The sequence below is a fragment of the Acipenser ruthenus genome, chromosome 1, assembly GCF_902713425.1.
Source record: "Acipenser ruthenus chromosome 1, fAciRut3.2 maternal haplotype, whole genome shotgun sequence".
Taxonomy (NCBI): domain Eukaryota; kingdom Metazoa; phylum Chordata; class Actinopteri; order Acipenseriformes; family Acipenseridae; genus Acipenser; species Acipenser ruthenus.
Window position 1 is genome coordinate 17,560,659 of NC_081189.1, and position 72,089 is coordinate 17,632,747.

At 38.1% G+C, this 72,089-nt stretch overlaps 3 protein-coding genes across 9 annotated transcripts in view; 1 reads left to right on the top strand and 2 right to left on the bottom strand.

The window, feature by feature from the left end:
* Positions 1-24,889: 24,889 nt before the first annotated feature.
* Positions 24,890-37,765, bottom strand: LOC131713658 (uncharacterized). 3 transcript variants are annotated; one of them, XM_059012730.1, is made up of 6 exons: positions 37,646-37,765; positions 35,860-36,004; positions 34,878-34,990; positions 33,698-33,788; positions 28,058-28,171; positions 24,890-25,046 (listed from the first exon to the last, which is right to left on the bottom strand). In XM_059012730.1, exons 2-6 carry the CDS (start codon positions 35,988-35,990, stop codon positions 24,980-24,982), a joined length of 516 nt encoding a protein of 171 aa, XP_058868713.1. In that variant the 5' UTR covers positions 35,991-36,004; positions 37,646-37,765; the 3' UTR covers positions 24,890-24,979. The 3 variants fall into 3 exon arrangements, with proteins under 3 accessions (XP_058868713.1, XP_058868712.1, XP_058868715.1); XM_059012729.1 differs by lacking the exon at positions 37,646-37,765 and adding an exon at positions 37,466-37,626; XM_059012732.1 differs by lacking the exons at positions 28,058-28,171; positions 37,646-37,765 and adding an exon at positions 37,466-37,628.
* Positions 37,766-38,894: 1,129 nt separating this feature from the next.
* LOC117962900 (vasculin-like) lies at positions 38,895-51,983 on the bottom strand. 2 transcript variants are annotated; one of them, XM_059012724.1, is made up of 12 exons: positions 51,573-51,983; positions 51,027-51,119; positions 50,049-50,239; positions 43,841-43,958; positions 43,483-43,606; positions 42,870-43,087; positions 42,667-42,733; positions 42,191-42,375; positions 41,732-41,890; positions 41,199-41,371; positions 40,825-40,927; positions 38,895-39,379 (listed from the first exon to the last, which is right to left on the bottom strand). In XM_059012724.1, exons 4-12 carry the CDS (start codon positions 43,901-43,903, stop codon positions 39,236-39,238), a joined length of 1,236 nt encoding a protein of 411 aa, XP_058868707.1. In that variant the 5' UTR covers positions 43,904-43,958; positions 50,049-50,239; positions 51,027-51,119; positions 51,573-51,983; the 3' UTR covers positions 38,895-39,235. The 2 variants fall into 2 exon arrangements, with proteins under 2 accessions (XP_058868707.1, XP_034760487.2); XM_034904596.2 differs by having other exon boundaries at positions 50,817-51,119.
* A 10,981-nt stretch (positions 51,984-62,964) lies between these two features.
* Positions 62,965-72,089, top strand: part of LOC117425013 (mesoderm induction early response protein 3-like) — an 11,347-nt gene continuing 2,222 nt past the window's right edge. Inside the window, exons 1-13 of one of the 4 annotated variants that reach the window (XM_034041669.3) lie at positions 62,965-63,058; positions 63,799-63,823; positions 64,225-64,370; positions 65,311-65,445; positions 65,698-65,818; positions 66,681-66,757; positions 67,099-67,171; positions 67,284-67,432; positions 67,671-67,752; positions 68,925-69,019; positions 69,300-69,427; positions 69,962-70,107; positions 70,343-72,089. The exon at positions 70,343-72,089 is cut by the window's right edge and continues 2,222 nt beyond it. In XM_034041669.3, the coding sequence (XP_033897560.1) occupies positions 63,050-63,058; positions 63,799-63,823; positions 64,225-64,370; positions 65,311-65,445; positions 65,698-65,818; positions 66,681-66,757; positions 67,099-67,171; positions 67,284-67,432; positions 67,671-67,752; positions 68,925-69,019; positions 69,300-69,427; positions 69,962-70,107; positions 70,343-70,797 (1,641 nt within the window). In that variant the 5' untranslated portion in view covers positions 62,965-63,049 and the 3' untranslated portion in view covers positions 70,798-72,089. The other 3 variants (XM_059012736.1, XM_059012734.1, XM_059012740.1) reach the window with 3 other exon arrangements.

Sequence of the window (72,089 nt, forward strand, 5' to 3'; positions counted from 1 at the left end):
AATAGACTGTCAACCAACAACATCTTGATAGCATATTGAGGAAGACAGTCCTTACTACAATACCAGGTCCAAACCCGAGTGGCTGAACTGGTTGTAAGGTACTATAGGCGTTTCCAGCATATTGGTGCTGTCATAGTTTCATTAGAATGACTGCATACCCGTGGCAGGGTGCCCGCCCCTTTGTGTATTTATTTGTTTATTATTTGTATTGTTATAATTTCTATATATATATATATTATTGTATGGCAGGTTTTGTGTTTATTTAATTACCTTGTGAGAATGCGTGGCTGATCAGCTACTAAGTATATAATTAGCTGACAGTCACAAATCCTTTTAAACTCGTGCACAATGTGACTGAGGGATGATAAGAACATTGTTAGCTAGTTAATCCCTCGGCCATCACTATGAAGACCTGCAGCTGTGGCTGCAACGGGTTGAGTGTGTTCAAGAGGCGGAACGAGTTGGGTGGTAAAGGGTGGTATGCTAAGCTTGCTGGGTCTACACCAGCACGATACTTGTTTTGTTTGGTTGTTTTGGCTCTCTTGCCTTTTGTTTTTGAAAGTCTGTTGTTTAAATCTTTTATTTGTTTTCTGGAGAATGTCAACTGCCCCTTCCTCCAGGAAGAGGAAGAAAAGGAGCACCAGTTCCCAGCTCAAGAGGCAGAAGCCCCACTGTCTCCAGCGCGAGAGGGAGAGCCGCACCAGCATCCACCAGCAGAGGAAGATTGACTGCTGTTTCCACCTCTACCAGCAGAGGAAGATTGCCTGCAGCTTCCACCGTCACCACAAAAGGAAGGACCAGGACGTGATGCTGGCATTCCTCACAGCCATTACATAGGGTGCTGAGGGGAAAACAGCCTGGCCGCAGCGGCCGCAAAGAGGGCCAACCCTGCCGCCGCCACTGCCAGAGTGGCCAACCCCAGTACCACGACTGGCCCTGACTCTATCACCAGAAGTGGAGCTCCCGCTGCCACCTTATTGGCCAGGTGCTCCCCTCCTGCCGTCACCTCCCGAGGGTCCACACTTACCGTCGCCTTATGAGGGTCTGCTGCTGCCGTTGCCTTCGGCGGAACCGCTCCTGTCCTGTTCCGCACTGCCTGGGGTTGCCTGTCCCGCACCGCCTGCAATGCCTAGGGCTGTCGTGCCTGCAAAGCCTGGGGCTGTCAAGCCTGCATCGCCTGGAGATGCCTGCTCGCCATGCCTGGGGATGCCTGCTCGCCGTCGCCTGGAGATGCCTGCTCGCCGTCTCCTGGAGATGCCTGCTCGCCGCCGCCGCCTGGGGATGCCTGCTCACCGTCGCCTGGAGATGCCTTCTTGCCGATGCCTGGGGTCGCCAGCTCTGCCTTGCCTGGGGTTGCCCATGCACTACTGCCTGGGGATTTTCTTGGGCTGAAGGAGTCAGCCTGGAATCAGCCTTCAAACTTTCTCTTCCTCAGTCCCGGCGGGTTACAGAAATGCTTACTTTCCGAGTTGTTACGACTCCCATAACTTAGCTGCTCGTCTATTTCACATTCAGTTCACTCTCAAATTATACACACTTTGTTTCAATAAATGCTTGCCTGCTCTGTCCAATTGCAAACAAAAGAAATCCTATTGTTTCTAAAAACGTACTTACCGCCCAGGACTGACTCACTAACCCTGTGCCTTGCGTGTGTCTACGTCACCAGGGAACAGGTGCAGAAGGAGCTTCCATTAGCCACACCCGTCTGCAATCAAAACTGCGTCATGGCACAACAGGTCTATTTAAGAAGCAATTACCTTCAGTCGTGTTTTGTTTAAATCCTTTATTTGTTTTTGTTAATTTGAAGCTGATTGCTGTAGCGTGCAGCACAACCCCAGTGCTGCATTGTGCTGCAATTACTTATTGGTCTGACGTTACCACACACGTCATTCTGTTCTCAATACCAAAAGAGATTCAGGAGAAGTAGACACTCACAAGGGTACAACTTAGCAACAAGTTACGATGTAGAAAAAAAGTTTATATATTGTATCTTTCTAGTTAGATCATGTTTTACCAGATACATCTGTAGCTAGTTTTTCTGACGCAGCAACACCCTTGTTTAAACATCCTGTGCTGTACTCTAAAAGCGTGTGTTCTCTGTTTTTAAACATTTATTGTCTTCAGGATCGAAAGGCCTGTTAAAAAACACACTGCAAAAGACACAGTGTAGTATCACAGTTCACAAAAAGTGCAGGCATTTACGTGGAGGTTCTCACAAGAATGGGGCCCATTCAAAAATGGCATGACAATAAATGTAGCTTTCATTATACAGCAAGTGCAGGAGGATACTCCGACTCTGACAGTACGAGTTTGAAATATGGACCGAGAGAATATGCTCCCACCCAGTCCCTCTGATGGAGAAAGTGACATGCCAATCATCTATATTCAAATAAAGAACAGTGACATACAACAAGACTCCCAAGGTGGGATCTAAAACAAACAACAACAAAAAAGACAGAAGTATATTGCATGTGGTTTTATTTTTAACTTAACAACATAAAGTACTACTGTCACAAAGACGGCCGGAGTGGGTGGCGTCAGACCAGAAACAGGAACACAAACGACAGAGAGATGGGGTTTTGGTGAGGCTGAACGCGTGATCGCGTTCAGCATTTAATAAACAGAACAGAAAATAAAAGGTTGGAACAGACAAAAACACTGGACACGGCACTACACGCCAAAATAAAAGGACAAACAAAACGTACTAACACACAAACGGTGGATGCACAGACAAACAAACAAACACGGTGAGTGAAAACACTATTTTTACGTTACGTTCTTTTACTTTATTTCTCCTCTCTCCCGTTCTCCACTCACCGAACACCCACCCTGACTGACTAAAAATGTGCCTATTTATACTGTTGTGCTGGGATTCAATTACTAATTAATTATTCACTTGAATCCCAGCACGTGAATTAATTCTGTGCAACCCCGTGCTCACATATTACATTTTAAATGCACGTGCGTGATGTGCAATCCCGTGCCTAAATACAAATATACAATTTAAACACACGTGAAACACAGACCCGTTTATATCCCGTGTACCAATCTATACACCAACATTAACACACGCACGCAACATACAATACATAAATGCACACAGGGGCGGGGCGCTTTGCCACAACTACACATTAATTTGACATAATGATTGTGTCATTGTATATTACTCTGATTTGGGGTGATTTGAGTTCTTGGCAGAGACAACACTATGTTGATTTAAACAGGACAGATCAATCTCCATTAAATGTATTTTATTAACACAGGAACAGGCCGACGAGTCATAACTAACTCTGAGTACACATAACGTAACTATGCACTCACGCTGTATAGCATATGTCATGCCTTCATATTACATAAGCATATCCTTACATTTGTGACCTTTGCTGAAAACAAGCTGGTTGTATTCTTCCCAGCTGATAGAAATGATAGCCGCAGATCAAGGTCTGAGTTATTCACATGTAAGCAAAGTATACGCAGGGGAAAGCAACTATAGCTTTTTGAGGCATATGATCAAATACAGATACCACGTTTTTAAAATATATGAACAGAATAATGCATTCATTTGTATGAGCAACATATATTATAAATGCTTCTGAAAAAATAAAACAAAATAATTATTGGTTGTATTTTTGCATGAAAAAGTATGAGCTTTCTTTGTCTAATTCAGATCAAGAATAAATTATCTATGTGCATTCTGAATCTAAGAATACATTCTATACGCTAATTGGCATTTTAATATTCAAAATTATTCTTCACAGCTTGATAAAGTAAATATCAAATTAGGTACAAGTTGTTTAACATAAACACTTAGCTAGAGTTTTAGCAGAAAAGTTTAATGGTTGTTTTCAATAAAAGCCAGGGTTGTGCTCTCCACGATGAAAGGTTTTCAACATCAAGCTTTGGCCTTCGCCTCCTGATTTCCTGGCTAAGATTGTGTTTTATTCCTTTTATTCATTTTTCTGTGTGTGCAGGACAGCATCCAGTCCTGTGTCATCTTATTTATATTGCTTCTTTTAAAAGGTTACAACCACTAGTGCTGCTTTATCACTGACAAGAGGCTACATTTTGTATTCTGAAAATCACTACATTTTATAATTACCATTAATAATAATGTCAGGAAAGTAGTTCATGAAAATTCAAGTCATATTTGTTTTTAACACTAGAACTACCAGAGTGGTCATTTTGACCGATTGCTGTTTTTAAGTGCACTGATTTGGCAGCTAGGTGCCTGTGTTTTTTTTTTTTTTTCTTTTCCTAAATATATGTATTAAACATCTCAAACCATCATTAGACCCAGGGGCGTAGAGACTTATGGAGATATAATACGTTATACCTAGAACTACCGGAGCTGTCATTTTGACCGTCATTGTAAAAACAGTGGGTTTGGCTCAGTGCACCTGAGATCGATCACGTGATCGAGCTGCTGAACTTGAAAGCTTTGGGTTTATTTTGAATAGCTGAAATAAATAATTGCAAACATCTCTTTCTTGTAACTTTTTTTCCTCATCCACTAAAGCAAAACTTTTGCTACAAAAGATTTTTCCTAAAAGTCCATTGGGGTATGTAAACTTTTGACTACAACTGTATATATGTATGTCCGGTAGTTCTGAATATCCCCCTTATCAACAAAACTGTATTTCTTGAAATACACATCAAACGTTGACACATTTTACCTGCATTTGTCAACATTTTAAATCTTATCCAGACTGGACAAATCAAAATATTACTAGACAAGTGGCATCCTTCAAACATTTTTTGTATGTTATACATGCTTCACCTCCCAATGACTTGCCTTCGGGACAGTATAAATGAATCATCTCTGCAATAAATCAAACTCCACACAGCACAGTTTCATTATCATTGATTTCTAGCAAACACACAGGAATGAATATAAGATTCTTAGAAAGGGAGCCCTTGTATGACATTTCACAATCTGTTACAGGTGTTAACCAATCTGATTATTATCATCCCAGTGGTATGAGCCAGTAAAGTAGGTGCTTCCTAGCATACTGACAGGTTCAATTCATGATCAATTCACGATTCTCAGGCCAGTCAAATGAAAACTTCATCAAATACACCTTAAATGTGTGCCTTTTTACTGATAAGCTCCACTCAGAATTAAGAATTGTATTATAGTTGTTTTGGGTTTGACAGAACTGGTCAGTAAAATGGACACAAGTTTGGTTCTGTACTGCTTAATGTTACTGAATAGTCAGTTGGCAAGCAAGTTATTTGAATCACTCCCAGTCTGGATTTCACTAGAATGCTGGCATACTAATTTGACCACTGGGGCCTTCTCATGTAATTGTTTCCAAAAAAGCATAACCAAATCCACTTCTACAAAATTCAACATTATCAGTGAGTTGCAGAATGTAATTCATATGCATCTGTGTATGTATCAATAAAGTACCTAATAAAATACTGTGTGTGTTTGCCTGTACTCCTCATCCTGCAGCTATTGACATGTCCTGCCTGCTCGAATGCAGTTTCCAGCATGCTGTGCTCTTAAGATCACATGTTGCACAATAAATTATCTTGTACAGCGTTCAAAACCAAGAAGGCTTCATTGGTCAAAGCCGGTCAGATGCAATTGTTACAGCTCAGAGCTTCAGGGTTGCTGGACTGGAGTACAAACCCTCTGTTGAATTCAGCTGGTGATTGCTCCAAGGTGCAGAAGGATTCTGGGAGACAGGGGGCTCTTAATCACTCCTATCAGCAAGCTAACACTCCAAAGGTTACACCTATTGAAAGTGCAGGGGAGGGGAGGTGGGGGGGTGTAAGACAGTAATAAAGCATACTCAACCAGGGGGCCACATTCAATAAGAGAAATCACATCTGAATGACGCTTTCTCATTGAAGGTCACAATTAATTATGTAATGTATTTGAACAGGTATTTGTAATTAAGAGACTGTATGAGAGAATTGGCCCAGCAGAACGCTGAATAAATCAGTTGCAATCACATAGTGGTGTCCTAGACCTATTTAGCACTCACTGAAAATTAAGAAACTTCTGCCACACATAATTGGGCAGGGAAATGTCTTAAATATTCTGTTTGTTCCCGGTTAACATATTGCATTCTCGGATGAAAATTACACAACAGACACCTGACCAAATATTATTATTGATGTGTTTTTAACTCAGTCATTACAAATTCAGTGAAAACACATTCCATTTTAAATAATGCTGCTCATTGTGGCACATCTTCCAAGTTAACAATCATTTTATATTAGAGAGGGAGAATGTTGTCACATCCATCTTCCAATTATAGCTATGTTATAACAAGTGCTTTGGCCTTTCCTTTATTAAGGTCCTGAAGTTTTATAAAAAAAAAAAAACATGTCAAAGTCAGTTAATGCCGATACAGCTATGAGTTTGAACCAAATCAGTCATGTGACGACAGATTGCTATGGTATGCTGTGCTATCAGTGGAAGCCATTAGGAAATCCCTATATATCAAAGTGGTCTGTGTAAAGTCAATGGCAAAGAGATTCCACTTGGTGATTTATAGTGCAAGCCTCTCAATATCTTACCATTTGTTTTTTTCTGTTTTATTGTGGTACTTCCCCACAGTGCTGTAATATTCAGATTCACCGAGGTGACAGTTTCACCATGCTTGACCTGCTATTTGTTTTTGAATGATTTCAGAACACATTTCTCCTCTCCAGACCACTGAACATGAATTATCTATTTTATAAAATAACTCTGGAGGTTTTGATAAATGAGCTTTTCCAAGGCATTCCTTGTATTAAATTTCAAGCGTCTAACAATGTGGAGTTGCATTAAAGCAAGCATAATATCTGGTTTTGGAGAACCCATTAATGTCTGTTATTATGACTGATTTTTGTAGCCAGGAATGTCCCGAGTTTTCTGCCAACCTTTAGCACCAGGAAAGTATTAAATCTGTGCTGCAAATTGGAGACTTTTCTAAGTTTGTGTGCAACATTGTCATGTTGGAGGTTGATTAACGACTGGAAGGAATACAAGCTATGGACATGCTATGGTTCTAATCCATTTGTTTCCATGATAAATCAATATTTGCATTTTAATGTGTGCATGTTTTGTTTGCATTTTGTTCCACATGAATTATTTTTCTTAACCCACTGCTGTTTGGTTGATCCGTGTACATAGTTAACAATAGACTGCTGCAGTGTGGAGTAGTGGTTAGAGCTCTGGACTCTTGACCGGAGGGTCGTTGGTTCAATCCCAGGTGGGGGACACTGCTGCTGTACCCTTGAGCAAGGTTCTTTACCTAGATTGCTCCACTAAAAACCCAACTGTATAAATGGGTAATTGTATGTAAAAAATAATGTGATATCTTGTAACAATTGTAAGTCGCCCTGGTAAGGGCACCAGCTAAGAAATAAATAATAATATTCAATAAATTCAGGGATTGACGCCTATCATGTCCTAGCGTGCCGGACGGATGCATACTGTACGGCTTATGGGGGGTTTCAAAGCCTGTATGGTGGATTTTATTCATTGATTGGAATTTAGGGGGAAGTGTTGCCATTTTTCTGTTCAACTTAAATGATTGGCAGTAAAAAAGACAAATGCTTAGTCAGGATTGGGCCTTATTGTGAACTTTGTCTTTTGGATGATATTATAGTCAGCTACGAATGTCCAGCTCACTCTTTAGAATATTTTCCATGTCTTCAGTCTGTGCCATAATCTATCTGACATGTTAAATCATGTTAAATGGAGGCTGTTGCGTTAAACAATGGTAGTTGTTAAAAATACGATATTTTTAAGGCTGTGGTTGAATTTATATTATTCTATATGCTCTTGAAACAACAAATGCATATGTAATTATGTTTATGTTGACCACATAGTTAAATTACAGATTTTGTACTACACATTTGCTCACCACACTCACCACACCTTAGGGCCTAAAGTCTAGGCTTTGGTTAGGTTGCTATTGAGACTCTTTTTGTTTGTGATTCAAGACCTCAAAGTTTGTAAGCCCTCAATTTCTACCATAGCAGAATGGAGTTTATCCAGTGAAATCTGCATGGCATAACACACATTTTTAGCTGTTTGAGGTAGCCAGGAATGAAATGAACACACATAAAGTAAGAATAGTTAGCCAGATAAAACTTGGGTAGGATTCCTCTACACATATGAACGCAACAGGGTTGCTATCCATTTGCATTGTACATACAGTTTTATATAAAATGCACAATTAGCTCAACACCTAATCGGGCTTAAGAGCACAACAGTACTTATTGTACATTTCAGTTGCACACCTGTTTCATAGAAACATTTTGTGAATGAAGGGATTATTCTGTTCATACCAGATATGCATTTGATTTCTGTCTATGCAATTATGTTCACATACACACAGTTTAAAGAGTAAGTAGCGGGGTCCCGAAAAATATAGCGATCTACGTCCCCACGTGTTAACATCCTGACAACCTTTTACACTTGTAACTTTAAAGTCTGTTTTTCAAAATGGCTTCTCTAGTGTACTGGGGTTTGAGATCTGTCTTCTAAATCACTGCAGGAAGAGCAAGTAACAAGTGCTCTGGCTTTTCATTTACGTACCACATCATGGATCGTTATTGCTGTGTTACCTGTTTGATAATATGGGCAAGAAAATATTTGTTATATATTTCACTTGGATTTTTGTTGTTGTTTAATAGCTGCGGAGGTGAGACCGAACCATTTGGTCTCCAAGGGTGGGAAGCAATCGATACTTCCCCCAAGGGGGATCTAGAGGAGAGAATGGGAAGATGACAGTGATAGTTAAATCTGGCCGGGGGTCCCCCTTGACCCGAGGAAAACCTTCCTTGCGGAGGACGAATCAAGCGCCAGCTGATCTTCTAATGTTGGGAAGTGAGCTTCACTTACCTCCAAGAGGGAGACGGTTGCTGAGGAGGGCGCAGTTGCAGAGGTGGAGAGCCGAATAGAAGAGGAGTGAGAGTTAAACCCAAGGCTTGGGGTTTAAATAGGGGATTAACAGATGTTATTGGTAGGAGGGAAGTAGGGGGAGGAGCCCTCATTCATGCCCCCCAAATAACAAACAAGTTTACAAAAAAAATGATGTTTCTGTTCAGACAATGTGAGCAACATAGCTTTCTCTTTCATTGCCTGCTTCTCTTAGCTTTGCAGGAGTTATAAAGAAAAAAGGATACTGCTGACAAAAGATCATCACTGTAACCTTTTCATACCAATGATATTCTGCTATAGTGTCTGGTACAGTAAAATAAAAATGAGCTGTCTCACTGTGCTAATGTGTCATACACCTATTAAGAGAGTTGCATCTCTCTTAATAGGTTCATGACAGTTAATTGCATGAGGTGGGTCTTACCAGATGGTAAAGCCCTCTTCCTACAGAAGTATATCTCTACAAAGTATTCATAAATTATAAGGCATTCTTGGACTCTGAAGCAACCCAGAAAGAGACTAGTGATTATTTCTTACAACTTCCTTCCAAATGTCATACAGCTCACACAGAGATACACAACAATTAAAGGGACTGGTAACTGCACGAACAGCGTAATAGAATTAGCATGGATTCATAGATCAAGTATCTGCTTTCTTAAGTACAATTTATCAGAAGGGTTTCAGTTTGCTGCCAATGTTTTTTTTTAAACACCTTAAAATATACAGAAACATGACCCTTGAAAGCAAGCAGACAAATAGCATCTAGCAGGCATACTGTTATTTTGCCCCTGTCATGAGCCTCACTATTAAGATACCAGCGTGATATTCAGAATATATATTCTAATATGTCCTGTACAGTATGTCCAAGAACTTTCATTTTAGGTAACTATAGTTCAGGTTTTACAAAACTGTGGGGCCAGATTCTCAAAAAAAAAAATTGTCCAATTTGTTATCTGCACATTATGTTTCTGAAAAACAAAAAACATGAGTTACAGTTTGAAATAAAATAAGCAAAACATGTACTTACACATCCCTAAATGTACACTATGTGTTAGCTGAATTTTCCTTTCTAAAACCTTAACCCAGCACGGAGTGTAGCTGTAAATAACAATACAGAAAAATAGAAAAATACAACTACAAACATGAGTTTGTTGGTCTAAATGTGATGCTCAACACAAGGCATTTTAATCATAAACACGTGGAAATCAGTATTTACAAGGACTGCATTCAATTCAACGGGGAGGTCCAGATGGTGGAAATAGCTGTTTAAATCCCTGACATTCACTTCTGGAGACTGAGGTTTGAAATGAATCCAAGATCAATGAGTCCTGACAGCTGTCATTCTTTTTTGCTGTAGTTAGGAGAAACAGAGTATTCACCTAAATAAATAATGTAGTGATTTCTCATGGATACTGTTGTACAGCATGTATCATGTGGTGTATGCAAAAAAGTCTACTTGCTATCTAGGTCAGCGTGTAATTTGTTTCCTAACTTACCTGCAAGCATTTAATTGAGAGCTACCGTGGCAGCTGACGGTTTTGAAGGTTGCTGAAGGTTACTCTTGTAGTGGTTAGAAAGCATATTGTGAAAATGGTCTTTGTAGTAGTGAAGTACTGTCATCACACTCCTGGGTGCCAGTAATCATATGCAATCAGCACAAGATGATTGCAATTGCATGCTGATTTCCTAGAGGAATTAACAGGTCAGAGACGGACGAGTGATAAAAACTACCGTGCAGCATGTAAATAAGCAAGGCTAATTGTAAAAAAGATATATTTTAGTTTTAGCGCTTAAGAAGGCAAGTTATCACCATTAAAATAAAATATATTTTGTAGCTTATTTTTTATTCATGAGTCCTTTGTTGAAGCTGATATTAAAGGTTTACTAGATTAATATTAACAGACATTCTGTTGTGTGGGCTCCACTGCCTGTCATATTGCCGTGTGGTGCAAACCGTGTTTCTGTTACATGAAGCTGTTGTCTACATTGAAGTGTTTGTGGTTGTTCCTTTTCATCAGGTTTTCTAATTGTCTTTAGTGCCAGGCAGCTGATATATGTAGTGCTCCTTTTTTTTTTTTTTGTACAAGCCCATGTTTGTTTACATTTTTGCTTTGCTTCCCTGAGATATACGTGAGATTATTATTTTAATTTTTTTTTGTCATGCAGTTTGCAACTCCAGGTAGAAGTCAGAGCACAAATGTCACAAACAAGGCTTCAAGGAGGGAGGAAGCTTATAGTGGTGCAGCTAAAACCTGTAAACTGAAATGTAAACTGCCTGCATCATTCTGAATCTGCATCTCACTGAAACCTGGCTGTCCCCTGATAACACTGTTACTCCTGCTGCCCTGTCCTCTCTCTACGTCCTGTCCCATACCCCGCGTCTCACTGGACGGGGAGGTGGGACGGGTCTTCTCCTCTCTCCCTCCTTACTCTTTTCTGTCCCCTCCGATCTCATCTCACTCTCTGTCAGTACCTTTGAATTTCATGCAGTCCAACTAACCTTTCCCTGTCAACTCCTGCTCATTGTTCTGTACCGCCCCCCTGGGCCTCTCACTCACTTTCTGGATGAACTCGACTATCTACTCTCCTCCCTCCCCTCCCTGTCTACCCCGACTGTCCTGTTGGGTGACTTCAACATCCATCTCTCCAACCCCAGCCACTCTGCTGGATTCCTCCCTCTCCTGCACTCCTTCGACTTCTGTCTCTCTCCGTCCCCTCCTACCCACAAAGCTGGCCGTCAACTGGACCTCACCTTCTCCAGGGCCTGCTGCCCCTCCACCCTCTCTGTCACCCCCCTGGACCTCTCTGATCACTATTTCATCTCTTTTTCTCTGTCTCTCCCCCCTCTCCCTGCTCCTCCTACCCCCACTGTCACCTCTCGCCGTAACCTCCGCTCTCTCTCCCCCTCTGTCCTTGCCTCCACTGCTCTCTCTCACCTCCCTCCTATCGACTCCTTTTCACAACTCTCCGTAGACTCTGCTAACTCCACCCTCTTCTCCTCACTCACCTCCTCCCTCGACTCCCTCTGTCCCCTCACCTCCCGTCCTGCTCGCCCCTCCCCTCCCCATCCCTGGCTCTCCTCTGCGCTCCGCTCGGCAAGAATCACACTGCGATCTGCTGAAAAGAAATGGAAGAGAACCAAACTCCCTGCTGCCCTAGACCTTTACCGCACTCTCCTCTCCTCCTTCTCCTCTACTCTCTCCTCTGCTAAATGTGCTTATTTCCAATCTGTAATCCAAGCCTCCACTAACAACCCACGTAAACTATTCTCTACCTTCTCCTCCCTCCTTAACCCTCCCCCCCTCCTCCTCCCTCCTCTATCTCCCCTGATGACTTTGCCTCCTTCTTCTCTTCTAAAATTTCAGATATCCGCAAACTCTTTAACACCTCTCCCTCCCCCGCACCCCCTCCCGCTCCAACTCCTACACCCACTGCAACCCCTACTAACTCACCCTCCTTCTCCACCTTCTTGCCCCTCTCAGACTCTGACCTCTCCTCCCTGCTCCAGGGTCACAAACCCACCACGTGTGCCTTGGACCCCCTCCCCACTCACCTCTTTCAAGCTGCTGCTCCTGCTCTACTCCCCTTCATCTCCTCCCTCCTCAACACCTCTCTACTTTCTGGTATCTTCCCCTCTGCCTTCAAAAAAGCCTCTATCACTCCCCTCCTCAAAAAACCTACCCTCGACCCCACCTCCCTCCAGAGCTACCGTCCTGTCTCCCTCCTACCCTTCCTCTCCAAAACCCTCGAGCGGACTGTACACCGCCAGCTCTCTGCTTTCCTGTCCAACCACTCTCTGCTTGACCCTCTCCAATCTGGCTTCCGCTCTGCTCACTCTACTGAAACCGCCCTCCTGTCTGTCACCAACTCACTTAAATGTGCCCGAGCTGCCTCTCTCTCCTCTGTCCTAATTCTCCTCGACCTCTCTGCTGCCTTTGACACTGTTGATCACTCTATTCTACTATCATCTCTTGCTGACCTGGGGATCTCTGGCACTGCTCTGGCCTGGTTCTCCTCCTACCTCTCCAACCGCACTTACCAGGTAACCTGGCGTGGAGCAACCTCCACACCTCACCCTCTCTTAACTGGAGTCCCCCAAGGGTCAGTCTTGGGTCCTCTCCTGTTCTCTCTCTACACCCGCTCCCTGGGCCCCCTCATCGCATCCTATGGTTTCTCATACCATTTCTATGCTGATGATGCTCAGATTTTCCTCTCCTTCCCCACCTCTGACTCCACCATCTCCTCCCGTATCTCTACCTGTCTGTCTGCTATTTCCTCCTGGATGCACTCGCATCACCTCAAACTCAACCTCTCTAAATCTGACCTCCTTTTCTTTCCCTCCTCCTCCCCCTCCTCTGATCTCTCCATCTCTGTTCCTCTGGAATCTACCACACTCTCTCCCTCTTCCTCAGCTAAGAACCTTGGAGTCACCCTGGACCCCTGCCTCTCTTATTCCCAGCACATCTCCACTCTGGCACGCACTTGCCGATTCTTCCTGAGCAACATCCGAAGAATCCGACCCTTCCTCACCAACTATGCTACCCAGCTCCTGGTCCAGGCCCTGCTGCCCGCCTAGTGTTCTCTCTGCCTCGCTTCGCCCACGCTACTCCACTACTCCGCTCGCTCCACTGGCTCCCGATCACCGCTCGCATCCAGTTCAAGACTCTTGTACTAGCCTACAGATGCCTTGACCAGTCTGCACCCAGCTACCTCCAGACCCTCATCTCTCCCTACACCCCCACTCGACCTCTCCGCTCCGCCTGCACTAGAAGACTAGCTCTACCACCGCTACGCTCCCCTGCCTCCAAAGCCCGCTCCTTCTCCACCCTTGCTCCGCAGTGGTGGAATGACCTTCCTACAGATGTCAGGACTGCCCAGTCCCTGACCACATTCCGGCGCCTCCTTAAGACTCACCTCTTCAAAGAGCACCTGTAGAACTCCTCTGTTTGTATCCTGGGACACTATCACCCTTCATGTAAATGTGCTTTATTTTGCTCTTATCAGCCCCTATTTTACTGCATTTAATCCTGTACTTCAGAATACTGTAATCTGCCAAGTTTTTAACCTGTAGTACTTTGTATTTAATCACATCCTGATGTAACTATCACTATTTAATCATATCCTGATGTAACTATCACTATTACCTGCTGTATTATTGAATTGTGGTTTGTCAAACTTGTACTTTACTTGAACAAAAGTTATTGTATTTCTTGCTCTTATTGTATTACTTGTATTGTAACGCTTGAAATGTTTTTGCTTACGATTGTAAGTCGCCCTGGATAAGGGCGTCTGCTAAGAAATAAATAATAATAATAATAATAATAATAATCATAATCATTCATGGCAACACTTGCAATTTAATCTCAATGTGATTTCCTAGTAAAATAAAGGTTCAATAATTATACAAGTAAAGTCCAGTATGAGCATGTAGAAAGTACGACGAATGGATGAGAATGATTTCAAATAAGACTGCAATAGGCTGTCATTTAGAAAATCCTAATTGTACATTTGAAAGATTATTACCTCATTGGTCTGTATAAAAAAAAAAAGAATAGTATTTCTGACTTGAACTAAATGGCCTTGTAATGGATGACCATTCAGTATTGGTTCATATCATTTGATAAAGTTCAGCCTGTCTTTGTCTGGACTCATCTGGCACCTGACCACTAGGTTTGTGCTGCTGTAAGGATAACCAACCGAGTGAAGAGCTCCCTGAGGACTCCCAACTCAGCACAACCAGGATTCAAACCAGAAAGCTCATAATCGCATGACTCACCCCCCAAATGACCCTTTTCTGCTAATACCTTTGTAGCTACCCCTAAGCTGCCATTGCACATAAGTACAGAACCATTGCATTGTCACTGCATTTGGAAAGGGTTTGCAATGTTACAAACAGTGTTATATAGTTATAGTAAAGCCTTTAATAGCCTAAGACTATAGCTCTTAATATTTATGTAACAGCTTCTGTCTTATGATGTTATTGATTAGACATTAAAGGTGTTTTCAGCAGAAATAGTTTAATTAAAGATACTATCAGGAAATCTTGGCTATAGCAACTTTCATTTAAGACTAATTCCCCTGCCGCTTCGTTGTTTAGTGCTGGCTTTCTAATTACATTTCTAATTCAGCTACAGCACTACAGAACTAATCTGATGAGACTGCTTTCAGATAAATGTGTTACTGTAAGTGGAGTAAGCTTGAGGGACTGCTACAGGTACGTACCAATATGGAGAAGCTATATTTAAAACTATAGGGACTTCAGTTTTTGGTAAAAGAGCTGGATGAAAAAAGCAGTTACACTTTACAATAATGGAAGCAAATGAGTATGAATTTAAATGTATAAGGTGCTATTCCTGTGGTGAGAGCATACAACTGTAAACTTAATTCCACTTTTTGTATTTAATAAATGTACTAACTCACAATTAAATTTAATTTCTACATTTGTGAAGTTGTAGATAAAATGTAATAATTCAGCCATCTTTATAATTTTAAGAATGAATGCTCACTATCACAATGGAAGAAACATAACTGGGACAGTTTTATTTCAAAAGACTACAGAGCATTAATAATCTCGTTTAAACTTTATTACACAGACCAATGATCTCTGATAGGTGCTTCATTATTACCCTGCAGTATAATTCTGATAAACAGAGGCATCAACACAGGCCTCATCATTGACCATCCAATAGTATGCAAGTTTTTAATGAAACTGAAGCCTGTAAACACAATACATGTAATTGAAATTCTGTAGATCCTAACATGTAATTGACATTCTGCAGAGCATAAAGCCACAATTGCCTGAAATTATTGCATGTTTTTCTTCATTAAAATATTATCCTCCAACTAGAACATTCTGTAAAAGAAAATTGGGAAGACACCACTATACTGGTCGCCTTGGAGTTTTTCTCTAGCAATATTTTATTACAACCCCTGCACCGCACCCAAGTTACAATCTCAGACTCAATATATTTTTGCTTAAAAGCTAGACTGATCCCTCACTGCTGTGTAATAATAACCATCAAGTGTCATTAATTCTATTGATCTGATATGTGCGGAAGGCATGCCAAACTTTGGAGACATCTTAAATAATTTAAATACTGTATCTTACTGACTCCATTTCACTTGTTATTTATTGAAGGTCATGGGTTCGAATCCCAACTCAGACATTGATTAAATGTATGGCCTTGGGCTATTTAATTGTTGTGAGCCTCATTCCCACACAGATTTTGACCTTGGTACATATTAGGCATGCTACATCTCAGCTAAAGCATTTCAAAATACACTGCCCGGCCTCTTTAACAGGTCCAGTCCACTCAATTGGATTTGGCAGTGGCATGCCCTTGATTACCCCGGAGGGTCGTACAAATGCTATAGTTCATGTAAGCATAATTGAAAATCAACAATGCTGCGCTTGGACCCTGATGGCAATGGCTACTTTCAAGACAACAACACACCCATCCACCACGCCAGAACGGTTTGAGGAGAATGACACTTCAGGCATCTTCCAGGACACCACAATGCCAGATCTCAATCCAATTTAGCATGTCTGGGGTGAACTTGAACAACATATTCGCCATCATGATTCTCTGCACCTAAGCATTTCAATGTGCCTTTACTAAATATAGTACGATTTCAATGTTACTTGGAGCAAATTCTCATTGTTGCAGTATGATGTACTTCTGATATCCTTGGGTTTTAAAGAAATATACATCTTTAATGTCTTTATTAACCACAGATTCTTTAAGCAGAAAAAAACACTTGCTTATTTTATTAAACTACAAAGCAATATATTTCAAGGTCTCTTACTTCAAGACTGGACTTAAGAAAAATATGGCCCACTATTTTATCTTCTGTCATGTCAATCATCATGTGACCTCAGATTTCCTGCCCACTTTTCTCCTAACGAATGACATGATTAGAATGCAATCACTAATGCTCTTTGCCTTAATGATAAAATGTGTATTGATTCATTTTTAAATAAAGCCCAAATTACAGAATAGGCAGAAGACCAAGCAAGTCGTCTTGAAAGTCAAATTTCTTTACAAGAAGTGTTGAACGCTATTGATACACTCCCATGGAATATCAGCAGAAATGTATAAACTTGACAAGGAAATATTGGCTCCCTATTTAGTCAGTGTTTTTCCATATGCTTTCGATAACCAACAATTACCAGAGTCTATGAACTTATATTTTCTTGAGACTCCCTTTCACCTTCCCTGCCTCTGTGGAACGTGTTCAGTTTGGTGCAGGATCAACATCAGACAAGCAGAACGTTTTTGAGTCTGTGTTTCTCACAAAAGTCCACCTTTATTGTAGATATTTAAGGCTGAATTTCATGAGAGCACAGACTTGGACACGTAAATAAACAGAAAAATACTTTGCAATTTTTTCCCCCCAGTGTCAGAAAATGACTTTATTTTTTTTTTTTAAATCACAAGGTACAAGGTCACTGCCATTTCTGTTTCTGTGTGAAAAGTTGTGTGCGTGTTACGCTGCAACACAAGATCCATAAATTGGTCTTGGGTGTCAGAGACGTGCTCTTGTCTTGCACCTGTTAACCTGCATGCCTACCATCTGTTTAGTAAATGAAATGTGTTTGTTCTCTGCTGTCAACCAAGCCCTCTACTTTCCTGCTTGTTACTAATGAAGATGAATTTCTTCAGTGTGTTAAGCGTTCCCAAGGGCACACTGATGACATCGAGCTTGCTGCAGTTCTGCATAATCCATTACCCTTCTAGCCTGGATGCCAATTAGACACAATGGACCGGAATGATCAAACAAAATCCCAAAGCAGGTTTATTATTGGCTGGCCCAGCATCTTTATGGCTAGTCCAATCTTACCAGTAAAAGGCTTATTTGGAGCTTTGAATTCTATTGGATATACAATAAGCGAAGGGAGGTTTTACCTCTACTGGACTTAAATTAAGATCTGTCTAAGTTGTGATCTACACATCTGAAGGAAAAAAAAACAACAACATTTGAACCTCTTTAGCGATACTTTGTACTGTGATATTTTGTAACAATTGTAAGATGCCCTGGATAAAGGCATCTGCTAAGAAATAAATAATAATAATAATAATAATAATAATAATAATAATAATAATAATAATAATAATAATAATAATAATACGTTGATGTCAGCACGAGTTTCTCATTACAGTGTACTGGAGTTTTAGTTGTAATGAAAAACTGGTACTGGGGTTATTGGGTTGAAACAAACATACCTTATTCCTTCATGGGAAGGTTCTGTTCTGGCAGCACTGTGGAGATATTATAATTCAACACTAGTTATTACTGGTAAATAATAAAAATCAATACAGCACATATTTTTGGTTATTAAAATGATATAGCACTATGAATATTTAGATATTGTGCTACCTGAAAACAGGCAGGTATCTGCAGCCTTTGAAACAGTATGACTTAAAATATGTCAAGAGCGTAGGAGCATTGCCACTTCATGTTTTATTCATCTATTGTTATAATTACAGTGCTACCCATTTATAACACAACCCATTATAGTGCACAATCGGTTATAACACGGTAAGGTCGTGGCTCCCATTTCCCCCATAATGCAATTTGACTCAAAAAAGTTGTGTCTTGTTGCCTTATTTAAACACATTTACATAAGTACGAAACAATACAAGTGTGTGTAAACCTCCTTGGATGCTGTGTTATTTATTTACAGTTTACAACATTTATTATAAAAAAATATACAATTTAAATAAGAGTGGTGTAAACTTTAAACTGGTGGAATAGCAGTTTCTATTATACTGTATATATTGTAACTACCCAGGATTTATACTGTTACTGTTTATACTGTTACACGACTGGTCTACGGACCCTGTGGTTTATTTGTGTGTGTGTGTGTGTATGTAAGCAGGAAAGGGGTAAGCTTGCCTCAGCTGGGATTGATTGACCTCCGGGTAGGCGAGGACATGAAAGCCCACATCAACACGGACAGAGCTGACAGCTGAGTCAGACAAGCTGCTGTGTGACTGTGCAAGGCTGTTTGTTGTTTCTGGTGTGGCCTAGGCTGACAGGGGCCAGGAATAATCGACCCAATAAACTGTGGATTCGAGTACCTGCAAATTGTGTGTGTCTCCTTCCTTCATTTTTCACAGTACGCCACAATATTAATTTGGCCATTGTAAATCATTTCGGAAACAAAAATGCCAGTATTCATTATATGGCAAAACATAAATAATGCATTCTCCAATTATGGACCCTGATATCCGCGTTAGAATGGGTAGAACTGTAGAATTATTATTAGGAAGATTGTGCAGTTTCCTATTTCACAGTTCATATCTCCAAAAAAAAGGCCAACAAAATGCTTGGATATATAATGAAAAGTGTTGAATTCAAATCAAGGGAAGTAATGTTAAAACTTTACAATGCATTAGTAAGACCTCATCTAGAATACAGTGTTCAGTTCTGGTCACCTCACTACAAAAAGGATATTGCTGCTCTAGAAAAAGTGCAATGAAGAGCGACCAGAATTATTCTGGTTTTAAAAGGCACATAATATGCAGACAGGCTAAAATAATTTAATCTATTCAGTCTTGAACAAAGAAGACTACACGATAATCTGATTCAAGAATTCAAAATTCTAAAAGGTATTCACAATGTCGACCCAAGGGACTTTTTCGACCTGAAAAAAGAAACAAGGACCAGGGGTCACAAATGGAGATTAGATAAAGGGGCATTCAGAACAGAAAATATGAGGCACTTGTTTACACAGAGAATTGTGGGAGTCTGGAACCAACTCCCCAGTAATGTTGTTGAAGCTGACACCCTGGGATCCTTCAAGAAGCTGCTTGATGAGATTCTGGTATCAATAAGCTACTAACAACCAAACGAGCAAGATGGGCCGAATGGTCTACTCTCGTTTGTAAACTTATCTTATGTTCCCCTAAACACTGTGTGCATTGTAATTGAATTTGTAGTGTCAACAATTCAAGTTTGTCCCCTGAATTGCCCCACCTGCAAATGGGTTCAATTCTAATGTTGAGGAGTAGCAGTTACTACTCAAGGATATAACAGATAACAGTATCAAGCTGTTTGGCAGCTAGCAGCTGCTGCAATTGTAGTAAATATGGGATCAGATAATCCCAGTCAACAAACGATTAAATGACCATCAATGACATTTAGAAAAGCTGTCAGGAGGTTTGATCAAAATTTAGGGAACAAATCCAAGGAACAGTGGCTTGCGGACGGCATATTGAAAACTGGGAACAATTCCCTCTACTTGTCAGCATACTGTACAGTACAATGATAAAATGAGAGACAGAGAGAGAGAGAGAGAGGGTCACAAAAATAGAGTAGAAGTATTTAGGCCCCATTTAGCACCTCAATTTTGGTTTTCAGAGAAAATACTGCTAATACAAGAGACATCTGTGTGTAGCCAAAATTCCAGAAGTCTGTGGAAACAAAACCACCAAAAAAACACAAATCCATAAAAATATATTTTGACATTTCAGTTGCAGTTCGTATAATTATTTTCCATGAAAATATTTTCTGCTTGAAATAAGCAGCAGGTTTTGTTGACCATCATAATTTACTATATACTGGTACTTATTAAAAGTCCTGAAGGTGCTTACACTCAGTTGGAACTAGTGTAATAAATCCAAAACACCACATGGAGTACAGCAGAGGAAACATCATATGGAGTACAGCAGAGGAAACACCACATGGAGTACAGCAGAGGAAACATCATATGGAGTACAGCAGAGGAAACATCATATGGAGTACAGCAGAGGAAACACCACATGGAGTACAGCAGAGGAAACACCACATGGAGTACAGCAGAGGAAACATCATATGGAGTACAGCAGAGGAAACATCATATGGAGTACAGCAGAGGAAACACCACATGGAGTACAGCAGAGGAAACACCACATGGAGCACAGCAGAGGAAACATCATATGGAGTACAGCAGAGGAAACACCACATGGAGCACAGCAGAGGAAACATCATATGTAGTATAGTAGTAAAAACTGAAAAGACCTTCTTGTAGATAATGTTTGCTTGTTTATTAAAGCTGTTTTCCCAACATGGGGAAAAAATATTTGTTTATTTTATTTTGCAGGACTTTTTAAAAGGATATACAAAGGAGCAGGTTCCATATATTGACAGATGAAAATGAAAATTTTATATATATATATATATATATATATATATATATATATATATATATATGCGTGTGTGTGTACCTCAATTGAGTGCAGTTTTTAGGGCAGCTGTTGAACCAGTACTTGACGTGTTGTTTCTTATTGCTCCACATGAAGAAGAAAGCCAGGGGGCCAATTAAGTAGCTGACAGCATTCATTTGTATTCTCTACATATCCTTTAGTCACTGAATTCAATCGCCCACAGAGAAATAATACGCTTTCAAGTGAAACAGACTGCAATGCAAATAAATGAAAGAGGAGAGCTGTAGGTTTTTTTTCTGTAACTCCATAAATGTGGTAGAGTGGTAACTGGATTCAAATGCATTCAGTTGGAAATCATTTTCTAACCCAAAATGATTCCCTGTGCATTTGTTCTCTCTGGTCATATTATTTAGGGTTTTGTGTTGGTGCCATCTAGTGGTAATGTAAGTTATTGCCTTTTTAACTGGCTATTTAGAGTCATCCTTATGTTTGGCATTACACTGCATTTGTTTGTGCTGTTATCCAAAACAACATTATCAATAGTTTTATAAATATTGCACTTTGAATATTGCTGATCCCTCAGTCCCTGTTATTTGTGGTCCATATTTAGGCATATCCTTGGAAATAGATAATTCCTTAAATTAAACTTTGGATATTTTTAATTAAAAGAAAATTATAGAGTCAATTAAGTGTACAACAGTCAGGGGTTTTACATTAGGGTGGTAGATGGTTGTCTCCGACACACTTTAGTTGTAGTTATCATGTGACTTTCCTATTTAAGGTTCTGTATTTGATTTAAAAACAAACACACCCAGTAGTTTGCTTCTTGTGCTCTATTTGACTGGAATCAGTATTTAGTGGCAGTCTGTGCTGTGAATATGAGCCTTTGTGGTGGAGGTTTATCAGAACTGTATTGTTTCATATACTAGCTGGATTACTGGAATTCCAATGAAAATGAAATGAATGGCAGAGACTGTTAGAAATAGAAATGGATTGCCAATTAAATATTAGTGGGATTTTCAGTCTGGTCAGTAATAGATGGTTCTCTTTACTGATAGGGAATCCTTACATCAGAAACTATAAGCAAATAGGATAATGTTCCACACACCGCAATACATAAGTAGCTTTGCCAGGTCAACATTATGTTTAACTTTGTGTGAAGCTATTTATTATTTTTCAGCTTTTGCAATGCAAGACAGTAACAAAAAAAAAAAAGGCAGCTTCTGCATTGCCTTAATTGGTAAGTGCTTTTTTTTGTATCACTTCCACATAGTGACTTGAGCATGACTCCACACAAACAACATGCAGATATGCTGAAGACTCTGATTCAGCACCTTCAATGACAGCCAAAGAATGCAGTCTGCCTCCGTGTCAGGTATTTCTTCTTTACTAACTTTAGAAAGTGAGCTGAACTTAATAAAAGCAAAATGCACAGAAGCCTGGCATGCATATAATTAATGACTGTGATTTAACCAGAAAACTTTAATAAGCCTGGCATGCATATACTTAATGACTGTGATTTAACCAGAACACTTGAATAAGCCTGGGTCACTTCAACTCAAGCACTTTCAACCTCTGTAAATTGCCTGCAGTTGCCGCTCACTGGTCAGAATTCCACTTGGGTAATCATATCAGTGCTTTGAAATTACAGGTGTTGACCTTTGGTTTAAACAAGGCAGCATCTCAGTGTACCTGCTCTGGCGCTTTTATGTTTCTACAGTGTTATTTCTAATCACTCAGCAAGGACAGAGAGCCTCCTTGTGTAGGCCCCAGAGTGTGATCAAGTTAGAGGCCCCTTTAAGTAAATAAAGCTCTACAACTAAGAAAATACAGCTGTGCAGCAGTTTAACTTAAGCAGGTTAAGTTTAAGCAGGACTGGCTATTTCTGTGCAAAACAAACATGTCTGGCCATTAGTCCTGTATTTACAAAGCAGTATCAACACTGCCCAGTGTTTATATATACACAATATACCAATGTTTATGGTTTAAACCTTGCTAGTTTTTGCAGTTGAACGAGATGTCTAATGCTAACAACCCCTGCAAAGTCTCTGCCCCTGCAAAGTCAAATGACTATTTATCTAATCAATGATAATTGAGTTGTTTTTTTTATTATTATTCTCCCCTCCGAGTTGCACTCAATACATGTTTTAGGTGTTAGATTGCTAGAACGTTAGAACTTTGTTCTTTATGTTTTTGGTGTCCCTCTGTATGAAAACAATGGCAGACAACATGGGGTTTGTTTATTTTAGCAAAGCTTATGTAAGGCCATGTATTTTTCGACAATAAACGTATGGTGGCACGTGTAGCAGACTGGAGGCCAGGCAGGAAACGACGAACACACACTCCGTAAGGGAGCATCTGTATCACTAAACAAAGGCATCAGGCTCCTATGCAAGAACAGTTCTACAGATCTTAACTCTATCACAACAAAGATTGGAAGCAATAACAGTGGTGCACCACACAACACTTCAGGTAAAACAATGCAAGTCCATGTAAGATTTTTTTATTTTTTTTCGTCTTGAGGGCTTTATATATGACTAGAACTTAAAAATGAAAACTAATTGTTTTTAATGTTTTAATTAAGAAAACAGCAAAAGTTGGCCCAGATATCAAAACCTATGTAATAAATAAAAATGGCCCAGATATCAAAACCTATGTAATAAATAAAAACAGATTTATAAAAAGCTTTATGGATAACTGAATCATCAGCATTTTGAATAAACTGGAATTTTATGGCTGTTAGAACTCATAAAAGTGGAAAAATATGTATCAGCAAAGGCTGCAAATGTTGAAATGTGTGACATTTTCCTGGCATTCTGATATCAATGTTAACTTAAAGCAGCTGGTTAAAGGAAACAAAACACTAATGAAATAGATTGGTCACATATGGTAAGCTGAATGTTGCATCTCAGTGGAAAGTGTTACAGAAGCACATTGCTTTGAAGGTTAAAGATAAATGACTGCCCTCTGCTAATGTATTACACAACATGCATTTTGATCAACTAGCACAACAATTATAGGCCACATAGTCTTGTGTGTTTCTGAGAAAAAGCTCCAGAATTACTCCAGAGGTACTCAAGCTGCCGCCCACACAGAAGAAAGGCATAAACATCTATAGAGCTCGAAGTATACAAGGTAATGTGTCTCTTGTTAAGGAGGGCTGACAAACAGTGTACTTTAGCTATTTCACATCAGATGCCCTTACAGGAGATCTTTAACTATTAATTATTTTACCCCCAATTTTCCTCCCCAATTTAGAATATCCAGTTGTGTTCCCTCAATGCCTCAATTCCCCACAGCTCAGAAGAACTGAAGGTTCAGTGGACATCCTCTGATCCCACGACCAACCCAGTTTCCTCTTTTACACCCAGGAACTCGAGAGTGGATGTCAGCGAGGTACCGGCCTATGGAGGTGTCCATCTGGGCTCACTAGGCGTCTTGCTGATGAGGAGAAATAGTCCCTGCCAGCTTTGTCTTCCTAACTTGCAGGAGTGTCAAGCCAATGCGACATAAGTGTTTTAAACTTGCTGCAAATATTTAAATCAGGCCTATTTTCAATTAGACTTGTGCATGGAAGAAACTAAAGTCTATATTGTTTTATTTTGAGCAGGATTTAAATACCGCCACAAAGTCCTGATAGAGCTGTTATTTACCATTTAGTGTTGGATTTTAATTGTAGGACTTTTGAAACAGTATTATGGTATTACGCAAAGTAAATGCTGCTTTTCCACTTTCTATTGTTCTGATGCAGTCAGCCCAATGCTAACAGTGCACATCCACATTAAACAAATCAAGGTGTCAAAGTCATTGTTAATAATTAGGTTAGCCACAATAAAGTAATTCATATTAGAAAGGGTTGTTATGGACACTTTAATAAAATCAGAACAGTTCAAAAACACCTATACGAATAGAAAATTGCACAAAAAGTGTATGACATCCTTGCTGCTTAGGATGGGTTGGCGCCATTATTACCAAAGATCATGTAGGGAGCCACTCCATTATTACGAGGGAGCCTAAGTGAGGAAACAAACAAACAAAGAAAAACAGTTTAATGGACCTCCCAGAACACACAACATACAGTACATGCTGCGAAGTCATTTTAGACAGTGATTGGTGTAAAACATTAAAGTTCAGTAAACTTGATTTAGCCTCACTCTTTCAACAAAGAAAATCGTGTCAAAGTCAACTTTGCAGTATAGGAAAGATAATTCCACTCAAATCAGCAGACCGCTAATCTCATGTTGTGTAGGTCCCTCTATATTCATGGCCATTCTTATTTATTTTTCAGTAAAAGTCACTTATTAGTTAAGTCCAAGGTTTATCTTCATGTGAAAGAGACTTAGTGCTGAAAGAGTTAAAATATCACCCTATGTGGACATTTACAAATCTCAACTCGGCGATCTTCCCCCCTCATTGAGAAAAATGTAAGTCTCATAATCTAGGAGGCTTTTAAGCACCGCAAAAAAGGCTATAGACAGCTAACTAATTATTATCTTGTGTGAAGGACAGTCAGGTGATCTATTGCAGTCATTATTGGATAGCTTGTCTTTGAAAACACACTTTGTGTCCAAGCTCAAAAAGCAGTTTTTGATTAAATTTAAAATTGACTCACTGTTATTAATTTCTAGAAGTATAAATCTGTTTTTTCTTATGTATGCAAACGTAAACTCTGTCTGTGTTCCTCAGTGACATTATCTTGTCTACGTAAAAGAAATATGCAAAAAATGTAATTAGCTTTTTTAGTTCAATAGATTTATTATCAGTATGCTTTGGTAAATCTGCCCCTTGCGTAATTAATACTTATCACTTCCTCAATACAACAAACATCTCCTCTAGAGAATATGCTATTGTACGTTTCTCTTTAGAAGATATTTCCTGTTCCACAGAACTGGCTGTTCTCTGCACATGCCAGATTAAAGCAGTACCAGCAGGTTATTTCCAAGCCTAGTTAAAGACCTGCCATTCTTCTCGAGGAAATAATAGGTTTAAACACTGCTCACAAAGACACCAGGAGCAGGGGGGCAGGAAATAGCAGCCTGCCATCATTCTAAATTGATTAAAATTACAGCCTTTCTGTGCATTTCAGCAGAGAAACACATACTTTAGGAGGTGCTCACTAACTTCAGAGAACACACACCGTATACATAAAAACCTCACAAACAAAAAATGTTTTGGATGAGAAACTGAATTTTCCCTCCAACAACTATTTTATTTATATATTTGAATTGGATATTAAACACTAAACATTACCTCACATGTACTACATTACTAAGCAATACACAATACAATGTTTGTAAGATAGAAAAAATAGATACATAGGGAATTATACAGGCTTATCTGCTGCTTAAAGTTAGTTTATAGTTTATGGAATTTCTAAATGTTCATTACTAGTAAACTAAACAGAGGCGTTTACATGTTTAAAAGGTGGCCGCCTTACTTATTACATTGCTTGGCCCAGTGTGCCTACCATACAGTACAGTCCCTTTTTTCATATAGGTTTTGGATCTCATATCATTTCATGAAAATGTGATCTTCAACAAACCAATTTCTTTCAATATTGCCACATTTTCTTTGGGAGATTAGTTCAGCCGTTTAGAGACAATATAGTTACTGATTCAAAATCATATAACAAGGCAGAGAACAGTCCCCCCCCCCCCCCAAAAAAAACAAAAACAAAAAACAGTCCCACAAAAGTCTTTAGATTCTAATGACAGTAATTGAAAGGCTTTATATCCCATTGCCATTCCACACAGCCACCATCTCTCTCATCACAGCACTCTATAATGTCAAGGATGACCAGTACTTATACTGCACATTGTGTTTCTTCCCTGTCATTTTCTACAAGCATTTTAAGTCTTTAAATCGTGGCCTAACACAATAAATAAAACAAGCTGGTGTTGAAGTCATCCTATCCGTATATAGCTTACGTTAATTTGTGTAAGAAGCCAATAAGTTTGACAACAGAATTTATGAACACTGGCTGCTTCCTGCCATTAACATTTTATGTATTTATTACCCCTGGTACCAAATACATTTTCAAAACCATGCTTTGTCAAAGGAATTAATCAGTCCGTTTTAAATAAGAATTGAATGTGCCTGATGATTAATCAGGCCATGTTTAATGTTTCTACCGGCTAGTGTAATTTATTCATCAACACTTTGCTGTAACTTTCACCAGCTGTTCCCTGCAATTACTAATTACACAGTCCATACAGTTTACCTACAGAAGCATCCTGGACCAATAGACAACCACACAAGAAAGACAGAGAGAGGCCCCCTCTGGCTTTTCTTGGTCCCCACTGCCACCTGCACTCGTTCTAAATGCTCTCATCCATCAGACAGAGGGCACAAGCATTGCCATTTTCTGTGGAAATAGTTTTTAACAACTTGTTGGAAGAACTGGTGGCAAAATCAGTAGAAATTTGAATGCCTGTTTTTTGTCAGGGATAAAAACTTTTCTGAAGTTTTTTTGGTTTTTTACTTGAATCTGAATCTGAATTCATACATTATAATAGCAATGTAATATAAAATAATATCCAGGCTTACATTTGCCTTTCCATGGTGAATGAGTCAACAGTTTGTTGACTGAAGACAACTTTCTTTGGGCTTGCATACACCATGCTCCATTCATCATGCTTTGACTTAAATGAGAGCTTAGTCTCAGACTGTGTGTGTGCTCTTGCTTGAAGTCTTATTTAAGGCTGTGTACTATGGAATCGGACGGATGGAGTTGGCCCAAAACCAGATCGCCAAATTGGATAATAGTTACGTGGTCTGCAAGTCAAATCAGACCAAAGTCACCTTGACTACACTTTAAAATTGAGCTTATAAGAACACATTTAATAAGAAGTCGTCAGGTGTTCTCTGTGATTACACTGGGGCTGACTACTTTCACCTGGTTAGAATTGTGACCAAAGTGCTTTGTGTTTGACTAAGCCAACAAGACTTTCATCTGATTTAGGTCGATTTGCTGATGAATGGTACAGTAATGGTGTAGAAATCAAACACTTTAGCTTACTTTTACCTTAGAAATGCCCTGAGTCTTTCATCCCTCCTCCACTTGTTATAGAATATATAGCAGAGGAAGATGAGGACCAAAACCCCAAGGCAGCCAAACACAGCTCCAGTAAGCACATCCCTGGAGAAAGCAAGGCAGAGGAAATTAAAAGAACACTAGCTTTAAATACCAGAAGAAAAACTAACAAAAAAAAACAACCTTTGTATTCATCGTCACATACTGATTAGCCCCTAAAGAAAAGGAATAATGTGCTTTTAAAATGTCGATTTATTTGCTGAAAACTGGAAAAATAATTTGTTATTGTATAATGCAGAGGGTTGGCACTTGGAGACTAAACATAAATTGAAGTGATAAGGCATTACTCACAGAGTACTGGTCATTTATTGTGCTTCCACATAATGTGCTTCACATTGTCACAATGTGGCCCACCAGGGGTCCCTAACATACACAATGTTACATTAACCAGCATCTTCATTGTAGTAAGGCAGCTATTGCTGCACTTACCAGGTTAGTTCTGTCCATCACAGACAACATGCTGACCTTGGAACATCTTTAACATGAAACAAGAGCCATGGCGCGGCAGTTCTAAGAACTTTAGATCAGTTAACTGTTTCAGCATTCGGCCAAAAATAGAAGCTGTTGAAGCAAATGGAAATCACAGTGGTATGTCTGGAGATGTCAATAGTAAGCCATCATGTACAACTCCTACCATTTTTTATTATTTTTTTTGGTATGACAAACGTTACCTTTTTGTCTCCAAATAAATGGTTTGAAAAAAATAATAATAATCTTAAGCATCGAGTCGTGTCCAATTACTTCATACCCCTTTAGTGATACTGATGTGCTGTTTCTCAATGAATGTCTCGTGTTCGTATGAAAAAAGAAAATATCTTTTCCAAATTCAATTATATTAAATTTAATTGGATTCCTGTTTACTATGTTATTTCATAGAACTTAGCAGACTGTGCTGCAAGCATCCTTTCTGGTTAACAAAACACAAGCTCCACCACCAGGCTATCTGTGAGCTTCATGGGAAACCTCCTGATATGCAGCAGCACAACACAAGTGGATATGATGTCAGCAAGCAAAACATCATAGAATAGAAATCAAATCCAAAAATTAAAACAGGATTTTATTCTTACTAAATTTCTTTAGCTTCTACAGTAGGCCTAAAGCTAAAAATAAAATGCAAGTAAATAAATACTGGAAACATACATTCTTGAAAAACAAAACATACCGGTCTGTTTAATCTTGCTGTCATAATATAAAAGCAAACTAATTATTTTTATTTTTTTTTGACGGCAAGCCATGTTCTCATAGTATGGCCATTCTAAATCTCGAAAGATGAAGTTGAAAGAAGCGTAATGTGCCTGTCCTGTTGCTAACTGAATGTGGTGTTTATCAGTTTCTATATAAACTACACCTCCACATTCAAGCAAAGGTTAAATTGGAGGATTGGCTTTGGTACAATGGCAAAGAATCCAGAAAGAGGATGACTGTTCGTGACCTCAGCACAGATGTATAATGTAAGCAAAGTATCATTCTCACAAAAGTAGAAAATCCTAGATTGAGACATTTTAATTACTATATTTTTGTAATAGAGTGTAATGACTCATCTTTTCGCTACTGTTACTTGTTCCTATACCTTCTATAATCCCTATTGAAAACACCAATACTGAACAATACTCCATCCACTACTGCTGAAATGTCAGTTCAGCTCCTACCTCACAACAGCAAGACTGGGCTGATTTGGGAAGGTGACCAGACCTTTTATAGAACATCACATATCGAACTACAGCACGCTCAGATAGGTACTCAGCAAGCACCATGTGCCCAATTCACAAAACCTCAGGGAAAGCATTTTTTTTATTATTATTAATTGATCAGGTTTGTGGTTCATGAAATCTTTTCCAACTGCTTTAAAGAGGGTTTATTACTTTATTATCATTTTCCTTGTTATATATTTATTTACGACATATTTATTGTTACACACTATTGGGCTACAGTTCATAAAGTTTGCTATTGTTAAACTGCTAGAAAGACAAATGGAAGAAAATGTATCAATTTTAGATTTCAATTCTGCTACCAAAACCTAAACTCTCCCTGTGCTGTAGAATAGGGTAGAACACAAGGGGGGTTAAACACAGGGCTGTTCCATGAGTAGCATTACATAACCCCTATTCCATGAAGAGCTGAATTGCAAAACTGCTTTCAAACCATGGTTATTACCGGACAGGAAGCACATCGGAATACAATTAGTATTAAGAACATTAAAACAAAATGTAGCATTCCAGCAAATTTCAAGCAATTAAGGAAGGTTCGTTTTCAGAATGCCCATTGGGTACAGGCTGTGCCAGTTGATGTATTCTTACTGCCTACAATTCCAACCTTTGGGATGCAGTTTACTTCGTCAGAATCGTCTGATCTAAAGTTCTGTTGAAATAGAGGTTTCCTGTTGTAGAAAAACATATCTTCACTGAGATATAAACACTTTAAGGAACCTACTCACGCAAATGTATAAAAAAAAAAAAATGTGCCCACTATTGTTTCGTTTCTGGTGCTTAAATCTCTAGAAAGTCTGTTGATGTAATCTATAAACTGAGAAATAAACACTGGTGTTGCTGAAAGCTATGACGCAGATATAGCTCTTGCAGTAAATAAATTGAGTACAAAATAAATAACATCTATGGGGGGGGGGGGGGGGTTACGGAATGGATTAAAGGGATACGAGTCAAATACTGGTTCATCCAAAGGGTTCTTACCTCCATGAAAACGGTTTGTTTATTACACTGATTAGTCACCGATATCGGATTGTGGTAAAGCCAAGATTTTTTTGTGATGATAGGTCAATCCTAATACACGGAAGTGTGATCATCAAAAAAATCTCAGGCTTACCAGTAGTCACATACTGACGTAACAAACATTGTATTTTGGCCCCTGTGATGTGGTTTAAATTGGACTCAAGGAAAAGCCGCTTCTTTAAAACAGGAAAATTACTCACACGCACCTGAGCATTTGCTTACTTAACAATCGAACTACAGTCTTCATATCAGTGAAGTCATTCTTCAAAACAAAGTAAACTAAGATTCTTGAGGAAAACAAAATAATATGAAAGAAACAAATCCTGTACCTGATGTTACAGTAGCAAAACAAATCCGCCATCTACTGTTGAGACACAATGCAGTCTTTACTTTTAGTATGTATGTATATGTATGTATAAGGCGGCCCTTTATCCAGCAGAACAAGTTCTAAGGTGGTACGGTCATGGCTCCCATTTGCCCCATAATGCCATTACACTAACACTAGTAGTCTCGTTATAAGACGGAACACTTACAGCTCAGTCTCTTAACTATGGCTCCCGACTACAGCGTTATAGAGGGGGAGCACTGTAATATGAGCAAGTTAAACAATAGCCATAGTGTGAAGCCATCTTGCTTAAGTGACTCTGCATATAATGCACAGTTCACAGCCTACCCCTGTAAAATGCTTTGTGATGGTGGTCCACTATGAAAGGCTATATAAAAATATATTATTATTCATCATCATCATCATCATCATCATAATAATAATAATAATAATAATAATAATAATAATAATAACAACAATAATAACAGTAATGCTTATGATAAAGCACTATGTAAAAAAAAAAGAAAGCATTTCATAATTTTCAAAAACATTAAATAATTGCATACAGCTATGAAATAAAATATGCTATTACAATAGCAGCACCAGAATTAAAATGTCATCCTATTGTAAGGCCTTTGAGGTCTTGAAAGCTTGTGATTAATTATTATTTAATTAGTCCAATAAAAGGTATCCCATCTCCTTCTCTTTGTCTATCATCTCTGGACTGATCTGGCTACCATTTCATCTATCAACGACATATTTTTAAGAAATTCAAGTACTTGAATGAGAATGCCTGTCACAGACAAACATATTTTTCAGTCATTTGAATTCTCTGCATTATAACAGGTGGTGGTTTACAATATCTGGGACTGCAACTGGGTCATCAAGCAATCCAGTCTTGAACATTACAATATTAAATTCTTAATATTTACACTTTTATACAGTTAAATATATAGCCTAAATTTTGGTGTAAAATTAAGAAAATAAAACCACACGCATGTATAATTCTAATGGTTATAGAAAAACACACAAAATACAAATTTTAAGGAGCTTATGCGTTATTTATATACAATTTACCTTTAAAGTTATACATTAAAAAGCTGATTTTACTTAATAGTTTTCTTAAATGATGAAGACACAAATGTATATGTAGCAAGAGTAAATAAGTAGTCAATGTACTATAGTAATACTTGATATGGAGTCCTTAATCTTAAAGAAAATATATGCTCAGTAAAGTTCTATAGGACAGGCATACAGTAGGTCTATAATCATCAACATTTTAATTCTATCAATCTGCTTGGAAAGGCATGTCAAACCTCTTATATAAACGTACAAAACAGGAACAGCAGTGTTTATCATTTAATATAAACGGTTTAATTGTGTTCTTGATGTGTTAATTGTGTTAACTATGTTACTCATTGCTGCCTCCTAGTGGGGTACACTAGCCTCGTCGACAGATGACTAAATACAGAACTGGAGGTGAAGCATTTCTTCCCCCGTTTAAACCCACTCAGTTACTTAGCAGAGACCACAGAAAAAGACTCTGTGACGAATCTATCAAGGTCATTAGACAATATCGTCACAGTACAGCCTGCATCATCAGGAATTATCTAGGGCTCAAAGCATCTAGCAAACTTACAGTGCTCAAAGTGTATCTTGATTTAAAAAAAAAAAAAAAAAAAAACTCTAAATGGCACCCTGTATACCGCACTAATACAACTGTCACTTTTTTCTTTATTGACAATAATTTTTTTCATTTGTGTCTAATTTTTAGTTTCTTCAAAACTGCTATAAAAAAAGAGGTGCCTGGGGGTTTCTGGTACCATCTTCATTGTCAGCGGCACGTCCCCACAACAGAGGCAGCTGACAGCAATTCACCAACAGATGGCAGCATAAAGCTTGTTTGAAGCTGGAGTTTACATACTGCATGGCAAATAAGCATGTAGTACTGAGAATATTCTTTTTTTGTTTGTTTGTTTGTTTAATGTGTAACAAATATTTTGTTCTTTATTTGTTCAAAATATAAGTGAAATGACAATTGGTCAATAAAGATTCATTACATTTTCATTAAATTTGCATGATTGATACTGGGGTCTATACAATTAATATGAAAAGTGGTGGCTCTCAATACTGGCATCATTAAATGATTAACATAGTTTTACTGCTCTTTATAGACAGAAATACACCAAAGAGATAACCATGCCCTTTTAGAGGTTCGGTTTCCATAACCTTTAGAAACAAAAGGCTCCTGTTTAATGATCTAAACAGTGGCTCTTTCTATGTTCCCCTTGAGTTACATTTCCATTATGCAAACTCTCTCAACACTAGACCTGTATACAGGGCTAGGAAAAAGCGACTCCACTTGAAACACCATATACTAATATGTTTATCGAAGACCATTTTATTTATTTTACAGTATAGCACACTGCAACTGATTAATTCAAATTCATTAATTGAAAAGAAATTGAAAAATGACAGCTAATAGATCTTAACGTGTGTGTAGCAAAGAAGAATACATACGAGCTTATGTTGCTTGCTGGAAGGCTATCACCTGCAGTGTTGAGGCTCTGAGTATAGGTTGCAGTTGTAGAACTTACAGACAGTGGTAACCCTACAAAATAATTGGGGAAACAATCATTATTTTATAATACATGATAAACTGTAATTGTATGATAAACTTTTAAAGTCTTATTATTATTATAACATTGCACATACCCCCTGTAGTTAAAGACTACAAACCTCCAGCTGTCTGACATCAGCTTTTATTTATTTATTTTTTTACTACTAGTACATGTACACAAAAAAAAAATGTTACAAACAAAACGAACAACAATGGCCTGTAGATTTAAAGTTTTATCGGCGTGAAACAGGGAGAAATTAAAAAAACAATACATGACATAAATTTTGAATGAAATGACCTCAGGGAGGTAGCTGAAGTACAAGATATGCATGAAATTCGGTTCACCCACGATACTTTTTAATTACGCGTTATAAGATATAAAATATACTAAAACTGTAGACAGACTGTAGTTACATCTTCTGATCTTGTGGTGTATATGTCACCAGAAGCCCTTCCACTCTTATTGTGTACATTTGGATATTGATCATCATCATCATCATCATCATTATGAGAAACATGAAAGAAACAAAAAGCTGCCAGTGTTTACTGGTCTTATCAATGATTGTTCATGAAAGAATGACATTTGAATCGATTGCTGTGGCACACCCAAATATTATACAGTATGCTGGTGCACCACTTAGTGCATATCCCTCAGGATGCAAATCTCTTAAAGGGGTGCTAATCGATGCTTTTAAATAAATGCTATTTTACTAACATAAAATAACATTATCTTTGTCCCCCATTGTATTGTGATTCAAATCTTTAAATTTAAAAAACAAAGTTGCACATTAAAGGCTGCACCCTGGTTCCTGTGCTGTTGGTCACATGATCTGATTGGAGATTGACCATTGTAGGGTGTTTGAGCTAACATGAAATTGGCAGGAAGTTCACCATAGCATTGTTTTAATGATAATGTTGCTAGTGCTAAGAGGCAAGGACATTTATTTGAAACTTGTATTAGTAAAACTGGTTAAAGTTACCTGAATGAATAGGATGCATTGACTAATTAATAGCAATACTTATTTAAATATTAATTTCCTTTCTGCTGAAAAAAGGCCATCAGCTCAGTTATCAACATACCTGTATCCACGCTGATAGTTGCAGACTTGAGGATTACATCCTGATCAAAGCATGTACAGCTGAACATGTACACAGTGTCTTCTGTCAGATTTCTCATCGGTATGGACCCAGCACTGAAAAAGCAAAACAAACACAAAAAAGAGATTAATAAAGTAATTTACTGTTAAACTTAATCTCATCTGCAAAATTGCTTCTGAAAAGGCTGATTTTTCAAAGTGTCGTGGAGAAGCAGATTAGCGTTGCACTGTGCACTGAAGAATGTGCTTCCACACCTCACTTTAGAAAATCAGCCTTGAGGAGCCTTTTCAAGAGCATTTCTTTTTCTGGAATGGTTAGTAAGCAAAACAAATAATGACCGAAGCTGAAACAGCAATAGAGAAATATACAAAGCACAAATAACAGGCTATTAAACAGGTAAGGGGTTAAATATTACTAACATTTCTATTATATAAATTATCTCTGTAGCATGGCTTCCTAGTTCTGATCTATAGATATTGTTACTTGTGATAAAATAATGCATCGTACCAATAAATCTTCCTAACTAAAAGCTGAACACACAACTATCCATTCAAAGATCAATATAAGAAAACCCTTTCAATACTGCCACCTAGTGGTTATTTTAGGCTAATAATTGTAAAACTTGAAATCAATCAGCAAAGTAAAACGATTAAAGTTATATTAAATAAAATATTGAACCATTCCAACAGTTTTATAGACTTCAAGACTTTACATTTCTATACTTTTATATACAAGTATGTAGTACTGTATGTTGGGGTATGACTCCTCCAATAAAATCTTAATTTTATCGTAATCTTAATAAGAATTACATTTGAAAACATTCACATATGTATTCATTCAAAAGACCAATTTGGCACAAATTCACAAAGCTACACAATAAAAATCTTCAGCTGTATCCAGGATGCAAACAAGAACGAAGCGTTGTGGGTTCGACGTTCCCAAATGAAAACATGCTTTCCGTTACCTGGGTAATAAAAGGATTTCACCTTGTTGTTCACCCTTTGCAAACACAAAGAGAGCACATTCTGTTACAGAGCTGCTAGTTGTACTCCAGTTGATTGTAAGACTTGTGGTGTTTATCTGTTCTACTGACATAAACACTGGAGCCCCTGCAGAACAAATATAAATACAAATCAGAAGATATTTAGAATTATAACCTGTAGGATCAACCTGATTTAGTAGATCAAGGAAATGGGACAGTTAAGTATGGGTTATTCAGTTACAATCTGGGCTATCATTCTTTTGATCTGCTGCTTTGTACTGCACTGCTTGAGAAAGGGCCATCTGTGAAGATCTCAAGCCATACATTAAACATCCTATCTCCATGTAGTGGTGTAATATACGATTGTGTAACAGCAGATGCGTCCAAACAAGGCTAGGGACTCTAAACAAGGTGATGTGCTCTTTTGATGGGTTTCTGCAAAATAATTCAGAATTGGATTTTTGATTGATGATCTCCTGCCTAGGATTGCATTAGACAGTGTCGCGCAAACAAGATAATCAAAAAACTTGTAATGCTGCTGCAGGTGGTTCTTCTAATGTGTGTCCAGGCATGCCATGCTGGAAAGTTCCTCCATCTTGGCCCACAGAATAATTCTACATCAATCAGCTTTAACAAACATACCTGAAGTGTCAACCTTCTTTATTGTTCACTGCACAGTCATGAAGTCACAGTTTCTCTCTCTCTTTAGGAGAAAGCTTCACCATGCAATCCTTTAATTAGCCAATGTTTCATCCTTTTTTGCTTCTCTTTCCACTGCCACATTGCACATGGTTTTTATTTATCCTAGTTTAACAAGTATGTAAGTAAGGAACATACCCCATGGCTGTAGCAGGCTTGTTCTAAGAATGTGTCATCACAATAAGTTGTTTGCCTGAAGTGTTACTTATATATACACATGCACCACACTATATTTCAACTTTTCTACTGGTAGCAATGTTGTTATCCGAATTGGGTTTCTAGCCTGGTTGTTATCACAATGCTATTTACGTTTTTGTGTATCTCTATATATACTACATATCAAGATCAATGTATCTTCATATGGATCTGTGTGGGTTTGGATTGGTTAAAACAACTTTCAAAATGATCATAACCTGAAGAAAAAGAAACAAATAAAACACGATTGAAAACACACATTAAGGTGTGTTATGGCAACTACCAAATGAAGATGAACTTGAAAAACTTGCATGTCTGGATTTAACCCCCTTATCGTGTATAATGAACAAGGTTTTTGTCCCGAAAACACTGTGAGCATATGCACACAAACAAAAAAACAGAAGTTAAAAGCCTTATTTTCTAAGTAGATTGTGTTTGGCTAAAGATTGTAAAAAATGTGAGTCGAGTTACCTTACTTTTATAACATTAACTTATTTAGAAACCATTTATTAAAAACTAAACTCACTTTAGCAACATACTGTATGAAATTAAAAATAAAACAAAACAGTAAAAGCCAATTAATCTGATTCCTTAGTTTAGCAGTTGTAGTTTGAACAAAGAAAAGCTTTAGTTTCTTCTTGAAATCCATACCAAAATGAATTTGAAACGTCATGGCTAGATTGTTGACACTTACCCACACTCTCACTGTTAACATACATTTCATTTCCCCAGGCTATTAAAAGGAAAAGTACAGTTTTTACCATGTCCAACATTTAATACAGAAAGCCAGCCGCCTTCATTCCCTATCAGATGTACATCACAGTCAGAGTGGTTGAAGAAAAAAAAAAAAAGTAGTGAGATTGGATTCGATTACCCTGGATGCATTTCTTCAGTGGGTGTTGTCTGCTTTCTTGATTCGGAGGTTACCGGTGTTACCAGTTTGGAAATAGAAAGCACCTGCTTGAAGTAAGATGTCAGATTTAAAAAAAAATGTAAATAATGTTTTGAACAAAGAGAACAAACTTTGATCCCTCTTGAAAACATAAAACACAAATAGGTTTTAAACAGTTATGTTTTGTGAATAAGGCCCAATATCTTCTGTAACTGAATTGCTTCATTCAAATGCTTGCTTTAACCTTCTTTGCTGCTTGTACGGCACTATCAGTCAAGCTTAAAAGTATTGATACTGTAGTGCAGCTCTAGGTCTTTGTTCTCTCTAAAAAAAGAATACACTTTCTTCACCAAGGTAACAATTTAGATTTCTGCCTGCTGCAGACAATTACTGCCATCTATGCTGGAATCAGGAACATACTATGGTCAGTTCCACTACTGTAGGGCAAAAGTGTATTATCATCCACCTTATCCTAATTCTTAAAATTAAGATCTGTTTAATATCTAATTATTTGATGTGTTTGTGATTTAGATCATTATTTTGTCTTGTTTACTAGATATTCCAGCAAAAACTACCCCTGAAAAAACTTGGGGAAGTATATTAGCATTGTACAGACACAATGGATCACCTATGGGGTTGAGTGAATTGCTTTCATTGTGTTTTTAAATACACCACCACTGTGTACTTTAGTTCTGCCTAGTGGTTTAGAATTAAAGCTAGAGTGAAACAAAAACACACCCCTGTCAATTCACTTTGCCAGTAGCTTCATTCACTGGTACCACATGCTATATTTGTGCACACAGGAGACAAAATACCATTTACTATAAATTCAGTTTTATTGTTCCAGATCCAGAAGTGTGATTATTTTTGCAAAACTTACAGCTAAACCTACTTGATCAATGTGTCTGTCTAGTCCACCCTGAATATCAAGTCAGATAAAGCCCTTGATTTTCTTTTTTTTCTAGGTAAAAGAAAATGTAATGATAAACTAACTGTGGTTTAAATACCTAGTAACTGCTAAAAGAATGATTGTGTTTTAATGCACTGATCATGGTTAAGAAAATGGAAATCTAGGGCACTTGTTCAGTTCACCAGCATGCTACATTGCCCATTCTTACACAAAACACAGTGGCCTTGACGATTCCCAATTGACGAGTATGAAATCAGCAAGCAAAACATTGTGTAAAGTTGCAAGTTTTAACAATTTTAAGCACACAGAATAGTACACAACTTAAATTGCAATCTTTTTTATTGACTCTTTCCATGTTAGATATTCTGTCACATTGCAGCAAACCTCCGATTTGCAGTGAAGAAGTAATTCCAACGAAATTTAAATTTTTTTTTTTTTTTTACTACAAAGGCCATTTACAGAGCAAAAAAAGCAATGTTTAATTCAGGCCAATAGAGAACTCTGTCTTTCTTTCATTACAAAGATGTCCGTCAAATTTCTCAAAGTGGGTTTCTTTCTGAAACCCAGTATTTATTTATTTTTGCAGCTTACTGCACAAGAGATTAGTGGGGAAAAAAAAAAAAATCACCACAATTAGGCAGTCCACAAAATGCCAACATATTTTACATTTCGTCGTCATCTGACGTATCGCTGCTGCTTGTTTCTGCTTCATCATTGTCAACTGTGGGTTTAAAAGTGCTGTTTTTCCAGGTGCCAAATTTAAAGTCACAAGAAAGACCATTTTTTCTAAGGCCATTTTTCTGCAGCTGAAAAACAAACAAGGTTTTAGAGAATAGATTAATATGCTTTTATTGTTTGGAAAGAAAATACATGTAGAAGTCATAGGAAGCCAAAACACAGACATGTTCCACAGATCTGTGATAAAAGACCAATATAATGATGTATTAGTCTACCCCTACTAACTTACCCTGATTAATAGAGGTGGGTTAGCCAGACCTAAGAGAATGGTTCGATTAGTGCCATAGTACTGGGAAGTTTGTGGTACATATGAGATCAGTTTCTCCTAACAAAGGCTAGTGTAATGATTTAAAACTGGTAATTTACTGTAAACTGAATAGCAGAACTACACAAGTCTATTTGATTCTGTTAGTCTAGGCATGTTAGTCTTGTTTTGAAATGGTTGGGTACAATTCAAGTTTGTTTATTTTGTTTGGAAATTATTCAAATGCAAAAATGAAGTAAATCTAAAGTGACTACCAATATTTTCTTTGAGACATACCAATCAGACAAAACACAAACTACTAACATAAAAACAACTGGAATATATTGTTAATGATGTCACCATGGATAACACCGGATTTATTAGAAGTGTACAGAGCCAATGAAACAAAATAATCAAACCAATTATAAAAGCAAAAAAAAAAGAATAAAAAAAAAGCAATTCTTAATCAACACCAAATAGTTTATAACGGGTTCATTGCTTTTCATTATAAAAAGATAGTTAAAATGTTATGCAGCCCGTGGCAGGCGTACAGCCAGTTTGTGCTGCGCATTGCACTGTAACTTATAACGAATGGAATAGACCACAAGGACCACAGGCATTTGAGCTGAGTAAAGCAAACAACCCGTGTAAAAATGATTAAAACTGTCTCATTACAAAAGAAGAGTACCAGGTGATTAACATGTGCTACAGTTATATCAGTGTCCAAAAAGGATACCATAATTGAAACTGAAACCAGACAGATGCAAAATACTTCAAATGTTTCTTCACATCATTCTGCTTTTTGCACATAATCTAACACTAGTACGTGCTGGTGGTGCTGCATTACGCATCATGTTACTCTTCTGACACTGGGGCAGCGAGCGAGAATCATTGAAATTATGAAGAGGTTGATCTGGTATTAATTAACTGTTGCATCCTTATTAAACTGTATTGGGAGTAGATGGCAACCATTCCTGCAATGCCTCCAGGGAATGGTATGGGTTAATTCCGCAGAGAGTTGCATTCTCTAGATTGAGATTGTTCTCGGTGAAACATCAGACACATATTCAGTCTTGAATTTAAAAGCACATGCCAAACAATGTCAGGAGACAAGGTGCAGCTTTTATTTATTATACAATTCATGTCAAGGGAGTGATTTACATAACAAATTAAAGCAGTCATGTGACAGATAGCATGTATACATATCACTAGTGCTTCTAATTTTGGTCCAACCTCAGTACAAGCTTGATATATTAAACAGATACATACCTGTTCACTAATGGCTTGGAATTCCCTCATCTCATCCTCTGTTAAAGGAGCATAAGTCTCATCGTGTTCACTGTCTTCTTGCCACCCCATCTCTTTTAGAAGCCTGCAAAAACAGAAAGAAAAACATATTTACACAATTGTAAGCAACTTGACTTCAAATGTATTTATATATAAGAAATAAATGATCTATTAAAACTACATTTTACTTCCAAACATTTTGTTTCAAGTGGTATTTCTGTACAACCACCCTTTATTATATTGGGCAGTTCTTGCAATAGTATAGCACTACACCAAATAATAATAAATACAGAGAAGTATTGGTCTAAAGGTGAACTGCAGTGGTGATTGAGAGTTAAAGGCAGTGAAATACATACCTGTGCTCTGCCTCGAGAGAGCTTGAGAGAACATCAGCTTGTGGGAAGGTAGAGGAGCGGATCACTAGTGCATTACCATTCACTCGAGGGACCTCGTTTTCATATCTATTCAGATTCTCATCCCTACATCGATGACTATTGTTACTGTTCTGCATGTTAAGTGTTTCGTCATCCTATAATAAAGGAAAACAAACTTTAAAAAAAAAACCACACACATGGCAGACCCACTTAAACAAAGCAGGTAGTACGAGTCTTACTTTTTAAACTGAACATTTGTGACTAAGTGATTTAGAAAACTTTTGTTATAATATTGCACATAATCATCAATATTGCATGTATGCCCCATGTATCAGTTAACTTTTTCTGGTAGAAATGTGATCACCACAATTAATGCCTCAAGGAATGTATAATTCATAATAATGTTAATTGAATACTTGTTTTATTTTATTTTTTAAATCCACAGACGCCAGAGATCTCGGAATGTACATAAACATAAGAATAATAAAAAGGTCTAATGACTTTTCCATCAATACCTTGAATTGATTTCTGTCATCATGATCTTCTTCATCCACCTTGTCCTGTTTTAAAGCCTTCAAAAACTCACTCTTCTTATCTGATCGTACACGTGTCAGTTTCATTAAACGAGGCTGAGTCATCTTGTCTACGGGTGATGAAGAGCTTGACCGGCTGCCCTACAAAAAAAAGTAGATAATGCAAATTGATTAAACTGACAGCCAAAATTACATTCCAACAACCAGTGAGATCTTAAGTGCTTTTTCCTTATACTTACTCTGCACTAAAACCCATAGCAGCCTTCAGATAAAATTAGGTTTATAGGTAGTAAACTTCAAACAGCCTAAGATACTTAATTGCCTTTGAACATGGAAAATATAAATCATGCCTCATACTGATTAGGCTAACCAAACATGGAAAACGCATTTGACATACAGACATTGTTGTTTTAGAAAATAATTCTTAATTTTGAATCGTACCTTTACAGGTGGGGCAGCAGGTTTCGGGACTAACCCTTTAAAGACACTCAGACCCGTTCCGTTCTTGGTTGGTTGCTGATGGGGAGGTCCTGCAGCAGGAAATCCAGAAGATGGATCTTCTTTAGAGACCTTTTTGATAACCATCATTTTGGAAGTTCTTGATTTTGGATTCGGTGGATGTTCTCCTTAAACAGTAGATGTATACAAATAAAAAAATTAAAAAAACGATGAAGGCCAATCTTTGAACAGTTTTATCTCAAAGGTCATACACAGGGTTTCAAATAAGTCATCGAAATCTACATACATATATTTGTAGCATGAAGAAAAAATGGAACTTAATATAAATGGTGTTTACTTCCCAGTGGATGTACAACTATCCCCATTAGCACACATAAAAAAAAGAGTTATAAAAAAAGATCTTGGAAAAGTATTAAGTGTTTTATAGAACATTTAGAAATAATGGAAATAGAACTCACCCCATACACCAGCAGCAACAGATTTGCTCAGGTTTTGCTCTCTTTCAGACTCAGGATTAAGGGATGGCTTGAAAAGAACATGTTTGTAGTTAGTTATTTTAAGGCTTACATAGTACATTTATACAGTAACACTTAAGAACCAAGTGCTTAATGGTAGTGTACATGCAGTTTAACAAACACTTGGAAAAGCACAGTCAACTTACAAAATCCTCAGCCTCAAATTGCTTGCGTGCTTCTCTTTCTTCCCTTTTCCCATTTTCATTCCTAGTTGAGTTACTTTCACGTAGCACCTGGTTCTTTCCACTGTGAAACACACCAGCCCTGGAGCGGGAGTTTACACCATGGTAACCACCACGGGAATTCACACTTTCAGAACCATTTCTTCCTCGCCAACCATTCTTTTCCTTCCTTCCAAAATTTCCTATGAGATACAAAAAAAAGAGTATTTACACAAATGGCTATTTTATCTTTTGGTTGCTAAAAGCAAGCTAACTTAATAGGATCCACACAATTCAGGTCCTCAAATAATTTGCTGAGGACAAAAACATTGAACTACGAAGTCCTAAAACTGAAGAAACATGTTTATTTTCATTTTTTTTACCCTAAAACTTGAATGGCTAGGTTCACATACCCTGATTAGTACTAATCTTGGATTTTTTTTTACTTAAAATAACATTAGTTAGTTCAAGATTAGTGCTAACCTAGGTATGTAAAACCAACCATTAAATGTTCATATTTCAAAACTGTAATTGTTGTTAGTTGCAATGATCTAGACGTCCGCCTGCAAAATACACTGTATTAAGAAAAAGGGCCTACCTCCTCCAGTACAGCCATTAGAAGATTCAAACCCATCAGAAGAATTACGTCGTCTGTGATTTACATCACTGCGGTTGTGCAGGCGCACATTTGGTTCATGTTGTTTTTCACAGTTTAGAGACGGCTACAAATTAAGTTTAGTCTGGTCAGAGGATGTAATTTTACTAAATTAAAGCAAGTCTTCAAATTACACAATAACAACAATAATAATAATAAGAGTATATAACTTTACTGGATACTTTGCCCCTTAAATGGGCACTTTACTCCCAAGATAGCTGGGCAAAAGTCATCAACTTAGCCAATCTTTTGTGTTGATGACTTTACACCAAAATAAATAAACAATGGATTGGAGAAATACCTTTGTTGACGAAGGTGGAGTAGGAAAATTAAGCCAGGCTGGAGCAAAGTCATGCTGCGCCATTTAGGTCTAGGTCTTAAGAATATTGAACAAGGCATTAACACCTCATGGCAGGTCCCTGGTCAAGAAACAGAGAGAGACAAATCATGACAATCATCATAATTAGATCAAACAAAAAACAAAATATATACAATCATATCTGTATACTGGTTACAAAACACCACTTGGGAGTCAAATAAATTAGGTTACCAATCCTTCAGCATCCAGTAGCAGTGTGCTGGTTTCAAAACTGAAAACGCTAGGGTATGTTGGCCAATTGCCTTATTTTGGTCCGATAGGCCTATAATCTTTTTGTTGTTAATTCAAGTTTTAAAAATGTTTCACAAAATAAAATATTCGACTTGCTATAAACTTTGCAACTAATTGTCATGGAGGTAATACAAAAATAAACACGCAAGTAAATTACAAATTAAAAATGCAACAAGGAAACACACTGGGAGCAGAGTTTATCCTGAGATTTTGTGTACAGGGCCACAAGGTATAACTACACTAGATTCCTTTACAGCTTAACTGGAACCCCGTGAAACCAGTTAATTATACAACAGATTTCACCAGGTTCTGTTTATGAGTTGTTTCTAACAAGTTGAGCTGACGACACATTGTGATTTTGTGGGGCAGATACTAGTATCCAAAGTCAAGAACAGGAAAGCATCACGTATAACTGACATCAATTTCATTTTCATTTCCTTAGCTTGAAAATCTCTGCCCTGGACACATGGTCAGCTGCTGGTAAATTGAAAATGAGTGCATTAACTAGCAAAGCCTGAGCAACCCGTTGCACAGTTAACAGGTTTCATGTTTCAATTAAGAACTCAAATTTGCTCAAAAACTTCTCAGATACAGTAAAACCTGTTTTATCTGTAGATATACAGCACTATACCCATGGGACATGTTCATATTTTTGCAACTCAGTGACAGACTGCAGATTCAAGTTCACATTTTATGCAGACAAGACTTACAAATCATGCTGGATTGACTAATAGATAGGTTCCAGTTTGTAGAGAGGATCACACCATTAATTTCAAAAGAGATATGGTTGAGACCCCAAAAATATGCCACATTATACAGCTAGCCAATATGTAGAGGGGCTGGATTAGACAGGTTTTACTGTATTATAAAACAGTATAAAATAATAATAAAAATACCAATATTTGGTCTAGTCATAATAAATGAGTTTTTTTTTTGTTTGTTTGTTTGTTTTTTTTAAGTAAAATACACCATGTATGTTTGTCAAACACAATGTACTGTAGTCTTATTTTAGTGCCGGTTTTAACCCACATAGAAAGTGTCAAGCTTGAGTTTAGTTTTATCCACATTCTTAGAGACATTGCATGTTATGAATAAGCGGTAAAACAAATAGTTTCTATTTTTAAAAGATTTAAAAAATGTATAGTTGTCCTTGGATTACAATAGTAACATCAACTTGGCAATACGGTAAGCTTTTACAGGACATTTTTGCTGATTCAAAATTGAATTTCCTGTTATATATATTGCATTTAATTGCTTTGGGCACTGAAGTTATTAGGCTAAATGTAGGCTATAACAAACAAGTGCTATAAAATTGAATTCCTTAATTTATAACAATTTCTACAGGAATGTTTCCTGTATTTAAGATTAGATTTTTTTTTTTAATTTACCAAGGAAAACAAGATTGTTCCCCACCAATTAAACTCTGAACATGTGAAGAAACAAAAGGTAAATGACATTACAACAAAAGCTGTGCCACTACCTTAGATTCCCAAATGTGGTCCTATACTGTAGTGTATAATCCCAGAAGACAAAACCCTACTACACTGTAGTTTGGAAGAAACATTTCCTAGTGCGATTTTGAAACTGGCTGATGCAATGTAGAGCAATTTGGAAGATTTATAATACAGGCTACTGTGATACTACACTTCATTTTATTTATTTTTAATTGTCAAATAATTTACTTTAAGTCAAAAGGTGTACAATTTTGAAATGTTTGAATGCAGTACTACAGTACATGCACAAGCAACTTTCTAAACTTTTGTTAAGAGAATGTTGCCACAATAGCTTGATTCAATAGTGCTTTGAACAAAGGGGTTATTTTATATTATAGAATTGCATTTTCAAGTGGTTCTATTAGCTCTGTACTGTACTGTATGCAAAAGGTTAAGTAGACAAAGTCCTGCATAAAAGATTAATTCTCAAACTGAACACAGTAGGGATTCAAGGAAATGCATGCACATGGATTAGGGAGTGGTTAACATGTAGAAAACAGAAAGTACTGATTAGAGGAGAAACCTCAAAATGGAGCGAGGTAACCAGTGGTGTACCACAGGGATCAGTATTAGGTCCTCTACTATTCCTAATCTACATTAATGATTTAGATTCTGGTATAGTAAGCAAACTTGTTAAATTTGCAGACAACACAAAAATAGGAGTGGCAGAAAACACTGTTGCAGCAGAAAAGGTCATTCAAAATGATCTAGACAGCATTCAGAACTGGGCAGACACATGGCAAATGAAATTTAATAGAGAAAAGTGTAAAGTATTGCATGCAGGCAATAAAAATGTGCACTATAAATATCATATGGGAGATACTGAACTTGAAGAAGGGAACTATGAAAAAGACCTAGGAGTTTATGTTGACTCAGAAATGTCTTCATCTAGACAATGTGGGTAAGCTACAAAAAAAAAAGCCAACAAGATGCTCGGATATATTGTGAGAAGTGTTGAATTTAAATCAAGGGAAGTAATGTTAAAACTTTACAATGCATTAGTAAGACTTCACCTAGAATACTGTGTTCAGTTCTGGTCACCTCGTTACAAAAAGGATATTGCTGCTCTAGAAAGCGTGCAATAATTAGAATTATCCTGGGTTTAAAAGGCATGTCATATGTAGACAGGCTAAAAGAATTGAATCTATTCAGTCTCGAACAAAGAAGACTACGCGGTGATCTGATTCAAGCATTCCAAATCCTAAAAGGTATAGACAATGTCGACCCAGAAACAAGGACCAGGGGTCACAAATGGAGATTAGATAAAGTGGCATTCAGAACAGAAAATAGGAGGCACTTTTTTACACAGAGAATTGTGAGGGTCTGGAACCAACTCCCCAGTAATGTTGTTGAAGCTGACACCCTGGGATCCTTGAAGCTGCTTGATCAGATTCTGGGATCAATAAGCTACTAACAACCAAATGAGCAAGATGGGCTGAATGGCCTCCTCTCGTTTGTAAACTTTCTTATGTTCTTACTTTCTTAAGTAAAAATGTATTCAAATGCTAGAATTTACTTTTATTTTAGGAACAGGAACATGAACAAAGCAACACTATTGCGGCTGCTGCTGTACAGTACTGCAAAGTCACTCTTGAAAGCAGTGATCTTTTCTGCTTAACGAAAATGTAACTGATGGGGGACTAAAAAAAAAAAAAAAAGGACAGCGCTGTATAAACACAGAACTAACATAATGTGGTTTCACTTAAAACAATCAAAGAATCGTGAAAAAACAGCTGCGTTCTAACTATAAAGAGTTAAGTGTGAGTCTGCATCACTGAAATGGCCAGAGGTTCAAACAAAGTGGCAGTGAAAGGGTTTATTTTTAACTTAACTTAGACAAGAATCACAGAATACAGATGGGTACCAAATATTCGGTCAACGCAAATGATTAGTACCAATCTTGGACCATTTTCTCTGAAGTGCAACAACTGTGATGGGTACTGGTGGATTTTGACCAATGAGTTTCCGTAACACTGAGAATCTAAAGTCGACATCACAAACGGATTTTGAGATATTAGCTGAAATGATGGCAGTTACAGTACAGTAAACTGTTGAAGCACCTTTTCCACTGCTATTTGCCATATGGAATTCACATGTGTCGATGAGCAAGTTATCTCTGTACCAAGGCCAACATTTAGCTTACTATCAAATTCTAGGCATTCAGATCAACGATTTCTCAACCTTTGTTTATTATGGCACTGTAACTCATCAATGTTATGTATCATTTACATCAACAGATGAACTGTCCAACTGATGGAATAATATATATTTTTAAGATTTTAAATTGGGGAAAGTACACCAACGCTCTGAAAACAGTGCACTAACCACCAGTGGTGTAGCCAGGCTTTTTCGGGGGTGGATGGAGATTTTCTGATGATGGTTAACACTGGCGTAGCAAAGATTTCGTCCCGGGGAGGGGGGTGCTGATGAGGTGCTGGCGAATGATCAGCAGGATTTGATTTCGTTTGGTGGGCGACAGCGACGGTGTGCTGGTGATGGATCGAGATTTTTGCACATGGCTGGCATTTTTCTTGTCCTACGTAGATTAATAACTCACCACCCTAGCTACGCCACTGCTAACCACCCAGTAACAAATCAAACACTGAAAAGGTGTTTTTTTCTTTTCTTTTAATTTGACGTACTTCAATAGCACTTTTTTTAAAGTTGTTAATATATATTTGTTTAAATAAAAAAACTGTCAGAACTGAAGTTTTAAAAAAAAATACAATCAGTGGATAGAAACTATAGCCTAAGTCCCAAAGAAAATGATCATTCTGTGACAAATCATGACACCCTGAACACAAGCACCATTTCAGACTGTAATGAAATTTGTACTCCTGCAGCATATTTTTTATTGGGAAAGTCAACTTTTCACCTTCAGAAGTTAAGTAGTCACAGTTTCAGTAAAAGTAGGATGTTCACATACAAACACAGTTTGCAACCAATAAAAAGCTTTTAGATTATGGCACTAACTTTCGAGGACCAGTAACTACATGCCTTATCCAAATTTCACCTTAAACCAGTGATGAGTGAAGTGACCCAGTTTTGTTTTGTGCTGTGAATTGCTGTGAGCTTTCCCTGTGTCTAACATTGGCATATGGACAGTCTACAGAAACCTTACATTAGTTGTCAATGAGAGTTGTTGGGTTATACAGCATATAATGTGGCAACAAAAAAATAAAAAATAAATAAACAGTCCATTCATGTAAAACTGAAATATCATTGAAATACTTCTCAATGTATTCCACTTAAAACATTATGAAATATGTCTTCACAGTTGTATTACTTTAAGTTGTTCAAAAAATGTTTGGGATTTTTGTAAAAAAAAAAAAAAACTATAAACAAGCTGCATTATTGATTGAAAAAATATGTTGCAAATTATCAATGCTAATATAGATTATTCAACTTGACAATCAGTTCATTCAGATTTATTGTGAGAACAGTCAGAATCATTACAATTAACCTGGTGGAAACGTGGGCACTTCTACATAGTCAATTTAGTTAAAGTCATTAATCTCGTTTAAAGTTTTACCATATTCCCCGACTTTCCTGATCCATTAAAACTGCATATATAATAATTACTGGATTTCACATCAATGACAATAATATCATACTGAAAACCTAATTTAACCTAAATAATCTATGTGGAAAGTCAAGTGGAATCTATGTGGAAAGTCAATATTTACTTCTGTTTTTGCTCAGGTGCAAAGGCTACAAATGTTTTAGGTAAAATAAAAAGTTTTTGGTACATTCAAGTTTATTTTCTTACTACTGCGTTAACATTAAATTTTTCCACTTTTACAAAAATTCTATATCTACATTAGTGAAAACAGCTATAAAACCTGGCTAAAATACCTTCATCTTAGCACCTTTAAAAATTGAGGCGCTTATCTACAGTAGGAAGCAGAGGGTTATATCTTTTTGTTTAAAAGATAAAGTGGGAGATACTGTAAGGTCAGGGTAACTGCTAACAAATATATGTCCTCTGTACAAACTGATTATCAAAATCCACCTTCTTATAAATTAGTTGTGGCCCTTAATTTAGGTCAGGTTGCTCACCTCGGCATTTGCATAAATTAATCCTAAGAACATGACTAGTGCAGCACCTTAATTAACTTTAATCTAATGGACTTTATGACATGTGAATCTAGGGTTGCCACCCATTCTGGTTTTGCCTGGATTGTTCTCTTTTTGAGGCAGCTGTCCTGGGAAATATGTAAGACTTCCCAGGACATTAAATGTCAAAGTATATGATTGATTTATGTATTTATTTATTTTTGTACAAAATGACTCTGGTGTCCTAGTTTTTTGTAAGTCAGAGGTGGGCACCCTATGTGAATCTAATGTCTGTAACCATGTGAAAATAACAGTTACAATACATGCAAAGAAATAAATGTGTCACTTACAAACTACTACACAACAAGGCGTTCCCACAGGTGCACTTTCAACCGCTCTGTTCCAGTTTGTTTCTTGTTCTCTTTCTCAAGCAAATATTAAAATTTAAATAAATAAATCCCGAAAGTCTTCTGCCAAGTTGCTCTTGCAGATCGGGTCCTTTTGCAAATGCTGGCCACTTAATCCTCAATCAGCTTGCCATCTTCATTTAAATTATTCCAAGTTTCAGAATTAAAAAATAAATAAATAAATAAATAATAAAAAAAACATGTTTCCCTAAGGACCGTCTCTGTTTTAATCACATATGATCAGGCTTTTACCGTGTCTATGCAGTAGTGAAGCATTGTGTGGGTTCTTCGAAAACTTTTAAACGTCAAAATTTACATCTGAAATGAAATTGGTCTAGGTTTGAAAACAAAAGTTGGTAAAAAAAAAAAAGAAGAAAAAAAAACTTAATAATAATAATAATAATAATAATAATAATAATAATAATAATAATAATAATAATAATAATAAAGAAAAAAAAGAAAACGTGCTACCTATCTGGATATCATCCTCATGCTAGCTATAAAAACATATTTAAAAAATAATGACATAATGAAATGAGAAACCCAGGGAAATTTTCACTAGTCCCTTCATCTATAAATTCCCTGAATGGACACCACACGAGGATGGGAATCCTAAACGTGTTTACTGGTACATACTAATAATTAAGACTATTAAGATCGAAGTAACAACCAAATGAATTTATAAATATATATATTTGAAATATCACCTACGGATTCATGCTTGGTCCATGCCAAACCACCACATTTGTGAACAAGGTTAGCATATACTGTACTGTAGATTATTGTAAATTAATTTCTACATATCCCTGGACTACTTTAAAAATTCATATTTAACGTTTAATGGGGTTCCCTAATCTCTTCTTGCAAAATGTCACTTCCAAAAGGACATCTGTCTTCTTTGTTTCATTGGGAATACATTACAACAATATTTTCCTTTCGCTGCTCCGGAGGTTGATCACATTTGTTTCCATAGGACTTTTCAATGATATTGATTTGCAATCAACAGTTCTTCACCTGTAAGTAAACACCACACAATATGTAAATTTATAGTCAACCCAGGAAGAATAAATACACTGTGTTGCAAACATCTTTTAAAAGCATTACTTTTGACCAGACTGCATTGTATGCACACTAGAATTGCAGAAGCAGCCCATGATTAACAGTGGTCGTCCCATACAGCATATTATTTATTTATTTTTGTATATGAAACATGTTTCAAAGCATTTTAAAGTTAAAGTACAGTAAGCCTTTGTAACATGATTGTCAAAAACACCTACACGAATAAGATACACACTAACAATGGACATCTACAAGTTGTTTCAGTAATCACTTTCGTTTCAGAAACACTACACAGAGTCGGTCGCTATGGACCACGGTATATACACAGGCAGGCAGGGTTTAGCAAGGGTGTACATTAAAAAAAAGGGCATCTTAAAAAAAAAAAAAGATAATTTGCAATTCACTCACCTAGATGAGACTTACTTTCGTATTCACCAGACTAGGTAAATACCGACACTGCCACTTTCTTTACTGACCATACAACAACTGATTAGCTCCTGAGAATTTGGCTCTTCCTTGGCTTCTGCGAAACCCGACACTATTGGCTATTTTTCCCTTTCTCATAGGACGCATACAATCTCTCGTTTAAGCCACGTACTGTTTTTGATATTCCGGTAAAAAATCGTGCTACCTATTCTGTTTAATGTGTTCTTTTTTTTCCTTTTTCTTTTTAATTTTTGCCGCTTTTGCTTGTCTCCTTCCCAAAATGGCGCCTTAGCTATCCGCAATGCTCAGCGAGAATCTCGTGCTGAACGTAAACTGCTCTTCGGCCCACAACACAGGGGAGTCAGGGACACACTTTTTTGTGTATTTTTTAGGTTTATTTTAAGAAAACAATGGTCGCGAACAATATAATTGATTAAACGATTAAACTAAGTTAATTCACTGCCAATAAATTAGCCTATAATAGTACCAAATGTAATTCTATCAGCTATCGTCCTTAAAGAGAATCAGCAAATATACAGAAAAGTAAATAAAGCAATTGGAATTGTTTCAGTTTTTTTTAGTATTATTATTTTTTATTATAACAGTATTTACAGTAATGTTATTTACAGTTTTGTTCATAGCCCTCAGTCTTTTTTTTTTTTATGTTTTATTATCAATGCAAGAAGTGTGTATTTAAACTATATTTCCACGTACACACTTGAAAAGAGGCGAACTAAAAATGATGCCCTTGTATGTTTGTCATTTTTTTCGAAAGCGTTTTTTTGTAAGGGAGGAGAATAGAGTGACGTCACAGTGACAAAATCGATGGAGAAAAATAGAAAAACGCCCACCTCCCATGTGCATGTCGTCAGCAAAGAAGCTTTATACCAAGGAACTGACGACCTTAGAGTTGAGAAACAGTATGATGAATTACAAAAAATAAACATAAAACAAATAGACAAGGCGCAGAGCTGCACAAATAAAGTGCGGCAGTAATAATTATGGCACCGTACGACTTCAGTCGATTACAGGTAAAGCACTGTTTACAAAATACACTCACCGTATTACAATTAGACCTGTTTCTTATGTAAATAAGCAGCCACGTTAGAATAAACTAATCTGCCATATACGGACGTGGAATCAATATATGGGGCCAAGTTATAAAATTATATGGACCTTTATAGCATATATATGGCTGACTATATCATAATGTATCTATAACTATATCATATATCATGTGGTTTGTCACACTTGAGAATTATTGTATTTCTTGTTCTTATTGTATGACTTATATTGTAACACTTGAATGTATTTGTATTTGCTTGCGATTGTAAGTCGCCCTGGATAAGGGCGTCTGCTAAGAAATAAATAATAATAATAATAATAATAATGTAGCATGCACTGAGGTAGGGGTCTCAGGGCTGGTGGTAGGTGACGCAATTTTAACATAAAGACAAGCCCGTTATCTGCTCCTGCAAGGGAGCCCGGCTCTTTTGTACAGCAGTATCACGCTATGCTTCAAAGCGGGAGGTCCTGGGTTTGCGTCCGACTTCCGCCTGTGAGAAATCCGAACCGATGTTCGCCACAATACCTTTGCTGTTTTTTGTACATGTAAAACGTTTTCTTAATAAAATACTAAAATAGACAATGCGTTGTGGAGTGCACAGTGAATTTAACATTTCTAAAGAGCCCCAGAAGACACGCTCTCTAGGGCACACCTTTCCACAGCTATAATAAACCATTAATTATATGGGAAAACCCTGACTTACAAATATAACTACACGTAATAACAAAAATTGGAAGAGTTATGGCAATTGTATAAAAAATATGTGTACTCATCTTGAGGGGGCATACATGTATATAAGAATGGGCGTTATACTCTTGCCAGCTTTGGACGTTCATTTAGAAAGCGCAGATTAGATTAAACATGTTTTGCCTTAGTGTCCTAACAATTTAATGTGATAACTTTCAATATGCGTTCTTTACAACTTAGTCTTCCTGTGTTACATGGTGTATGTTTGATGCACTGTTAAAAACTTTTGGCAGTTCGCTGCACATTCATTTCAGGAGCAGCTGATGTGATCACGGGAAGCCACTGCGTGTTCATCTCAGGAGCTGCTGAGTCGCCGTGAAACCTGCTTTGAGAAAATCAGCCGGGACTGTGTGTAGACTGGAAAAAGATCGCTCTGCACTTGCGCAAAATCAGCAGGGGACACTGATTTCCATGGTAAACCAAATTCGATACTACACTGGCCTACTGACCATTGTGGTTATTAAATATTAAGACAATCTAATTATATTCATTACTTTATTGCAATCCCTACAAGCAGAGATCCATGTTCTTTTACTGTTATTCCTCTTCAACAGGAGGATCAAGAACAGGATAAAGAGTTCCCCACCTGCAGGGGAACAGGTTAGGTAACACTCTGGGCAGTTCCAGCTGAACTTAAAAAGAATGCAGCACTGGATGAAATTGCTGTCAGACAAGGAAGACAGTCTTGATAACAGAGCACGGTTCAATAGACTGCAGGCTCTTTATTTGCAGCAACAGGTTCACAGCAAGTAACACATCTCACAGCACATGATTCTCCACTGTGAATCACAACACACCTCTTTTATCCCCCCTCAGACTCAGAAAACACAGAGTTACAATTATATGAAGCTTGACCAATCAACGCCCACTGACCTTTAACTAACAATCAGAACAGTGACTCCCCTGTAGACTGTCTGATTCAGCGCCAAGTCCCAGCACCCTGCCACATGGTGCAAGCAACCAAGACCCACAAGTTAACAGTTCCGGAATGCAATACAGCCACAGACAAAGCCAGCCCATCATGCACCCGCCACTACAACCCCCCCTCCCCCACCCCCTTAGTTCTCCTCATCCCTGAGGAGACAAACAAAGTCCCGGAGGCGGCGACGTGGACATCTGTGGCATTGTGGCTGACGAGAAATGGACAGCCGCTGGGGTGCTCCCAACCATGGGATGCGGCTGCAGGCTGTCAGCGTGCACCCCCCCCCCCCCCCCCCCCCCTCCCAGTATGGGGCAAGCGGGTCCCGATGGATCACCACCTTCCGATTCCTGGGTGGCAACTGGACCCAATAGGTCACCTCCCCAAGTCATTTCAGGACCGACCTAAGCACTGTCCAGCTTGGGGCAGCATCGCCACTTGCACAAACTCCCTGGCCAACAAGTGCCATCCCCTCACCCGAAGGTCATAGTACTGCTTTTGGTGGACGCCTGTAGCCTGCAACTGGTCGCGGGCAAAGCAATGCACAGTGTCCAGGCAATCTTGAAAGTGCCTTTTGTACTCAGGCCCTGGGGTATCCTCAGCAGTATCCAGTGGTCATCCAAACAGTAACTTAGCCGGGCTTCTGATCTCCCGGCCAAGCATCAACAAAGTAGGTGTGCAGCATATTAAGGTTGGTGCCTTGCAGTTGGAGTTTGGGAACAAGGTGGTATGCTGTCCCCTCCAAGAGGAAGAGGAGGAGCTGCCTGCCTGAAGACTAGAGAAGACAACTGCCTGCCCCAAAACAAAAGAAGGGGAGGGGAGGCCGTTCCTGGAGGCGATGAAAGGAATTGGTGCCATCTCCAGTGACAGAGAGGGAGGTGCTGCCTGTCCAAGTGCCAGAGAGGGAGAAGCCACTACCGTTTCCAGAGCCAAAGGAGGAGGAGCCGTTGCTTACCCACGATATAAAAGGGGAGGGGCCTCTGCCATCTCCAGTGCCAAAGGGGGAGGAGTCTCTCCAGTGCCTTCAGAGCCGGAAGGGGAGGAACTTCCCCCAGCTCTAGAGTCAGCAGGGCAACCGCTGGGCCAACCTCAGCAGCCGCTATACCTGCTGCTGAGGGGAACACGGCGAAAGCCAGCCGCACATCCATGTCCAGAGGGCTCAGCGTCCACGCTGCTGCCGGTGCCACTGCTGGAGTGCCCCGCGCCGCTGACTGGAGGAAAGTGTTTGTGCTGTGAGTTTTGTATAGTTTTGCAACGTGGTAGTGAAGGCTAATGCCCAGCCTACAAGTGTGTTGTTCTTTTGTTTAAACCTTTTATTTTGGCTCTCGTGCCATGTTTTGTTTGTTTTTGTGTTTAATAAACATGTGCATATACACTTAAACTGCAGCTTTCTGTCTCTGGATCTAATTCCTGCCGGTAGTCAGCCTAGGCCGTGACGCTACCATGTCACAATAGGGTTCTAGGATGCTGAACGCCTGTGTATGTGGGTAATATCTGCTCGAGTAGACTCTGCACGAGTATAATTGTTATTTACTGCTTTATTGTTCATATACAAGTCTAAAAAAAACAGCTGTATTTGTTTTCTAATCACTATCAATCTTTATTTAGTCCATTGTCATTTTCACTGAAGAGGGAAAATGCTGGGAGTATAGCACGATGAAAACTCAAAATTGAATGGTTAATGTCATGAATTAGACTTCTCTGTGTTGTGGAATACAACAACTGAAACTCGACAATGAATTCACTTTTGTAGGAGTGAGAGTGTGACATTTTATAAGCTCAAAAACACACGCAAGCACAGGCCTCTTGCTTCACAGATCAATTAGTAAACAATTTCCAGACAGTTAGATTGAACACAGTAGGAGGCGTGGCTTATTGTAGGGGACAGGTGTTGCTTAGTAGTATATTTGAGAGCAATCTTGTTCAGATTCACTTTGTATATCTTTTTCTGTTTCAGTCATCACATCCTGGTGACTTTTTAAAACTCAAGTTTAAACCACTCTGTGGCCTCAAAAACATATTGTAGCGGCGGTGCAGGTGGACCGGCTTTGTCTGTGGCTATATTGCATTCCGGAACTTGTGGAACTTGATTGCTTGCACCATGCGGCAGGGTGCTGGGACTTGATGCTGGATCAGGCAGTCTACACGGGAGTCACCAGCTGCTATTCATGTGAACCCCATGTGGCTGTACAGGACTGATTGGTTGAGGAATGTTATAATCTGTTTCATTGTTGTTAGTTAAAGGTCAGTGGGCACTGATTGGTCGACTCTCACATAATTGTAACTTTGTGTTTTCTGTGCCTGGGTCTGAGTGTGGATAAATGAGGGTCCATCAGATGTGCAAGTATGTGTGGATTCAGAGTGGAGAATCGTGTGCTGTGAGCTGTGTTACTTGCTGTGAACCTGTTGCTGCAAATAAAGAGCCAGACGGCTATTAAAGTGTGCTCTGTATTCAAGACTGCCTTCTTTTTCTGATAGCAATTTCATCCAGTGCTACATTGGTGACCAGAAGTGGGATGGATCAAACACCATGGAAAGTAAAGATGGAGCCGGTGGAAGGTGTGACCGGAGCCAACACGCCGCCACTGTCCCAGCGGAGATTGGCAGCAAGAGAGGGCGTCTCCCAAGACATGCCAAGATTTAGCTGAGCAGGAGACGGGGAGTGGTTAGAGTGGGTGCAGCAGTGGGAGAGACCAGCAGTGAGCAGCAAGACCCAAGCAGTTGGCAGAGAACAAGTGAGAAGTCAGCCAGGTGGAATAAAGATCCCGGGATTCGATGGCACCAGCAACTGGGAAGCCTGGGGACACTGGCCAAACTGCACGGCTGAAGCGAGGCAGAGAAGGCGAGCCAACTGACTGGGGCACTGAGGGAGTTTAACAGCTGGTCCTGTTAAACCTTTCCTCTGACAGCCTGGTCGAATACATAGCTCTGAGCGAGGCTCTCACGCGCCGCTTCAGGAGCCTGATCGATCCAGAGGGGCTCAAGTTGAGGCTGCGACGCTGTCTGCTGTGGCTGAAGGACAGTCTGGCCAGTCTTGCTTCGGAGCTGGAGCGGGAGACCCAGCGGGCATACGAAGTGTTCCCATGCTGAACAAGGAGAACAAGCCAGGTTACAATTCATAGAGGCACTCGGGATAGGAGAGCTGTGCAAACACCTGCGACTGCAATGCACTCCCACCGTGCAGACTGTACTCTGATTGGCACAAGAGTGGGAGGAGGTGACAGCGGAGGAAGTCATCACCCTTATGCAGGCGCTTACTACCAGTGGCCGCCAGCGCTCCAGCTCTTGTGTCAGGCTCTGCTGGAACTGCGGCCAGCCTGGTCACCTGCAGGCACTGGGGTTGGACTTTCTCCTGCAGATTGGCAGCCAGCTGGACCTGTAGAAGGGGGTTCCAGGGAGGCCTGAGCTTTGCGCTGGCTATTGCGGGGTGGTGCAGTCAGGACTGTGAGCCCAGTGCTCAGCATGCTACCACTCGCTACTTACAGAAGGGCCCGGTCCCTGTGGTGGGCAAACCGGGGGGAATCTGCAAGACCCTCAGGGAGACCCCCCAAGGCCGGCGGTACTACATGCTCATCATGGCACTCCGGGTTCAGGACACTTTGGGGGCGCCAAAACTACAGCGGCTCAGACAGGCGTTTTTACTGGGGCCGCTGCCATCGGGACATGGAGGATTTCTGCAGGTGCTGTGATGAGTGTGTTGCAAGGAAGGGACATCCGGGCCGGTCACACTCCCCACTGCAGCAGCTTCCAGTCGGGGAGCCCATAGGACGGATCGGCGTCGATATCCTGGGCCCCTTTCCGCAGCCTAATCGGGGGAACCACTACATTGTGGTAACTATAAACTACTTCACGAAGTGGCAAGGGGCATACGCAACCCTAGATCAAGAAGCGGAGACAGTGGCAGAAGTACTGTTGGAAGGCTTTTTCTTTCTGTTTGGAGTACCGTAGGAGCTGCACTTGGACCAAGGGTGCAACTTCGAGTCCCGAGTCTTTGAGGAGATGTGCCGTCGCCTGGGGATACATAAGACCTGCACCACTCCACTGCACCCCCCGAGCGACGGGCTGGTGGAGCGGGTTAACCATACTCTCTCCATCCAGCTGGCTATTGTCATCACTAGCCGCCAGAAAGACTGGGATGTACAGCTGCCCCATGTCCTGTTAACCTGCTGTACTGCCGTGCAGGAGTCAACTATTATTATTATTATTATTATTATTATTATTATTATTATTTATTTCTTAGCAGATGCCCTTACCCAGGGCGACATACAGTTGTATTCAGAAAAAATACAAATAACCCCTATTGTAACCCCTGGGCTTCTGTGACTGGGTGCCCATTTAACCCCCTTTCTACCCCCTAATCCTGAGTGACTTTTGCCCTGTCGGGTCTCCTTTACAGAGAGTGGCAATGCTGCACCCTCTGATGGAGGCAACGCTGGGCACTCTGGCAGTGGCTACGCTGGTGCTGAGTACTCCGGTGGTGGCGATGCTGGCAGTGGCGTGGGGCACTCTAGCAGTGGAGATGCTGGCAGAAGCGCAGGAACTTTGGCAGTGGCAATGCTGGCAGTGGCAATGCTGCCAGCGGTGCAGGGCACTCTAGTAGTGGTGATGCTGGCAGTGCCGGTGTTGGCAGCAACCCTGGGCACTCCAGCAGTGGTGACGCTGGCAGTGGCAATGTTGGCAGCAACGCTGGGCACTCTAGCAGTGGTGATGCTGGCAGTGGCGATGTTGGCAGCGACGCGGAGCACTCCAGCAGTGGCACCGGCAGCAGCGGGGACGCTGAGCCCTCTGGACGTGGACGTGCAGCTGGCTTTCTTCGTGTTCCCCTCAGCAGCAGGTATAGCGGCTGTTGAGGTTGGCCCGGCGGTTGCCCTGCTGACTCTAGAGCCGGGGGAAGCTCCTCCCCTTCCGGCTCTGAAGGCACTGGAGAGAAATCAGCGAGACTGTAAAATGTTTGTTCCACATCATTCCTGTAATCAACTGTTTTCTGGGGTTTTCCAGAGGATGTATAAGGGGCTAGATGGTGGTGACATTTACATTTGCTGGTTGTTCTTTCCAATTAAAAATTTAACAAAACCACCTAACATAGCTAAAACTAGAACTCAAGCAAGACAACTCTTGTTTTAATATAGTATCACATTTAGAAAACTCTCATTAGAATTAGCCAATTCCTCAGAAGTTCCTTATAATCTTGTTAGTTTTCCAGACTTTTCTTTTTTTTTCTTTTTCCAGTTTATCCAGAGCTGTGCCTCCACACAATATATGTGCAGATAAAAATCTTAATGTCACAGTTTCATATAAAATAAGTTTTCTACTGAAAAATATTCTGTTTGAGAGGGCAATGGGCAACATTCAGAAAAATAACACACCAGTTACTGCAAACTGTTTTAAGGGGGTTCCAACCAAGTTTTGAAAGTCAATTTGTATTACCTTCTATTTTCTTACATCTTATTAAACTGCAATTCGATCCTGATTCTGATCATTTCAACAACTTGTTCTAGAAAGTGCAGTTTTCAACTGAATAATCAATACAATTGTAAAACTGTAAATATGACTTACAGACGGTTGGACAGGCAGACATGCACCATAAGTGCAAACACCATCCACTCCCAGGTTCTGATACACTCACGTTTGTGGTAAAGAAGGTTCTTAGCAAGTTTCTTTACAATAACAAAAGGGGTTCTCAAGATGTATGTAAAAATGTAAGTGTGGCTTACAAACATAAATCAGACAGGCTGACATTAAGTTTGGAAGTGTGAGATACAGTCAGACAGATTCCATATCCCTCAGATTATTCATTTCAAATGGTGTCCTCTGGTCCTGGTCTCTGTGCTGTGCTGTGCTTAAAGTATTGGCTAGGGTTAAATTATAGGCTACATAGATTAATTTCACTCAACCCATTTTATAACTAATTCCTAAACCGTGGGATTAGCCTGGTTGCTCTTCGCTGGACTCTGTAAAGCCACCATATCCTTTTTGTATTGTGGGGACCATAACCGAACACAATACTCAAAGTGCAGTCTAACCAGTTTTGTTTATTTATTTATTTATTTATTTATTTATTTATTTGGCAGACACCTTTATTCAAGGCATTGCCACTGATTTCCATGCATTGCCACTGATTTCAATTTATGGATTAGTCTATTGTAGGTTTGATGTGATGGTCAAATTTAAATTGTCAGAATACATTTTAAAGTTGTGCCAGGCATCAAAAGCTATGCATTTTTATTCAACATTGAGTATTAGGCAATGTTGTTATCTAGAAGATTTTATTGTCAGGATGTAAAGGAAGGTTGAATAGGTTTTATGACTGAGGGCTGAAGACCTAAAGCTAGGTGAAGTGCCTTGAAAGGCAGACTCATAAGTGTCAGGTGAAATCAGGGAGAAGTGCTGGTATTCTCATACAAGTTCTGTATCTAGAAAGGCTCACTTTCACACAGTGTGCCACTTTAATAAAATATGTTAATCTCTGACATATAATTATGGAAAACGTCCATCAAGTGCTCTAGGTTTTTTTTACTGTGTACTTAACTTATTTGCAGTCATTCTGAGTGGGTGTTTTTTACGTCTGAGTTAAGGTGCTTTCACATATGTTTTGGAGTTGGTCTTCAGGTCTAGTTTTTCTGCCACAAGAAAACTTAGACTACAATATTCCAAACAAAGTGTCTTTTTAGAAGTAACAGCCAGCATTCAGCACATCTAGTGCTGTGCCATGTTGACTCAAGTTTCATTTAGCTGCTGGTGGCAATACAGGGCAGTTTTATAGATGGTACTGGGAGGTACCAATACAAAGACAACTACAAGAGAAAATAACTTCCTAAAACCAGAGTCAAAGAAGCTTAACACAGACTGATCATAAATTCAAAAACACAATTTTTGAGTAATTGCAAAAAGAACTACTCAGAATGATAGCAAACATTAAAAGATAAGGTGGCAGTAAAATAAAAATGTAATTTGAAGCTACTTTTTTATTATATCAGAATACTTGTAAATCAGGAATACATAGGCAGTTTGCATCATACTGCATTGTAGAGCAAATTGATTTCTCAATTCACAGTATTTACATTACCATCATCATAGTCTATCCTGTCACTGTTAATGAAAGACATCTATTTAAGCTAATACAAAGTTACATTGCAAGAGGCATCCTCTTAGATTGGTATGTGACTTAATGAAGAAAACATCTCACAGATACTTGCTATTTCAACCAAGTTCATTCTGTCACATTTTAACACATGTATATTAATAAGTCAAAGGGTATTTTATGTTGATGAGAGTCATAAAAGATGTTTTGACCACAGCTATAACTGATTTGTGAATCACTAGGTAATGAAATTTGTGTGCAACAAGTACCATATCCAATTAGATTTATTTTATTTTATTGTAATAGTGAAATTGTTTTGGATAAAGCATATGGTTTGATATCATTTGACTGCCTGAATAGATATAACTCTCACAATCTGAAAAACGTTTACACATGGGCAAGATTCTCAAAGCTCTTTACTTTCTGAATCACGCCAAATAAGGCAAACTTGAAATAAGCTACTCAGACATTTAATACAGGAGCTTTTAAGTAATGTTTGTTCTTTGTTTTAGAATTGTAATTGGTGCTCTCTTTTTTTGCTATAACAATCTGAAGTTAAACGTTTTCACAATCTTTCTGTATTCTTATTAGAATCATGTCTAACTTGGTTAGAAGTACATTTTAAAACATGTTAGCCTCAGAAGCTGGACATACAGTATAGTGTTAGACTGATTCTGTACCTACTTGCATTTGTCCTTGTTATAAATTAAGAGTACTTGACTATCCTTTAACCCTAACAACATGTATGATACACAGAAGGGTACTTTCTAAATTAATATACTGTCGGCATACAACACACACAAGTCCGTCCCCCCCCCCCCCCCCCCCCCCCCCCTGTATACTATCTTTTTTAAACACACTCCCTTAATTTTAGAGGTTGTGTTTTTTTATTTTTTTGCTAATAAAAATTATATCCTTAATTTAGCTTTCTGATGGGAAAAATATGTTTGCTTTAACCATATAAACTGTAGTTGCCTTTACAGATGTGACAGATCAAACTTTTGTGTGGTTCTGATTGTTAGTTCTGATTCTGTGGTTTGACAGTTGTGTCTTTTTATTATCGTTTTACTAAAAACAAAACTATGATTTTACATAAATATATTGGCCATTTAGAAACTAACAATACATAAGTTAATCTTTAATAAATGTCTGGTTTTATCCAGCAAAAATGGCAAATATCACACATTATTTGGGATGATGCCCTTTTGTTGAAAATATTTAGTCACTGTTTACCTGCTTTTATCTCTCTTTTTAGCACAGAATAAAAAAAAACATGTAACCCTCGCTCAAAAACTCAAAAATAAACGATTATATCACTGAATAATTGTCAACTATATAATAAATACACTTGGTATACAGTACATTAAGCAATACTTTTATTCAAACACAAAAGCGTTTTTTTATTTTTATTCTTGTGTTTCTTAACAAATATATTGTTAATCATGATAGTCTATTAAAGGGTAGGTGAGGATAATAAAAGTGTGAATTTTTGCACAACTTTCCAGTGTAAAATAATATGGTATTTACTAGATACGGTAAAATTACATCCCCGTTTATCATGAGAATGTAGATGGGGCTTCTGATTGGCTCGTTGTTTCCATCCGGGTACCTGGCGCTGAAGCAGTTTATTAGCCAAAGGTACCAATATGGCGGAGGTAAGGAGGAAAATATAGAAGAAGCATCAGATTTTAAATTATTTTTTTTGTTTTTGTAGACTATACACTCCGGATAAGTTTAATCGACTGTGTTTATTGAGCGTTAATGTTTTAGTATGTTTGTTTTGGTGGCTTAGTGGGGCGGCTGGAATAATACAAATCGGTTTGGTTGTTAAGCGGGATCTTAAGGGAGTAGGCCTAGGGTCCCTATTTCTAAACACAGACTAAGATTGTTTTGTAGAAATCCTTTGCGAAAAATGTGACGTCTTATCTGAAATGTTAGTTATAGTATTTGAGAGTCGACGATAGAGTTTAATTTAATGTTGTTAAACGCGTGACTAAATGTGAAATGGATCGGCCGAGTAAATCAAAAACATTGTTGTGTTATGCTTTTGCTCTACCTGATTCTAATTGCTGAGATCTGTGATACAATCAGTCAAAATTAGGCGTAGAGATTTTTATATTTTGTCGGTTTCGATAAAGGGTGGATAACTGTTTGTCGTTTTATACTTAACATAAGTATTTATTAATACATTATTTAATTTTTGTGTAACGGGGTGTAAAATCTGGTCGCTTATTTTTGTATTATTTTGGTTATGTGTACACCTAGCGGTGCTAGATTTGATTTGGTTTATCGATACTATATTAGGTTCCGCACAGTTACACATGCTATTTGTCGATGTGCCTTAAGTTTAACGCTAGCAATTCAACTGATATGTCCCTTTTCCCTCTGTTTTTAGGCTTCCTTTGGAAGTTCAAGCCCAGGTAAGCGCAAAATAACTGGTGTATGTGTTTTCACATCTAATCATATGTGTCAAGATACTAGTTTCTTGTCAAATATGTCGACTATAATTCATGCCTACATTTATAATTCATTGTGGAGTATTGTGTTTATTACAAATATACAGATCTCTTGACTTAAGTCATTGACGCGATTTTGATGTTTTCTTTGAGTACTATTAATAGTTTGCATATCGAATGAAATACGAGTTTTCCACTTTAACCCCCGCGTATTTGCAAACACCCAAGTTAAGTCTAGTAATATTTTTAAATATATACACCGTTTTTTTGTTTGGTTTTTTTACAACACGGTATGCTGTATATGGCTAACATTTTCGACTGAGGGTTCTTAAATGTGTTTTTGTCTTTTAAAATATTATTTACAGTCGGCTCGTTGTCCTCTGAGGATCACGATTTTGATCCAACAGCAGAAATGTTAGTGCATGAGTATGATGATGAGCGAACTCTTGAGGAGGAGGAACTGATGGAGGGAGACAGAAACTTCAGTGCAGAAATCGAAGATCTACAAAAGGTACATAAGTAATAAAAAAATAAAACCGTCAACCATTCTTAATATATTTGTTCGAAGTGTTACTAAAAAAGGCATAATTTGACAAACTGTGTTGTATGTATCTTTTAAAAGCCTTGTGGGGAAAGAAACAGTGTTATAAATGGAACACGGATCAGTATTTGTAAATGCTGATCTTTATTTATTTATTTAACCATTGGGGAGGAGATTATAATGGCCTAGATTTAAATAACTGTTACATGTAATCATTGATTGAGCTGCACATAGTTAGCAATAGCCATATACCTTGACAGAAACATTACTGAGTTTGTTAAACATTTTTTCTAATAAGACTTAATGTCACAAAATATGGTAGGGTTATATTGGTAGAAGCAATAATCGTGTATCGTTGCATAAAGCAGAATGGACCAGATTTATCCAAATGTTTATACCCAAATCCAATTGGCATCAGTTTTTGTTCAAATAAAACATAACTTAGTACAAAACTGATAATTTAATTAGAAGTATGAAATGTACGTCAAAGTTATTTACTTGCTAAGTAACATTAGCAAAAGGGTTTTTCTTTCACAAAATGGTCCAAATTGCATTTTGGTGTAAATCCAGTAATACACCTGGCCAATAGTCTCTAAAACATTATTTAAAACCAGCAGTTAATAATTACCCAGGTCTAAAATTGATTTACATTTTTTCATTACTTTAATGATAAACTATAAAAAATACAGTATAGCTGTGATATTTTTATTGGAAAGTTTTGTATATTTGATAATCTTATCCATATATTGAAGCATTAAAAAAAAAAAAAAAAAAAAAACTGGAATGCAGTGTTTTTTGTTGGTGGTTTGGTTGTAAATTGTGCAGTGTTCAATTTGGTATAGTTATTTTGGTATTTAATACAGTTCTAAAAACTTAACTAATGTAATTTCCATACTCTACACATTAACAGGAAGGTACCATGCCCATAGAAGAGCTGCTGGCCATTTATCGATATGAAGCGTCTGTCAGTACTGTTGCAGGCTCAAGTGTGGGTAGCTCTCCGGGGGAACTGACAGATGAGTTACCTGATATGACTTTAGACAAGGTGAGTTCAATGAAATTGAAGTTGGCATCATATTTTTTCAACACTGTTTTGGGTATTTGCCCCAAAACCGCTAAATCCTGTAGAAAGTAACAGAGGAATGTTTTCTGAATATCTGACACTGAATCTGTAAGCTTGATTTAGCAAATGTGCACTGAAAAAGTAAGGGTCAAACATAGATCATCATAAACAACATTTTTCTTCTTTCATAACTTTTATAATATCAGTCTTCTCGTATAAACCTTTATTCAACAGGAGGAAATAGCTAAAGACCTCTTATCTGGTGATGATGAAGAAACACAGTCCTCAGCTGATGATTTGACCCCATCAGTTACTTCACATGAGACAACAGATTTCTTCCCTCGGACTCTAAGATGTAAGTTTTGTGTTATAGCAGGTTAAGGAGATGCTTTGTTTTGTTCAAGACACCCATTTGTTGTTATTTATTAATTAGGTGGCCAATAAATCACCCATGGTTATACAGTTAAAGGGTTGTGGAGTTAAGACTGGTGTTTGATAATGAAAATAGACCAGTGTGAGGTTTAACCAGAATTAGCACTGTTGTTTTTAGTTTTTTATTAATTTCATTTCTGTGCTTTATTTTTAACTATCTGAATTATGTAAATCGCTTTTATATACTGTGTGAAATTATTGTTTTCGGTTACTTTCCAAAATGCTTGGGTGTTTTTTTTGGTCACTATGTATAGTAACTCGACAGTACTTGCACACTTAAGTTGTACCTTCTTTCCTTTGCTGTCTTCCACAATGAAATTCTTATGGTCACGGGCACATTTTTCTTGGGTTTTTTTTACATTTCGCCACAATTTGCAATTCTGTTTTATTGTATCTAACTGTAATATAGCTTTAAATCCCACGAACAAGCCTTCTAATTGTAATCTAATTTTAAATCTTGCAAGCGGAGTCTCCAATAGAAATGTAAGAATTTGCTACCACTCAGTAGCTGGGGTGGGTTTAAATTATTCAGAACAAACCAATGAATCAAGTCAGGAAGTAACCATTTCCATTGTTTTTCCGGTGTTTGTTGGCTATACACAGATTTCATTTTTTTTTTGTATTTGATTTATCAGTTAAAACCGAAAATCGGCCCTAATCATAATCCAGAAGAGTGGTGGTTTATACAATATTTATTGTATTTTGTTTTTGGTTGTACATTTATACAGATTGTGTTTATAAACAAAATGTTCATTATATGTTTTGTGTTGCTTTTTGATTTTCAGCAAACGCGATATATGATTGTGATAGAGAGTCAGAGGGGGAAGATGATGGTGTAAATCCCTCTGAAGACTCAAGAAAGGTAACTACTCGAATTAAAAATGTTACATGCTGTTAATGTCTAGATTTAAAGAATAGAAAAAGGACATCAGTATGTTAAATAAAATAATTTAATATGGTAATATTTTTCTATCAACAAGCCTGGCAGAGGCAGCAAACTTGTTTAATTTTACAATAATCATAACTTGGTGACTGTTTACCACATTCTTACATAATGTAGCCTACGATAAAGCAGATTTCAGCAGTGTTGATTTGGAATAGTAATGGATATTTTTAAATAGGTCTGATATTTAACATTCTGCTAAAAGCTGAACTTTTTTGTTATTTTGTCATTTAAATTATTATTTTTTTTTTTAACCAAAGGAAATAATGGTAGGCTGTCAGTACCAAGCAGAAATTCCCTCCCATCTGTGCAAGTATACTGATGATGAAAAGGGTAAGTTCCCCATATCAAATTATTACTGTATTATAAATGCATGTTAAAAATGCCCTATAATACAAATCACTATATATTCATTTGATTTGTTACCCGTGTTTCTTCTCTGTAGCATATGAAGATGACGATCAACTCCTTTGGAGCCCAAATGTCCTGCCTGAGAATGAGGTTAAAGATTTCCTGCATGAGGCATCATTGCGGGTAGTAGATGGAAAGACACAGGCAACAGCAGAAGGCACTCAAGTTAGAGACAATGAGCAAGTGAGTACTGTAACCTATCTGGAAGCAGAACAAATGTAAATCAAGATGGATAAATACAAATTCTGTACTTTTTTCATTGGCTTCAGTAGCCTTTTTGGCATTTGTCTTTTTAGGTGCTAATGAACTTCACAATGTATTATTGCATTTTTAAATGTACTCTTTCTTCCTATTTTTGGTGTGCCATAACCTGTAAGTTCAGCATTATAAATTATAAAATTGTGTTTTTTGTTATTTTTAGGCATTGTACAAACTATTGAAGTGTAACTATAATGTCCATGAAGCACTTGAAAGGTACCGCAGGGATGGAAAGTCTTTGAAAGGTAAAGATAGATTGGTTTCAAAACAAGCATGTTGTGACATTCATCCCCTGCCATTGCTGTAAATATAAAATTAAAGCCATCAGAAATATGAAAAGGTAGATAACCATGACCTGCATCCACTGTGTGTGTGTGTGTGTGTGTGTGTGTGTGTGTATCTAATATATACACACACACACACACACACACACACACACACACACACACACACACACACACACACACAGTTGTCCCGCATTATACCGCCGCCCCTTTATAACGCCACCCTCGCATACCGCAGGCTATTCTCTGAACAGATGCCACCAATATAAACAGTGCTTTTTTTTACCCGTTATATCACCAGCCCGCTGTCCGCCACCCGCCAACTTCCCAAGCCAAGCAAATGTAAATATAAGCATTGTAGTTTCCCTCATTGTAGCGCCAGCGAAATAATCATGGCCAATTAACAGTTATGCAGTTAACCTTTGACTTGCTTTCCTAATTCGTTGTTAACTGAACATTCATACCAGTGTCATCAACGCTCCCGCTCCCAAAGCAAAACAGAAAGTACAACATGGTGAGTCGACCCTACGTTTAACACCAGAGCAAAAGAAAAAAATCTGCATGTATGCATCTGAAAATAAGAAAGCAAGTCAAATGATGTCAAGTCAAGTGAATATACTGTTAATCGAAGGACAATTGGAGACATTCTAATGGATAAAAACAAAATGGCTTACCTCGATTTAATGGGTTGATTTGTTTAACCTGAAAAAGGCTCGACATAGTTTAAAGTAAGTGACTTTTATAAACCACAGTAAATGTTAAAAAAAAAAAAAAAAAGTATGGTAAGAGGTTTGTTTACGTCCAAGTTTTGTACAAATGAAGGCTGATTTAAACTAAAGCATCAGTTTTGTAAATAGCTGAATTTATTTTTTACTTTTTGTTAGTGTTTGCCTGTACATATTCAAGGCTTACAGTGGCAGGCTTACAGCTGTGCCAGAAACATCAGTTTCATACAGATGGGAAAATATGATAAAACATCACTAGTAGACCTGTTGTGTTAAGTACTAGTGCTTCTCTAGATAAATGTAAGTGACACACACATTTGGACTGATAGACATCATCCATAAACCCTCAGGTTATAATTCATTCAGTGATTAAGATATTTTATTTATTTATTTTATTTATTTTTATAGATGAAATGCTCCCATGGACAGAAGAAGAATGCAGAAATTTTGAACACGCACTTCAGATATACGACAAGAATTTCCATCTTGTACAAAAACATAAGGTATGAACAAAACAAAATTAAAATAAAGTGCTGTAGATAAAACAGATTAATGTAATCTTATGAAGTCAATACTCCATTATAATGTGTTTGTCAGTTTGTATTGCAAGGCTTATTACTACATCTGAGTTGGTCTGCTTTAGACAGTTGCCTAAAATTTGTTTACAGTTCAGCTAGGTTTCTTGGGCCACGCTCTGAAGATCAGTCATTCGTGGCAGTATGTAAAACATTTGAGTGTTGGCTTTTCTAAACCTGAACATATTGTATTTTTTTTTTTTTTAAGGTTACAACAAGAACTGTTGCTGAATGTGTAGCCTTTTATTATGTGTGGAAAAAGTCAGAACGTTTTGATTACTTTGTCCAGCAAAATAGATTTGGAAAGAAAAAATACAGCAGCTACCCTGGTGTGACGTAAGTATAATGTAAATTTTACCAAGTAATAGTATTTGTGTTTTGTAACTGTTGCTGAAAAATATGAATGTGGTGCCTACATTTCTTCACTTTTTGACAAATACACCCTACTTTCTGTGTCTAGTCTTGGGGGGGGGGGGGGGACGGGACAATTTCTGCGGTCACTGTAGACAAATGTTTACATCGTAAAATAAATAGAGAAAGCTGTGCATGAGAGTACAACAATCTCCCAGAAAAGCCCCATGAAATTAATTGGCTTAGGCTGTTAGCTGTTTCTTGGATTTGTGGGTCAAATTCAGGTGAAACATGCATAGAATGATTAGGTTTACCTTTTAAAATGTCATAATAAACATGTGTGAGGAGCTACTGTCCTTCTGGCTCTCTCTGTTTTAAGGAATAGACAGAACCTCTTCCAACAAGGTGTAAAGCTATGAAATTATTTATAAAAAGAGACTGAACTACATTGAACAAACCCATGAAAGGTCTACATTTGTCTGAGTGTTTAAAGTGGTTAACATGAGATTTCCTTTACAGGGACTTAATGGATCGGCTTGTTGATGAAGCTGAAGGGTTGGGAGTAGACTGTTCTCCTTCAGTATGTTCAAGCAGTGGCAGAATGGAGCCCATTCCTGACCAACAGCTCAGCATACTGAACTCAATCACTGCTAGTGATTTGACAGGTAAGGAAACGTGCTTCGATTTTAAAGCAACCTTTTGCGTCTCAGTTTTTTTTTCTTTTTTTTTTTTTTTTTACTCTGTTTACATTTCGTCGGTATTCACAGTCAAAGTGAATGAAATATTGTAAATGAAATATTTAAGCAATTTTTTAATGTTCTACATTCTTTGCAATATAAACCTATTTTTGTGTTGTGCTACATATCAGTTACATTCCTTTTATTTATTTCCCCTCTTTAGCACTGACCAATACTGTGGCCACAGTCTGCAACTCAGCAGATGTAAACTGTTTGGAATCCTATACTTTCTCCCCACTGGACAGCTTGCACAGAGGACCACTGAACCATGTGCCTGTTGTAAATGAAGAGCCCCTAAACTTTACTACTAATGGCGATAATGACTGTCTGAATTTATTAGATGCTGGATTCTACCACTCTGATTTGAACCAGATCAATATGTGCAGCGAGGACTGCGAAAGGCCTGCAAAGAGATTAAAAATGGGTCTTTCCGAACCATTTATCAATGACGTTTCTGTAAATAATCTTGGTGTGGACTTTGAGAACCACACACATCACATCACAAGTGCCAAGATGGCTGTGTCGGTGGCAGACTTTGGTAGCTTGTCCTCAAATGAGTCTAATGGATTCATGAACTCGCACACACTACATCAACACGCAGCTCTCCAATCTGAGTGACTGACAATGAGAAAACAATGATTCATTACCATTAAGCTTTATGGCTTAAACCATCAAGTGTGTAAATATACTCATTCACTGGAAGTTTTAATTTCTTATTTTTTTTTTTTAAACTATGACATCAGTGATGTCTTATCATATAGACCTAAATCTTGATTTCTCAAGAGTTAAAATAGCCATTTATTTTTCAGTCCTAAATGTGGAAGTGTCATAAGTTGATGTTCATAGAAGCTTGGATCTTAATAGTGTGGTGTAAGTGTGAGCTATGCAGGCTTTTTTTTTTTTTTTTTTTTGTCTCCCCCTTTCTTCTATGAGCTGCTAGACAACTTATGACCACATCTCTAAACCAATGACAATGTTCTTGAGCCACTTAGAATGGCTGCCATAACATTTTTTTTGTTTTGAAATGGGTACTTTTGGAATACAGGTACCAAGACTAGACTCTGGCTAATGTAGCATTTTGTAAGGGTCCAAGCTTTTATATTTTATGCACAGATTAGTGCGAACACTTTCTTAAATGGAGCCTTCTGTATATCAGAAGGGGAGCACTTCAGTTTACAAAACCGTAAGAATTTTTTTGTGGAAGCAGGCAAAGGGACTGCATCTGAAAAGCGGGGAAGGCATCAGTTTTCTAGCGGGCAAATTGGTGTGACTGCCATACGACAGAAGTTGGACTCCACTGCCAGATCTCTCTCTGTATTTTAACCTTGTCAAATTGGCTAGAAATTTAACATTTCAATTTTATTTTATACAAAATATTTTTTTTCCAAGCCAATGAAAGTTTGTGATTTATGGTATATTAAGTTACACGTTTCTTGGTGTATCCTAAAATAAGTTCATATACTATAGTTAAAGTACTGTTTTTTATTTGGTATTAAACATACTTTTGTGACATTGTTTTAAAAGTAGTGATGTGAAAAACTGCAGTCCATAATGTTTAGAGTTGGGAATTATCTGTATTTCAGTTGTCTAGGTGTATAGTTTTCAGTATCACATGGCAACAAATGGGGTTGCCTAGTTAATAAAAATGACTGCAGCACATTTTAAGCAGTAAAGCATTTACTCAGCACCTATGTGATCATAGGTTTTCGTCATGTCTTGTATTTCAATCATGACGGTCTGAGTCTTGAAACTGAAAATGGTCATTTGTGGATAGTTAAAGGGTGGGTATTTATTAAATAACATTATGAACTGCACTCATCACTCATTGCTACTTTAGTCTTTGTATGTTTCAGTGCTTTTCTAGCAATTGTACAGTGAATTAAATTTGCTAAATACATAGGCACATTGAA

Excerpts from the sequence above, each read along its gene's own strand:
- LOC131713658 (XM_059012729.1), bottom strand. The coding sequence starts at position 37,544 with ATGTTGGACATGGTAAAAACTGTACTTTTCCTTTTAATAGCCTGGGGA. Across the intron at positions 34,991-35,859 it reads GAAATCCTTTTATTACCCAG|TGCTGGGTCCATACCGATGA; the intron begins GTAACGGAAAGC and ends TTGCTTTTTCAG. Across the intron at positions 25,047-28,057 it reads AGACTCAGGGCATTTCTAAG|GCTCCCTCGTAATAATGGAG; the intron begins GTAAAAGTAAGC and ends TTCCTCACTTAG.
- LOC117962900 (XM_059012724.1), bottom strand. The coding sequence starts at position 43,903 with ATGGCGCAGCATGACTTTGCTCCAGCCTGGCTTAATTTTCCTACTCCA. Across the intron at positions 43,607-43,840 it reads CTCCACCTTCGTCAACAAAG|CCGTCTCTAAACTGTGAAAA; the intron begins GTATTTCTCCAA and ends CTTAATTTGTAG. Across the intron at positions 41,891-42,190 it reads CTGCTGCCCCACCTGTAAAG|GGCAGCCGGTCAAGCTCTTC; the intron begins GTACGATTCAAA and ends TTTTTTTTGTAG.